This window comes from Aegilops tauschii, chromosome 4 (genome assembly GCF_002575655.3).
Source record: "Aegilops tauschii subsp. strangulata cultivar AL8/78 chromosome 4, Aet v6.0, whole genome shotgun sequence".
NCBI classification, from domain to species: domain Eukaryota; kingdom Viridiplantae; phylum Streptophyta; class Magnoliopsida; order Poales; family Poaceae; genus Aegilops; species Aegilops tauschii.
This window is the reverse complement of record NC_053038.3, coordinates 2510561-2582649: the sequence shown is the minus strand read 5'-3', so window position 1 is coordinate 2582649 and position 72089 is coordinate 2510561. Positions and strand designations below refer to the sequence as shown.

General features: G+C 45.5%; 3 long non-coding RNA genes across 3 annotated transcripts; all 3 read left to right on the top strand.

The window, feature by feature from the left end:
- The first annotated feature begins 16351 nt into the window (after nt 1–16351).
- On the top strand, nt 16352–19617 carry LOC141021144 (uncharacterized). The gene is made up of 2 exons (XR_012181153.1): nt 16352–19262; nt 19380–19617. It is a non-coding gene; the product is annotated as an uncharacterized lncRNA (long non-coding RNA).
- Nucleotides 19618–37356: 17739 nt separating this feature from the next.
- LOC141021143 (uncharacterized) lies at nt 37357–40622 on the top strand. The gene is made up of 2 exons (XR_012181152.1): nt 37357–40267; nt 40385–40622. It is a non-coding gene; the product is annotated as an uncharacterized lncRNA (long non-coding RNA).
- Nucleotides 40623–58359: 17737 nt separating this feature from the next.
- On the top strand, nt 58360–61625 carry LOC141021142 (uncharacterized). The gene is made up of 2 exons (XR_012181151.1): nt 58360–61270; nt 61388–61625. It is a non-coding gene; the product is annotated as an uncharacterized lncRNA (long non-coding RNA).
- Nucleotides 61626–72089: the final 10464 nt, after the last annotated feature.

The window sequence follows — 72089 nt, the reverse complement described above, 5'->3', positions numbered from 1 at the left end:
GGCCGCTACGCCATGTTGCCGAGCATGCAATTTTCTCTGTACTTGGCTGACTAATGCAACTCTACGTGGCTATTACACAACGCAACAAATTAAACATGACCTAATATTAAATGCTTAATACTAATAACAAGATTAGTTCCAACAGTCAATCTCTAGATGATGAGCTTGACCATCACATGGCACATCTGTCATTGAATCCCATCAGCGCAAGGGAATGTTTAAACTAAACTATTGAGCCGGGTGTGAGGGCTGCCCTCCGTGTCCCTTGGGCACATCCTCCATACAACATCCCCTGTACAATGCCCGTGGTTCGTTATAGAGCAAACGCCAATCACCATGTACCAGGGTTGTCTGGGTCAAGTGGCCGTGTCACGTAACAAAGGTTGCTAATGGCAAAAACAATGAATCGATTAAGGGTAGGATCATGTACGAGGCCTTGTCCACCACCACATTGAGCGGTCACTTGGCCACTTGCTAGCCACTCGCCGCCAAGGCAACTCGCTCAAGCATTAGCACAAACACCTTGTGCTCACCACTAGCGCAAGATAACCTTCTCAGTCTTTTTCACTGTTTTGACCTTATCAGGAAAATTTAGCACAAAATGAACTCTCTCCGATTTTATTTCGCGATCTGGCCCTTTTGATAACGCCACGGTTTGTGGCGTTTCTGCCCCACATGGATACGCCGGGCCACACAACGTTTCTTTCCTTAATAGATAAGTGGCAAATGGGCACTTCTTGTTGGAAACGCCGCACCCTATGACATTTGGAGTTGGGGTAGCAACGCCAAAGTCCTTGTCGTTTACAGCAACGCCATAGATGCTGGCGTTTCTGCCCTGCCATGTAGCGTTCCGAACAGGCCAGCAACTTAGGCTGGCTTGGCGTTTCCAAATAGAGCAGCAACGCCACGGCTTTTGGCGTTTTTGAAAAGGGTCAGATCGTGAAATAATTTCGTGGGGAGCTTATTTTGTGCTTAAGTTTTTTGACAAGGTCAAACCATAGAAAATCCCAACCTTGTCCACCGCCACATTCAGAGGTCACTTGGCAGCTCGCCGCCAGGGCAACTCACTCAAGCATTACCACAAACATCTTGTGCTCACTAGTAGAAGATAAATTGATGGCAACATTTTTTTCTTATAGTTTTCATATATATAGGAGGTCAACGTACATTATCTATAACAAAAGATGTTAGCTAGCAAATCGAAGCCATCCAGCAAGACGAGACACGAGCCAGCCCAATACGGGCCAACGATCGGGCGAAAAAGGATGAATGAGGCAAATATCCATTTCTACCCAAGCTCATCTGCATTCGATAAAAAATACAAATGAAAATAAAAAATTCAAAAAAATCCAAACTTTTTCATGGTAGATAATTTGGTGCGTCAGATGCGCTCCAAATTTTACATCATTTGGACATATGAGTAGTTCTCAGTAAAAAGACAAATTGGGCCAGAACAATGCAAGACCAATAAGTTTTTACAGACCCCAAAATTGCTTGTTCTGCCGAGACCTACTTAGATGTCCAAATGATCTGAAATTTCGAGCGCACCTCGCGCACCAAAACTATCTACCAGGTAAAAAAACTAGAATTTTTTTGAATCTTTAAACTATTTGTTTTGAATTTTTTTCTTCATGCAGGTGTAGATGAGTCTGGGCGCCGAATCGCTGCTCTAAGAATGAGGGGTTTGTAATATAGTCGGTGTTGTTACACAAACAATGTAATCTATACACATTATATTTACTACACTAGAAGAAATTTACTACCCAAAAATATTACATTGTCAAAAAATAACTTATGGGCGAAAAAATGGTAGTTTCTTTTGAGAAATAGCGAGGACACCCCATAAAAAATACGGTAAAAATATCAAAATATTATGTAATTTGGTTTTGTAAAACTACCGGCTGACACCCCATCACAAATCATGATTGTGCAATTTGGAGAACATGAGATAACAACAACAACACACATTTCTCCCGTTTGCTCCTGCTCATTTATTGAAGGTCTCTCTTTTGTTCTCATCCTCAGTTTGTTTATTCCCAAAGCCACTTGTTCATATTTCAATTAATTTGTCAACATATATAAATTGGTGGGAAATCGGTATGAGAGAGCAAGATGGGACTATTCAACAAAGAATATCCATGCATCCTCTTTGAAAAGGTGGCTCACGACCCATAAGAGAAGGATCACCAGTAGCCTAGAGCGATTTGATGCAGAGCAGGCCCAACAACACAATTACATGGGTCTGTTCTGATGGAAGGTAATCATCAGCGCAGAAGGAGAACGAAAACCCTATTTGACGGCGATCTCTATTTGGCGCGTAGGTCGAGTAATTGTACCCTCTAGACCAGTCACTCTCTTGTTCAACCTTGCAATATCTTTGGCAAGCTTGGTGATAACACTCTGAGCCCTGCCCTGCCATTCATCATCCAACCACTTAACATAGACTAACATAGACACAATCCTCATATCCCTATGAATGTTTCCTTGGATTAGTCAATGGGCCCAGAGGGTATACATTAACTTTTTTTACTTTGCACTAACCTCTAATGGGAAGAAGAGAAACTGTCTTCCTATGTCAAATCCATTCTTGCATACACGTCATGTGGGGGTGTTGCAATTGTTGCGATTGGCGTGCAGCGGAGTTGCAACCACAAAACCAATTGCTATGATTGTTGTCATTTTTTGATAGAATCAGAGACCATGGGGCTGTAGCCGGCGCACAGAGAAACTTCATCTGGCAATGGCAAATGCTAGGATCGGCGACCGAGAAAGCGACAACCGACGACCAAAAAAGCTTCAACCGGAGACAGGAAGCTGGGGGCTGGGATCGCGCAACCGTAAAAGCTGCAATTGGTGGAAGAGGAAGCTACAACCGACAAATGGACAAGCTTCAACCTGGGGACATTGATTGTTTTTGCTGGGACCTACAACAGCTATTTTGCTATGACAGGCAAACGTTTTTGCCGGGATCGTCATTGAGTTTTGCTGCGACTTGCAAAAGATTTTGCTGGGACCGTCTACTGCAGCGTGTATAAGCACAACGACGGGGTGGATGCTGCGACAGCTGCAAGGTTCTCGGCGAGAACGAGGAGACTGCAGTTGCGGGCAAGGATTCGTGTTGGAACCAGCGAGAGCCGGTGATGCAAGCTCCATGGAGCGATGTTTTCGAATGCGGGAAGGAGGTTTTGCAAGGGTGGCGAGCGGCGGCGAGATGGTAGTGCGGCGGTGCTTCGAGCTCGGTAGCCTCACGCGTGCCCATGGTGGGTATCGACGACGATGCGTTGCAGCTTGTCAAGCGGGGCATATCAATGGCTAGCAGATATCGCATCGTATGGCGTGGGATGCGACCGGCCTTATATTTTTGGATATGGGCTATGAGTTTCTAAAACAGATGTGTACATCTATCCACAATTTCTAGTCTGACATAGTGGTAGTTTTGATGCCATATCATTTCTATAATTGGAAATCTAGAAGACAATATATACGCCATCCGTTCTGGAATATAAGGTGCATAAATTTCTCTGGAAGTCATGCAAATGTTTTAGAACAGGATTATTGAATGAAATATTAACATCTGCAATGAAAAAAAACAAATATGAAATAAGTTTTCGTAATGGATCCAATGATGCAAATTTGGTATTATAGATATTAATACTTTTTTTTGCAGAAAAACTTCCAATCTATTCATCTTCAATCATGGCAGTACAACGAACACCAGAAATAAAAAATTCATCCAGATCCGCAGACCACCTAGCGATGACTACAAGCACTGAAGCGAGCCGAAGGCGTGCCGCCGTCATCACCCCTCCATTGCCGGAGTCGGGCACAACTTGTTATAGCAGACAGTCGGGAAGTCGTCGTGCTAAGGCCCCATAGGACCAGCGCACCAGAACAGTAACCGCCGCCGATGAAGAATAACGTAGGTTGGAAGGATTCAACCCGAAGACACACGAATGTAGACGAACAACGACGAGATCCGAGAAAATCCACCAAAGATAGATCCGCCGGAGACACACCTCCACACGCCTACCAACGATGCTAGATGCACCGCCGGAACGGGGGCTAGGCGGGGAGACCTTTATTCCATCTTCAGGGAGCCGCCACCGTCTCGCCATCCTGAGCAGGACACAAACCCTAACAAGACAGGAAAAAAACGACTGAAAACGGAGCCCTCCCGCCGGCCCTTGGCAGGATCCACCGCCCCTCCATGGCCCTAGGGCCACCGGAGACGAGGCAGACCTGCGGCGGCGCCGGCGAGAGGCAGAAACCCTAGCTTTCTTTCTTTGAAGGAGGAGATATTAATACTTTTTTAAATCTAAAAACATAGTCAAACAGGCACAAGTTTGACTTTTAACAAAGCAATACACCTTATATTTTGGAACGAAGGGAATATGAAGCAAACATGGGATCATGTGTTTAGAAACTGATGATATCAGACAATACATCAGTGCATCCTGGTCAAAGATGCTATTGGTTGCTGGCATCATCGGCAGCGTATTGCAAGTACAAATCATGTAGGCGAAGGGCGGTTGACGCGATGCAGCATTATATATGCATTGTTGTCATCGACACGACATGCAATGCATTTTTTGTGGAGGTACATATATAAATACAGAGGGCACTAGGCCTATAATCGTAAGCGCATGCAATAATCACAAGAGATAGAGCAATTGCAGTACAAGCAGTTCTTGGCTCGACTTCTTCCTCTCATCTGCAGGTTAATTTGCTAATGAACCCTGATGACTAATCACCCATGGAATCTCTCTCTCTCTCTCTCTCTCTGATCATCCATGCATGATGACTGCATGCGTTGTTCAATTATTTTCTATGTATGCTTGATTATTAATCCTCAGTAATCGTATTATCAGGGAAAGACATGCCGAGGGAACTGCATTCAAACAAGTCGGCGTGGCCGGAACTGGTGGGGGTGCCTGCCGGTGAAGCCATTAGAGTTATCGAGACGGAGCGGCCGGACGTGTTTGCCTTTATATGGGCCGAGGGTGAACTGGAGCCGCCAAATATCGAATATAACCGCGTCCTCGTCTGGTGCTACGCTGGCGACCCGCCAATCGTCTCCCGGACTCCGGTCATCGGATAGACCACACGCCATGTAATCCTGGCTCGAATAAACTAAGTAAATAATGCGAGTGCATCTGATTCCGTTCGCCGTTAATTCAAGTTTTATTTCTAGTGTGTCTAGTTTGATGATTGATCTGCTTGCATACATGTTTTAAACCTTCCATCATACATCGTCGTGCTCATACTACCTTGTAATATGTATGGAACAATAAATAAATGGCTCTTCTTCCATTTGCTGGATAGTCTGTTTCGTCTAGATTTATGATTACTCGCAAATGCTTGTTAATATTCCTCTAGTTTGCATTAGGTAGGACCAACGAAAAAAATAGCGCGCTACAAAATATAGCGAGGCCCTTCTCTAAATGCTACACAAGTTATAGCGCGCTAATAGCATGCTATATTTCAGAATAGCGTTTGCAAAAAAAATTCAAATATATCTAGAAATAAAGTATTTAAGCAACTAAATTTTTCATACGAGCAAGCAATATATGCATAAGGGCCAAATCCAGCACATAAAAGTAGTAAGTCTCAAACAGTTTCAATAGTTTCTAACATCAACAACTACAATTTTAAAAGTCTCTAACATCAACAAACATCAACAGCGACCCTGGGCAACAACAACCATAGTCTTTAACATCAACAACTACAATTTTAAGGTAAGTCTCTTCAACAACCATAGTTTTAAGAGTCTCTAACATCAACAGCCACCGGGGCAGCAACAATACAACACAAAATGACACACAGACTTTTAAGATAGTCTACACCAACAGCCACCGAAGGCAACAACATTACAACATAGCACAATGAGATTATTCAGAATCACTCACTGGTAAATGCATGTCATCATCTTCCGATTCAGAAGAAGACTCAGCTGATTGCAACTCATCATCACGATAAATAGGAAGCAACTTCTTCTTCTTCCTAGGACGAGATTGAGACACTATCTTTCTTTTTGATGGAGCAACTTCTCCTTCTAATGTTGGTTCTACAACTTGTACATCTTCAGGTTCAAATCCTGTTTGCACTCCTTCAATAGGCACAACACCAGTGATCCACTCATTGCCTTCATCTTCTACAACATCTACAAATGTGTGGTCCTCAATTGGGTCCCTGTTTTTCATCCCTCTCTTTTGCTTTAGTTTGGAGTTGAACTTGATGAACACAAGGTCTCTCATTTTGTCATGAAGTAGCCTATTGCGTCTTTTTGTGTGAATCTGTAGGTGATGGGATTAGAGCAATGATATCTTAGTATGAAAAAACAACGAAACCAATGCAAGAAAAGTATGACAAAGATACCGGGTTGTCCTTCTAATGTGACAATGAAGAACTGATAATTAGCACATTCTTCTTCCACTTCTTAAAAGCAAAAGACTATTCTGGTTAACATTCTTCTTCCTCTTCTTAAAAGCAAAAGACTATTCTGGTTATGAGTTGTTCAAACATGATACTGGTTAAGATTCAAACATGATGCTCAAGGTAGCATGACAATTGACAAGCACCAAATAGTCCTACTATAAGTACTAAAACGTATGTCAAGGATCTTTCTACTTCAATCAACACATGGATAGACAATAAACAAGTTGACATATGGCATGCATCTTTCTGACCTGCTGAAAAACACTGAAATTCCTCTCACAAGCCGAGGAGCTGCATGTCAAACTCAAAATCCGCATCGCCAATACCCTGAGATTTGGTGCACTTGACCCATGATTGGACCACCAATCAGCTTCATTAAGAGTAAAAACCGGAGTTAAGAAAGCATTGCAAGTTCTGATTTGAGAATGGAGAAAAAATTAAATGTAAATATGCACCTGGATCCTACATCTTTCTATGAATAACTGAATATACAGGGATCTCCTTCTGAATCCTACTTCCCTTTGTTGGTGCTCTTGCCGGCGTTCACCTGGTGGTGCCCTTGCCGGCGGCATAGCGGGAGACGGGGAGGGCATGGAGATGGCACAAGGGAAAGTGGGTATGTGACGGTGTGGATGCTTGATTACCTGGTGGTTGACTTGCCGACGGTGCGGTTGACATCGCCCGTCTGTGCTAGGAATAGGATGGAGTCGACATGGAGGACGCCGCCGCCGCGAGATGATGATGCCGCCGCTGCTCATGTGAAGATGTTGCCGCCGTGCTGATGACTAGATGTTGTCGCCGCCTGCGCTCACGCCCAGATGTTGCCGCCGCCGCCGCCGCTCATCTGGGCTGGGAACTGGGAAGGGGATGAGATGTGAGAACTAGGGTTAGCCAGTTAGATGGGAGACTGATAAAAGGAGTGGGCCTGCTGGGCCTGCTGGGCTGTGCTTATTTTAGTTTTGCATGGTCTGCACGTTATAACGTTAAAACGCTACAACGTTATAGCGTGTGTAGCGCGCTAATTACGCGATTAGCGCCGTAGCGGCCGATTTTGTCAAAACGTAACGTCTCCCTTCCGAATATGCTATAACCGCGCTATAACCGCGAAATAGCGTGCTATTTTTTTCGTTGGGTAGGACACAAGAATAAGGCATCTGTACTGACTTGCCTCAAATTTCCTCTGCATATGATCATTTGTTGGGTGAGCTGGCCTCAAGCAAATTGGTTTACCTTTGTGAAACACTACGTCGAAGGAATTTCAAAAGCTAAGCCAATCTACTACCAATACCTATAAAAGCAAGATTATTTGTGTGAATCCATATGATCAAAGCTATTCAACCACATTACCGAATGTCCCTCATGGCTCTAATGATGTATCCTCCACATTACCGAAAATACTTAAAACAACATATTAATTGTAATTGGACTTGAAAACAACACTAACTACAACTGACTTAGAAACAACGTTAATGGCACATTTATTTTGCAAGCCACATTAACAACATTAATCGCTTCCTCTCACCTCAATCATACCAGGCCATCACCAATTCGCTACTACTTACAAAGAAAGATCTAGCTTTCACTATCACCTTGTTCGCTCGATCGCTTCATCAAGCCTTCCCAACGTCATATATAATCAATTGCAACAAAGAAATCAATATATGTCCTTTTGTTTCCTCCCCTAACGACTGGCGACGTTGGTGGGGAGGAGAATCCCGGTGCCTCAGCTCCCATTAGTATTTAGGTTAGGGTTTTTATTCTTTGCAGGCGTGACACTCAGACGGATGGTTGCGCTTCTTCGGGTTTGTCTTCCGGGCTCCGGTTCTCCTTGAGTTCGTCCGTCTAGACGTAGTCGATAACGCTCCGGCGTATATTCATGCCATGTTCTTGGGGCGGTGAGGTCAATGTTTCTCGTCTTGTGACAAGATTTGGTCGGGTCTATGCAAGGGTTCAATGGAGACAACCGCGGCTGCGGGGCGCTGGTTCTTAGGGGCACATGCATGATGACTTCCCGGTTGTCATCGACAAAGTCAAGGCGGCTTCGGTAGAGGAGCGGCGACGGCCGCGTGTCGGCGGCTCGTTCTGGCGGAAATAGTGGTCGGTGGTTATGGAATCCTGATATAACTTTTATTATATTTGAGATATTTTGTACTTCCGTTGAACTACGATAATAGATCTTATGATTTTGACACACAAAAAAGCCACCCCCCTCCCCCCCGCGCGTCTTGTTTCTATTTTTTTCCGTCTTCAACTCCCATCGTTTTTTGTTACGAATGGGTACCCACCCCATGCACCCAGGTCTATTGGGTCACCTCCCCACCTCCCATTCCCCCTTTTCCATTGAGCATTCCCGCCCCGTCTCCTATATCTCCCCGATCCGACACCACATCCCATCTCCTCTCTGATCTCTCCTTGATTCAGCGTCACACTACATCTCTCCTGTTCCACTCCCTGTAGTCATGGTGAAAGTCGTGGTCGACGCTCCTGTTGTACCACGCGCCATCCGTACAATGAAAACCACCACTATCCATGCGCCTCCATTGGCATGCCTCCTTTGGTGTCTCGCCTCCCATTAATGCCTTCCTTCATGTCGCGCCGAGTCATACATAGGATTCTACATGTGCCCATCCTCCTCTCAACGGAGCTGCCGCCACCAAGGATGAGAAATGTCTGTGACTGCTGCCACCGAGGACGGAGTTGATGGACTGTACCGCTACAGCTATCGAGGCTTACCGCCGAGTGCACCAATGTTACCGCCTAGGCTGGGGTGCCCACATTCCTACAGTGTTGCCTCAGTCATTTGGCTGTCCGGGAAAGTAGTTTAGGATGAACTAAAGTCCATCCCTCTCATCTGGTATTTGATGTACGAGTCCTTTTTGTGCTAATGAACAACATGCCATTCTTGTGCTAATCTATCCTGGACACTACAGGGAGTATCTGAATGCATGATTGCAGCTATAACAGTGGTTTCTACATATTGTACGTGATATATATTCCTTGAGTTTTTTTCTCATCTTTTGGTAAAAACGACATATCTTCTCGAAGAAGTAGTATGCAATTGTTGACGACACTTTTTCTCTTGCATGAGACGACTCAAATGAAAAAGTGTTGAACATGAAATTTCTTTGTCTCGTTGATATTCCTATCCTCTTTGGCCCTTGATAAACTAAAATCCCAATTCTTGTGAAAGAAAATAAGAACAAAATTCACCATGGAGATGAAGAGAATGGTTCTGGATTTTTGGTACAGAAAAAGGTAAGAAGAATACGCAAAAGAGAATAACTAGCAGCAGATGGACATACATATCCTTTGCATCTTGCCCTATTAGTCATCTTCATCTTCATGCTCCGACTGAACCTGCCATGCGAAATTGAACAACAAGAAGAAATAAATTCCGATTTAGCTAAGTTCTGATTTTGCGAATGCAGATTTTCTTCTGGGTGAAATCCTAAGATCTATGATAGGGCGACGATGGCGCTTGTGCACTATTTCCTTCTTGGAGGTGTCGCTTTTGGAGAATTTGGACTTAGAGTGTTGTCTTGGTGGTGGTTCGTGCTGCAGTGACAACGAATCGATCACTGTAGCGGGATCTTTCGTTTTTTCTTCTTCTTTTTGTTTTTGGGTTGCGTGCATCTGTAATGTCTTTAGGACATCTCGTCGTTGTAGAGGCCGGGTGTAATTGGTATCTCCGTGATATTAATATATTTCCTTTGTCAAAAAAGAAAAAACGTGCATACGATTGAAACTATGATGGAACCGATGATAGATATGAGATTACTCATATCGGACAGAGCAATCGAACTATACATTACCAACAAACTTGGCTCCATATTTGTCTCCATGTTGTAGGGTTTACTTGTGAAATTCTGCCATATGTCTCCTTTAGTTGCTGCAGCATCTTCCTCTGATCGGCTGCTCTGCCCTTTTTCAAGAGATCGAACTGGAGAAGAGCGCATGCATCATGCAGTAGATTCAGTTTGAGAACCTGAAACCTAGCAGGTTGACCGACTTGCTGTTTAACAATTACCTAGACAAATTGAGAGCAGCAAGAGCTGCCTAAATGAAATGGAACTTCATTTGACCATATATTTGCACTGCATGCACAACAAACAGCAGAGTAACCTACAAGTACCAAAATTATCGGGGGCCCCCCATTTCATATAATGATTTAGTGAAATCCTAAACAAACATAAACAACAGAAGGTTGAGTGCATACTGTTTCCCAGCAGCTAAATTCCTGCTGCTAGCTATGTAGAGTACAGAAGGTCTGGGAAACATGCTACTCTCAACACCTTCCTAGTGACAAACCAGTTGGATCATTCTGGTGAAAATCTGTGCAGAACTTTTGCCACTCTACAAAGAAAATGCTCTATGTATCTCTGGAATAGGAAATACCATTGCATTCTAGAGTGATAAATGGAAGGATCAAGTTCTTCATCACAGCTATATATCCTCAACTTTACTCCTACTGCAATGAAACAGAGATCACGCTCCAGGCTGTTTTAGCACTGCCAAACACTGAAGGTATGTTTTAACTCCCACTCTCCTCCCAAGCATATCAACTTTTTTTTTTGACGGCGCTACGGCGGGCTTACGCCGGCCTGAACCTTTGCATTAATAACCAGATAATATTTGCAGCAGAGGAACAGAGGAGGGAGGAGGAGCAGAGGTATCCGGCTTTAGTTTACAATCTCATAGATAGGTGAAACAACATGGTACCCCAGTCGCGCAGCAAACCTTGCGCTTGCTCATTATTACATCTGCTAGACCAAGCAGAACATCATCAGCGGCAGAACGAGCGATGAGGTGAACCGGTCGAGTGTCATCCCTGAAGACTTTTGCATTCCTTCTTTTCCAAATGTTCCAAAGGATGGCGAGGATTATTGTAGAGCGAATTTTATTCTGCATGTCGTTGGCCCAAAGATCCCAAAGATCTGCGGGTATACCTGGAGTGAGAGAGGAGAGTTCTCCCCACAGAGTAGTGAGCTCCGGGCAGTGCAGAAGCAGGTGGTTTACGAACTCCGTCCCCGGACAGAGAGGGCAAGCCGGAGAAGTTGTGATGCCTCTGTGAAAACGCCGTTCGTTGGTGAAGAGACGATTCTTGTTTGCCAGCCAGAGGAAAATTCTACATTTGTTTGGAGCGTAATTCTTCCAGATGGCCATTGCCAAGGGATCGATAGGCTCTCCCACCCACAAAGATTCCGATAAGTCATTGAGTGGTTGACCAACTCTCGCCTCATCATGACAGTCAGTTTTCGGCTTTCTCTACTGAGGTGCTTGACCAGATGAACCGGAAGCACAATCGCAGTAGTTCTCCCTTTACTACCCTAGCCGATAGAGCGGAACATAAGGTAGCAAGCACAGGAGCCGGGCAACCCAACTATTGACCCAAGACATGATTCGGAGCTGATGCATATAAGACCAAACTCGCGACGCCGAAGTAAGCTAATAAGCTGTTCGGACTTGTCGGCAACTCATTTGTTCCCATACCGAGCCCCTGGCAATTTTGTGCCGAGGTGTGTGTGAAACAACCAAAGGAGCAAAATTCAGTTTTTTTACAAAAAAGCAAATACTGAATACGGATTATGTTCACGGGACCTGAGTGATATGCCAATCGTTATTTTACAGATAACAACGCCGCCATCCCGGCTATTTGACATGCCAGGGGTCGAAGGCTGAGGAAAAAGGCACTTTACTGGCTCGAAATAGAGAGTGCGGTCTACAAAAAGTTGTTTTGGACCTCCTGTCGCACGTCTGCGCCGCCTTTCCTCGGTAAAGGGATTCCTTAACAGGAATAACCTTTGGGTGAATGTACGAACCCGGACTCCGATAGAGTCAATGAGATGACCAGCCTTTGAGCCACCTGTGGTAAAGGATAATGAAAAAGAAAGAGTAGTTTCACTACGGGAAACAGCTAATTTGCAGTCAAGGGGCGTCTTTGCCGTCAGCTTTTCATCGGACAGACGGCAAAGAAAGGGTTTGCCGTCATCAGTAGACGGCAAAGAAAAACTGATGGCAAAATATACTTTGCCGTCTGCGGAAAAAAACACAGACGGCAAATAGCTCACTTTGCCGTCTGCATTCTATATTACAGACGACAAAGATCTTTACAGTTTGTAATATAAAATGCCGACGGCAAAGTGAGCTCTTTGCCGTCTGTAATATAAATGCAGACGGCAAAGAAGAAACACAGCCCACGGATCGATCACGCGGATCCGTGACATGGCAGAATCTGGTGCACACATCCACCTTATCCTCCACCCGACGCCCAACGGCCCACGTGCCCCACGACCTCACCTTATCCTCCACCCCACCCCCACCTGCCCACCTGCCCACCACGATTCTCTCTCTCTCTCGTACCTCTCTCTCCCTCTCGATCCAGACCACACCGGCGCCCCCACCACCTCGACTACCCTAGCCTCACCGGCCACCACCTCGCACACCGACCGCCACGGCCGACCTCAGCGCTCCTACCCCGTCGCCCACGTCGGCCGCCGGCTCCGGCCCCGTCCCCCGCCGGCCGCCGACCCCGTCCCCGGTCGCCCCCACCGGCCGCCAGCTCCTTTCCTCTCCGCCTCCGGCGCCGCCAAGCCAGCACCGTCCTGCTTTGCCCCTGCCGGCCTCCGGCCCCTATCCCGTCGCCCCCACCAGCCACCGGCCCCATCCCTTGATGCTGCAGTGCCGCACCACCTCGTGGATGAGCGTGGCAAGCTCCGTTGCAGTGGTGGACGCCTTGAGTCCCATCCCTCTTGTAATTTTTTTGGTGAGATATGCCTCTTGTATGCTGTGTAATTCATTTGCGTGTACTAATTCATTTGCATCTACTCTGTGTAATCCGTTCGTGTGTAATCTATTTATTTTGTGAAATGGAACAATTTTGTATTGTGAAATTCATCCGTGGAGTACTGGAACAGCAAGTGTTGATGGATATTGTGGTTTTTGTCGTGGTCTGTTTGTTCCTTTTTTTAATATAAAAACATTCTTTGCCGTTAGTGATTTTTGAGGCAGAGGGCAAAGGCACAGATTCTAGCTGATAGCAACGATGCTTTTCTTTACCGTCTGGGGTATACGTGCAGGACGGCAAAGGTAGTTTGGATGACGGCAAAATCTTTGCCGTATGCCCGAATAAAAGCTGACGGCAAAGCAGTCTTTGTCGCCATCCTCTTTGCCGTCAGCCGGCTGACGGCAAACTCTTTGCCGTCTGTATTCCGCTCTTTGCCGTCTGTTACCGCCAGACGACAAACTAGCTGATTCCTGTAGTGTTTAGAAAAAAAAGGAAGGAGGTTATGAGCGTACTTGTAGGCCCGTCCGTATTGTGCTTCCGCCGATGTCCAGGGTATTTTAAGTGCATAGTTATGTATGCGCGGTACAAATTTCGCAGGTGTATGGGGCGGACGGCAGAAGCCGAACTGCTAGTCCAGCTCTGAAATTGGTCCGTCCTGCTGAATGGAGACCGGCGGCTTAATGGCCGACAAATTATGCGGTTTAATAAGACCGCTTTGTACTTCAGCTGAAGTGGCCGTAGTATGATCCTTAGTCCGGAGGGAGTGCTTCTCATGCTCCCCTATGGATGTGTGTGTCACGTATACCATGTTCACTGTTTTTACTTTGGGGGGAAATTGCTTCTGACCCCCGGTATTTGGTTGGTGAGTCTCTTCGTCGTCGCTGTCACCGGGCGGCCTCTTCCCCTTGTGTTCGACGTTGAGCTTGCCGGCCTGTTTGAAGACCCAACAACTTCTGTTGGTGTGATTCGCTGGTTTATCGGGGTTGCCATGGATCTGGCAGGGCCGATCCAATATCTTGTCTAAATTGGATGGTCCGTCTCTGTTTACCTTGAATGGCTTTTTCCGTTGACCGGGTTTGGGACCGCTGAATCCGGCGTTGACTGCTGTGTCGTGCGTTCTTTCATTATCATTGTGACGTTTGTGTTTACTGCGTCGTGGCTTGCCATTGCCGTCTCGGACTTCGGAAGTGCCTGAATCGCTGGCGCTGTTGCTTCTACGAGCTAGCCAGCTGTCTTCTCCCGCGCAAAAGCGGGTCATCAGAGCGGTAAGGGCTCACATGGATTTTGGTTTTTCTTGACCGAGGTGGCGGGCGAGCCACTCGTTCCGGACGCTGTGTTTGAAGGCCGCTAGGGCTTCCGCGTCCGGATGGTCAACGATTTGGTTATTTTTAACTAAGAACCTAGTCCAGAGCTTCCTGGCTGACTCTCCGGGCTGCTGGACGATGTGACTTAAGTCATCGGCATCTGGTGGCCGGACATATGTACCTTGGAAGTTGTCGCGGAAGGCGTCTTCCAAATCCTCCCAACTTCCAATAGAGTTTTCAGGCAGACTGTTTAGCCAGTGCCGAGATGGCCCTTTGAGTTTTAGTGGGAGGTATTTGATGGCATGAAGGTCATCTCCGCGGGCCATATGGATGTGGAGAAGGAAATCCTCGATCCATACCACGGGGTCAGTTGTTCCATCATATGATTCGATATTCACGGGTTTCCTTCTGTGGGAATTCGCGCTCCATTACTTCGTCCGTGAAGCAAAGAGGGTGTGCGGCGCCTCTATATTGGGCCACATTGCGACGTAGCTCCGATGGAGTCCGTCTGTGGTTTTCGGCCTGGGTGTGACTAGGCCTGTCACGTCCGAATAGATAGTCATCGTCACGTGTCGGGGCACGTCCTCGCGATCTGTAGATCGATCTGGTATGTCCTGCTCTATTGTCCAGGTCCTGCCGAAGGTCGTATGTATAACCACGAGCTGTTTTATTTCTGCCTTTACGATGAGGCAGGGCGGGCTGCTGTTCGGCTTGAGTTGCTGCTTTATCCCGACCACGTAGTGGTCGGTCAGCTGCATTGCGCAATGATGGTGCGGGCTCTGGCGCCTCGTCATCGAACTGAGGTAGTAATTTGCGCTTCGGGTAGCTTTTGGCTGGGCGCTTGCGGCCGTATTCTTCGGCTGCTAGGACATCCGTCCATCTATCGTTGAGCAGGTCTTGGTCAGCTTGAAGCTGCTGCTGCTTCTTTTTCAGGCTCCTTGCAGTGGCTATTAGCCGGCGCTTGAAGCGCTCCTGCTCGAGAGGTTCCTCAGGCACGATGAAATCCTCGTTGCCGAGGCTCACCTCATCCTCGGAGAGCGGAAGGTAGTTAATGTCCTCTGAGTCGTCGTGTATGGCCTGTTCGTCAGGGCTAACTTGCCCGTTTTCCCGTCCATCCTGTTCGGAGATTGCCCCAACAGGGTCTTCATTGTCTTCGGCATAGTCCGGAGTATTGTTTACTCCAGTGCTGGTATTGCTATTTTTTGCATAACGTGACTTAGAGCGGCGCCACTGACGCCTGGGTTTGTCATCGTCGTTAGTTTCTTTAGGTGTATCCACCATGTATATGTCGTATGAAGAAGTGGCCGTCCAGCGTCCGGTAAGCGGCGGGTTTTGGCCCTGCTCCTCATCGGCATCGCCGTCCATACCGTCGATGTCCTCGGAGCCGTAATCAAGCATGTCGGTTAGGTCCTCGACAGTGGCTATGAAGTGGGCGGTGGGTGGGAAACGAAATTCTCCATCATCAGCCTCTAGTTCGAACTGGATATCATTCGGCTGTGAGTCCCCCGCCAAGGATAGATTTTTTAATGAGTTTAGCACGTCGCCTAGTGGCGAGTGCCGGAAGATGTCCGCGGAGCTAAATTCGACAATAGATGTCCGATCAAGCTCGAGGTATGCGGACGCACATGGTTCGGAACCTGTGACCGGAGACAAGTCCGTGGTTCTGGTGACATAGATGTCACTTGAAGTTAGGTCTGTGTGCGGCTCCAATGCCGCTGAATCTGTGGCTTCCATGGCGGGGTTGAGCTTCCCATCCTCGGATGGCGCGATCTGCTCCGGATCTAAGGCCAGAGCAGCAATAGGTGCTATCTCCTGGGTATGGTCTGATGACAGATCTACATCATGTTCATCGTGGTGGCAGGGAGCGGCTGCCATGGTCTCGAATCCGTCGAAGCTCAAGTCTCCACGGATATCCGCGACGAAGTTCAAGTTTCCAAATCTGACCTGATGGCCGGGGGCGTAGCTTTCGATCTGCTCCAGATGGCCAAGCGAGTTGGCCCGCAGTGCGAAGCCGTCGAATACGAAGATCTGTCCGGGGAGGAAGACTTCCCCTTAGACAGCATCGCTGTAGATGGTCGAAGGAGCCATCAAACCTTTTGACGATGGCACAGTGGAACTCTCAATGAAAGCACCAATGTCGGTGTCGAAACCGGCGGATCTCGGGTAGGGGGTCCCGAACTGTGCGTCTAAGGTCAATGGTAACAGGAGACGGGGGACACAATGTTTACCCAGGTTCGGGCCCTCTCTATGGAGGTAATACCCTACTTCCTGCTTGATTGATCTTGATGAATATGAGTGTTACAAGAGTTGATCTACCGCGAGATCGTAATGGCTAAAAACCTAGAAGTCTAGTCTGTATGACTATGATTATCCTTCCTCTCTACGGACCTAGCCCTCCGGTTTATATAGACACCGGAGGGATCTAGGGTTACATAAAGTCGGTTACAGAGAAAGGAATCTTCATATTTGGTCGCCAAGCTTACCTTCCACGCCAAGGAGAGTCCCATCCGGACACGGGTAGAGTCTTCGGTCTTTGTATCTTCACAGCCCATCAGTCCGGCCCATAGCTAACAGGCCGGACGCCCGAGGACCCCTTAATCCAGGACTCCCTCACCCTTCCACAGGGATTTAGCTCTCACTCTTTATAACATTGCACACATAGTCTTTAGCTTTTTTTGACAGAGCAAATTCCTCCTTGCTCCATTTCCGTAGTATCTACTATGTCTTTAACCTCACCAAGTGCTTCATAGACATGCTCCAAATTTTAGTTAATCGGCACCCAATAATCCTCTATGGTACGCTCCATGCCTACTACATGCACTTTCGAACTTGAACGGCCTCTGCCGACCACCCCCGTTATCCCAGTCTGATGTACTAATGCCAACTAGCAAGGCACAAGGATCAGACTCGGTTCTCTAGATGTGTGCAACCATTGTGTTCTCAAAGAGCTTCTGTTTCCCTGCTGCCGGTAGTCCCAAATACGCGGTAGTCCAACATCCTTACAATTTCTTGATTTTAAGCAGTTTGAAGGTGGCCTTCTTCTAAGTTACGATTCGCCCTCATCTGTCACTATAGATGTTCTAGCTTTAGCCTTTAGTCCTTTCGAGTTATGCCAAAATCTGTGAAGCGATAGAAATTGACCACCTCCCGAAAACCATCCATCATCCACGTACTCCTCCCTGTGCACACCTCCAGAGTCCAGATTGATCATTCTCATCGAGCAACTCATTGAAATCACTTGCGCACAACCATGGGTTATCATGTTCTCCTCTGAGGAAATTTCCTAACAACGCAGAAATTCCAGAATTAACAAGTTAGTGTATGTATAACTGGTTGCAAGATGACAGGCATGCAACTAACTAACAATGAACTAAAATACATATTGACCACTAGGGCTTCGCCTAATCTTCTATAGCCTCGAATTATGGCCTTGCCAAGTGGTTTTCGGGTGCCCCATGACGGCCTACCAATACCCTGAGTGACTTAACCACAACCTATTTTAGAACATCCCTGCCAAGGGGCTCAGCTTAAAAGAGCTAACCATATTAATTTACCCAATACCGTGGATAGTGGCTAGTCGAGCAGATTGAATGCTTTTGCAAAGGGTGTACATCTTTACCCAAGAGTTGAGTCACACATGTCTCGCCACTTAGGAATAGACATGCTACATGTTGTGTGTCGGTCAGTCATGCAACATATACATACCATATTTTGTGTACAAATGAAGATGCCACTCGATCAATGATATGAGAACAGTGTGTCGAGTGCAGAGAATTCTACAGGAATAGAAGAATTTGCAACTTTGGCGCAAAACCCTACATGATATAGATAGAAACAAACATTGTGCCAAACTATAAATAATCTGGTAACAAGGCAAACCAAACTCAACAAAATGATATGGGCATGCTATAGTCTATGGAATAATGGGATCAATGCAATGGGATCATAATGCATATTACAATGAGAAAAGGAAACTAAACCAATTATAAAAGCCTTGTAAAAAATTCCATCCATATAGCCATGTAAGCATTACTTCGGATATGTTAGACGTGATGGCACATCCCATCTCCTGCCTAGTTGTAGATCCTATCTTGATTAGTCTCCAAGGCCCTTGTTATCCTTCTTTGATATCAGTGCAATACACGCGCCACTAAGGCTATTGTCCTCGGGGAGGCCTGAACCTATATAACCCGTGGTGTTGTCCTGATAGACCACTACATGATTCCGTCGCGTTCCTACTTCTTCGACATATCGTTGGATCAACAATTTACCAATACTCAGTAGAATTGATTAATTCCAGCTAGCATAGGAATGATTGACAAAAAATAATGTAGAAGATTTAAGCCAAAAACATCAATGTTACGTGCAATCTATTTTAATGATTTACCTTGAACAACCAATGAGTCTGATCTTGGGAGAAAATATTCAGCATACTAGAATAAATAGGAATGAGTTTATTGCCATGAATGTATCCTAATAATAATGTGCTTGGATATGGGAGAAATCATTTATCATGAAAGAACAAATATGGAAGACATTGATTGCGACCAATTTTAGTGGCCCTCTATATAAACACAAGAAACGACATCACTAGTTCTATAACATTTTACCGGAAGAACTATACAACAGAAGGAGTGTGTAGCTCTTATCCATGGCTTTTGGAAGCAAAATCACATGGGTACTAGGCATAGTGGCTTTGTTGGCCATCTTAACCACTGCCCAATCATATGATACATCAGGTAGGCACATAAACATTTTTATTTACTTGCACATATAGTTTTATATTTTTGTACCATTTGTTGGAGTTATTGTGGCGTTCTGATTATTTTTGTTGCATTACATTTTATTCTCCACAGCTCGTATAGGGAATTGTGATGATACGCCGAATTGCTCAGATGGTAAATGCAAGGATACATGTGCTAGCCAAGGTTACGAGGCAAAAGCGAGTTCTTGCGTAAAACAATTTGGAAGGACATTCTGTTGCTGTAGCAAGGATGGGTCAGAATAATGTTCTTACAAGCTCGTATGTGCAAGCAACGAAGAAGAACAATATGTATCTTCTCATGATATAATAAATGCAATAATTTACTACTATATCTTTTTGCTACAATACAAAATGTAAACACATTAAGACATGCTAAATAAACGCGATCCTTCCTGGAATGGAAACTCACGAAGCAGGTTTACAATACCTTTTGATAGTGAGTACCGCGTGATACTATATTTAGTATCATCTATCTATATCTACATCATCTATATATATATCAATATAAAAAGACCCAAAGGGGCATATCCAATTAATCTTGGCCATCAAATTATGTCAATCCAACGACCTAGACTGCTTCAATGTCAAGCGCTCAACACATTTAGCGTGCAGTTAATTTCATGCCAAAAATAGTGCTAATCACATAATAACACGTAAATAACATCCTAATTAATATCCGCATGCACTTAATATATTTCCAAATTAACATGCATTGCACGTACATTGACTAGTCAATATAAAAAGACCCAAAAAGGCATATTCAACAAATCTCAGCCATCAAACAGTGTCAATCCAATGATCTATGTTCCTCCAATGGTAACCGATCAACATGTTTAGCACGCAATTAATAACATACCAAATATAGACTATTATATAATTAACTTGTAATTGACATCCTACCTAATATTAATGTGCAATTAATTTTCTGCCTAATATCAACATGTATATATTTTGCCTGATATTGACGTGCATTGCACGTATACATATACTAGTACTAGCAAATATGTACGTGCGTTGCAATGAGAGAAAAGAATATATCACACGCATCTAGCCTAATAAGCATGACCGAAAAAACTCTCGTGCTACCCTGTGCTGGCGCACATGCTCTATATTAATGTAGCATCCCATGCGTCACCGATTATCCTCCTTTCCGCCCTCGTTGATGGGTGCCTAGCGTCCACTTGACCACAATATATCTAGACGTGGTCAATGTTGGAACAGCCCAGGAGGAGGAAGTAGACTCACGCACACAAACTCAAGGTGGAAGAAGATAATGAACACGCAGAGCATTTTTTGGTGGCACACGCACTTGCCTTTTCTCTTGTTCCTTCTCACACATACATGATGCAAATACATGGTTTTAATAGCCGGACTCACACGACTATCACGCACCCACTAACCACTAGCATGCACACACGCCGGTCAAGCCGCACCTACTTGATCCTATTTTTACTTACCACAAGCTACTTGCACGCCCATGTTCAACACTAGTACTGCCTTCCTCAACGGTCATACAACCAGGCCAAACTGCGTGCATGCAGCCTCACACTAAGTACGACCTGACCACACTAATAGTACATGTGCATGCAGGTCACATCTCTCCACATGCACTGATCACTTGGTCACCTAATACACATATACATGACTACGACCACTCATCTCCTGGCTTGCCGACCTGCTTGCGTGCACTTGCTCTATCTCTCTGCTGCTGATCCGGCCGCTACGCCATGTTGCCGAGCATGCAATTTTCTCTGTACTTGGCTGACTAATGCAACTCTACGTGGCTATTACACAACGCAACAAATTAAACATGACCTAATATTAAATGCTTAATACTAATAACAAGATTAGTTCCAACAGTCAATCTCTAGATGATGAGCTTGACCATCACATGGCACATCTGTCATTGAATCCCATCAGCGCAAGGGAATGTTTAAACTAAACTATTGAGCCGGGTGTGAGGGCTGCCCTCCGTGTCCCTTGGGCACATCCTCCATACAACATCCCCTGTACAATGCCCGTGGTTCGTTATAGAGCAAACGCCAATCACCATGTACCAGGGTTGTCTGGGTCAAGTGGCCGTGTCACGTAACAAAGGTTGCTAATGGCAAAAACAATGAATCGATTAAGGGTAGGATCATGTACGAGGCCTTGTCCACCACCACATTGAGCGGTCACTTGGCCACTTGCTAGCCACTCGCCGCCAAGGCAACTCGCTCAAGCATTAGCACAAACACCTTGTGCTCACCACTAGCGCAAGATAACCTTCTCAGTCTTTTTCACTGTTTTGACCTTATCAGGAAAATTTAGCACAAAATGAACTCTCTCCGATTTTATTTCGCGATCTGGCCCTTTTGATAACGCCACGGTTTGTGGCGTTTCTGCCCCACATGGATACGCCGGGCCACACAACGTTTCTTTCCTTAATAGATAAGTGGCAAATGGGCACTTCTTGTTGGAAACGCCGCACCCTATGACATTTGGAGTTGGGGTAGCAACGCCAAAGTCCTTGTCGTTTACAGCAACGCCATAGATGCTGGCGTTTCTGCCCTGCCATGTAGCGTTCCGAACAGGCCAGCAACTTAGGCTGGCTTGGCGTTTCCAAATAGAGCAGCAACGCCACGGCTTTTGGCGTTTTTGAAAAGGGTCAGATCGTGAAATAATTTCGTGGGGAGCTTATTTTGTGCTTAAGTTTTTTGACAAGGTCAAACCATAGAAAATCCCAACCTTGTCCACCGCCACATTCAGAGGTCACTTGGCAGCTCGCCGCCAGGGCAACTCACTCAAGCATTACCACAAACATCTTGTGCTCACTAGTAGAAGATAAATTGATGGCAACATTTTTTTCTTATAGTTTTCATATATATAGGAGGTCAACGTACATTATCTATAACAAAAGATGTTAGCTAGCAAATCGAAGCCATCCAGCAAGACGAGACACGAGCCAGCCCAATACGGGCCAACGATCGGGCGAAAAAGGATGAATGAGGCAAATATCCATTTCTACCCAAGCTCATCTGCATTCGATAAAAAATACAAATGAAAATAAAAAATTCAAAAAAATCCAAACTTTTTCATGGTAGATAATTTGGTGCGTCAGATGCGCTCCAAATTTTACATCATTTGGACATATGAGTAGTTCTCAGTAAAAAGACAAATTGGGCCAGAACAATGCAAGACCAATAAGTTTTTACAGACCCCAAAATTGCTTGTTCTGCCGAGACCTACTTAGATGTCCAAATGATCTGAAATTTCGAGCGCACCTCGCGCACCAAAACTATCTACCAGGTAAAAAAACTAGAATTTTTTTGAATCTTTAAACTATTTGTTTTGAATTTTTTTCTTCATGCAGGTGTAGATGAGTCTGGGCGCCGAATCGCTGCTCTAAGAATGAGGGGTTTGTAATATAGTCGGTGTTGTTACACAAACAATGTAATCTATACACATTATATTTACTACACTAGAAGAAATTTACTACCCAAAAATATTACATTGTCAAAAAATAACTTATGGGCGAAAAAATGGTAGTTTCTTTTGAGAAATAGCGAGGACACCCCATAAAAAATACGGTAAAAATATCAAAATATTATGTAATTTGGTTTTGTAAAACTACCGGCTGACACCCCATCACAAATCATGATTGTGCAATTTGGAGAACATGAGATAACAACAACAACACACATTTCTCCCGTTTGCTCCTGCTCATTTATTGAAGGTCTCTCTTTTGTTCTCATCCTCAGTTTGTTTATTCCCAAAGCCACTTGTTCATATTTCAATTAATTTGTCAACATATATAAATTGGTGGGAAATCGGTATGAGAGAGCAAGATGGGACTATTCAACAAAGAATATCCATGCATCCTCTTTGAAAAGGTGGCTCACGACCCATAAGAGAAGGATCACCAGTAGCCTAGAGCGATTTGATGCAGAGCAGGCCCAACAACACAATTACATGGGTCTGTTCTGATGGAAGGTAATCATCAGCGCAGAAGGAGAACGAAAACCCTATTTGACGGCGATCTCTATTTGGCGCGTAGGTCGAGTAATTGTACCCTCTAGACCAGTCACTCTCTTGTTCAACCTTGCAATATCTTTGGCAAGCTTGGTGATAACACTCTGAGCCCTGCCCTGCCATTCATCATCCAACCACTTAACATAGACTAACATAGACACAATCCTCATATCCCTATGAATGTTTCCTTGGATTAGTCAATGGGCCCAGAGGGTATACATTAACTTTTTTTACTTTGCACTAACCTCTAATGGGAAGAAGAGAAACTGTCTTCCTATGTCAAATCCATTCTTGCATACACGTCATGTGGGGGTGTTGCAATTGTTGCGATTGGCGTGCAGCGGAGTTGCAACCACAAAACCAATTGCTATGATTGTTGTCATTTTTTGATAGAATCAGAGACCATGGGGCTGTAGCCGGCGCACAGAGAAACTTCATCTGGCAATGGCAAATGCTAGGATCGGCGACCGAGAAAGCGACAACCGACGACCAAAAAAGCTTCAACCGGAGACAGGAAGCTGGGGGCTGGGATCGCGCAACCGTAAAAGCTGCAATTGGTGGAAGAGGAAGCTACAACCGACAAATGGACAAGCTTCAACCTGGGGACATTGATTGTTTTTGCTGGGACCTACAACAGCTATTTTGCTATGACAGGCAAACATTTTTGCCGGGATCGTCATTGAGTTTTGCTGCGACTTGCAAAAGATTTTGCTGGGACCGTCTACTGCAGCGTGTATAAGCACAACGACGGGGTGGATGCTGCGACAGCTGCAAGGTTCTCGGCGAGAACGAGGAGACTGCAGTTGCGGGCAAGGATTCGTGTTGGAACCAGCGAGAGCCGGTGATGCAAGCTCCATGGAGCGATGTTTTCGAATGCGGGAAGGAGGTTTTGCAAGGGTGGCGAGCGGCGGCGAGATGGTAGTGCGGCGGTGCTTCGAGCTCGGTAGCCTCACGCGTGCCCATGGTGGGTATCGACGACGATGCGTTGCAGCTTGTCAAGCGGGGCATATCAATGGCTAGCAGATATCGCATCGTATGGCGTGGGATGCGACCGGCCTTATATTTTTGGATATGGGCTATGAGTTTCTAAAACAGATGTGTACATCTATCCACAATTTCTAGTCTGACATAGTGGTAGTTTTGATGCCATATCATTTCTATAATTGGAAATCTAGAAGACAATATATACGCCATCCGTTCTGGAATATAAGGTGCATAAATTTCTCTGGAAGTCATGCAAATGTTTTAGAACAGGATTATTGAATGAAATATTAACATCTGCAATGAAAAAAAACAAATATGAAATAAGTTTTCGTAATGGATCCAATGATGCAAATTTGGTATTATAGATATTAATACTTTTTTTTGCAGAAAAACTTCCAATCTATTCATCTTCAATCATGGCAGTACAACGAACACCAGAAATAAAAAATTCATCCAGATCCGCAGACCACCTAGCGATGACTACAAGCACTGAAGCGAGCCGAAGGCGTGCCGCCGTCATCACCCCTCCATTGCCGGAGTCGGGCACAACTTGTTATAGCAGACAGTCGGGAAGTCGTCGTGCTAAGGCCCCATAGGACCAGCGCACCAGAACAGTAACCGCCGCCGATGAAGAATAACGTAGGTTGGAAGGATTCAACCCGAAGACACACGAATGTAGACGAACAACGACGAGATCCGAGAAAATCCACCAAAGATAGATCCGCCGGAGACACACCTCCACACGCCTACCAACGATGCTAGATGCACCGCCGGAACGGGGGCTAGGCGGGGAGACCTTTATTCCATCTTCAGGGAGCCGCCACCGTCTCGCCATCCTGAGCAGGACACAAACCCTAACAAGACAGGAAAAAAACGACTGAAAACGGAGCCCTCCCGCCGGCCCTTGGCAGGATCCACCGCCCCTCCATGGCCCTAGGGCCACCGGAGACGAGGCAGACCTGCGGCGGCGCCGGCGAGAGGCAGAAACCCTAGCTTTCTTTCTTTGAAGGAGGAGATATTAATACTTTTTTAAATCTAAAAACATAGTCAAACAGGCACAAGTTTGACTTTTAACAAAGCAATACACCTTATATTTTGGAACGAAGGGAATATGAAGCAAACATGGGATCATGTGTTTAGAAACTGATGATATCAGACAATACATCAGTGCATCCTGGTCAAAGATGCTATTGGTTGCTGGCATCATCGGCAGCGTATTGCAAGTACAAATCATGTAGGCGAAGGGCGGTTGACGCGATGCAGCATTATATATGCATTGTTGTCATCGACACGACATGCAATGCATTTTTTGTGGAGGTACATATATAAATACAGAGGGCACTAGGCCTATAATCGTAAGCGCATGCAATAATCACAAGAGATAGAGCAATTGCAGTACAAGCAGTTCTTGGCTCGACTTCTTCCTCTCATCTGCAGGTTAATTTGCTAATGAACCCTGATGACTAATCACCCATGGAATCTCTCTCTCTCTCTCTCTCTCTCTGATCATCCATGCATGATGACTGCATGCGTTGTTCAATTATTTTCTATGTATGCTTGATTATTAATCCTCAGTAATCGTATTATCAGGGAAAGACATGCCGAGGGAACTGCATTCAAACAAGTCGGCGTGGCCGGAACTGGTGGGGGTGCCTGCCGGTGAAGCCATTAGAGTTATCGAGACGGAGCGGCCGGACGTGTTTGCCTTTATATGGGCCGAGGGTGAACTGGAGCCGCCAAATATCGAATATAACCGCGTCCTCGTCTGGTGCTACGCTGGCGACCCGCCAATCGTCTCCCGGACTCCGGTCATCGGATAGACCACACGCCATGTAATCCTGGCTCGAATAAACTAAGTAAATAATGCGAGTGCATCTGATTCCGTTCGCCGTTAATTCAAGTTTTATTTCTAGTGTGTCTAGTTTGATGATTGATCTGCTTGCATACATGTTTTAAACCTTCCATCATACATCGTCGTGCTCATACTACCTTGTAATATGTATGGAACAATAAATAAATGGCTCTTCTTCCATTTGCTGGATAGTCTGTTTCGTCTAGATTTATGATTACTCGCAAATGCTTGTTAATATTCCTCTAGTTTGCATTAGGTAGGACCAACGAAAAAAATAGCGCGCTACAAAATATAGCGAGGCCCTTCTCTAAATGCTACACAAGTTATAGCGCGCTAATAGCATGCTATATTTCAGAATAGCGTTTGCAAAAAAAATTCAAATATATCTAGAAATAAAGTATTTAAGCAACTAAATTTTTCATACGAGCAAGCAATATATGCATAAGGGCCAAATCCAGCACATAAAAGTAGTAAGTCTCAAACAGTTTCAATAGTTTCTAACATCAACAACTACAATTTTAAAAGTCTCTAACATCAACAAACATCAACAGCGACCCTGGGCAACAACAACCATAGTCTTTAACATCAACAACTACAATTTTAAGGTAAGTCTCTTCAACAACCATAGTTTTAAGAGTCTCTAACATCAACAGCCACCGGGGCAGCAACAATACAACACAAAATGACACACAGACTTTTAAGATAGTCTACACCAACAGCCACCGAAGGCAACAACATTACAACATAGCACAATGAGATTATTCAGAATCACTCACTGGTAAATGCATGTCATCATCTTCCGATTCAGAAGAAGACTCAGCTGATTGCAACTCATCATCACGATAAATAGGAAGCAACTTCTTCTTCTTCCTAGGACGAGATTGAGACACTATCTTTCTTTTTGATGGAGCAACTTCTCCTTCTAATGTTGGTTCTACAACTTGTACATCTTCAGGTTCAAATCCTGTTTGCACTCCTTCAATAGGCACAACACCAGTGATCCACTCATTGCCTTCATCTTCTACAACATCTACAAATGTGTGGTCCTCAATTGGGTCCCTGTTTTTCATCCCTCTCTTTTGCTTTAGTTTGGAGTTGAACTTGATGAACACAAGGTCTCTCATTTTGTCATGAAGTAGCCTATTGCGTCTTTTTGTGTGAATCTGTAGGTGATGGGATTAGAGCAATGATATCTTAGTATGAAAAAACAACGAAACCAATGCAAGAAAAGTATGACAAAGATACCGGGTTGTCCTTCTAATGTGACAATGAAGAACTGATAATTAGCACATTCTTCTTCCACTTCTTAAAAGCAAAAGACTATTCTGGTTAACATTCTTCTTCCTCTTCTTAAAAGCAAAAGACTATTCTGGTTATGAGTTGTTCAAACATGATACTGGTTAAGATTCAAACATGATGCTCAAGGTAGCATGACAATTGACAAGCACCAAATAGTCCTACTATAAGTACTAAAACGTATGTCAAGGATCTTTCTACTTCAATCAACACATGGATAGACAATAAACAAGTTGACATATGGCATGCATCTTTCTGACCTGCTGAAAAACACTGAAATTCCTCTCACAAGCCGAGGAGCTGCATGTCAAACTCAAAATCCGCATCGCCAATACCCTGAGATTTGGTGCACTTGACCCATGATTGGACCACCAATCAGCTTCATTAAGAGTAAAAACCGGAGTTAAGAAAGCATTGCAAGTTCTGATTTGAGAATGGAGAAAAAATTAAATGTAAATATGCACCTGGATCCTACATCTTTCTATGAATAACTGAATATACAGGGATCTCCTTCTGAATCCTACTTCCCTTTGTTGGTGCTCTTGCCGGCGTTCACCTGGTGGTGCCCTTGCCGGCGGCATAGCGGGAGACGGGGAGGGCATGGAGATGGCACAAGGGAAAGTGGGTATGTGACGGTGTGGATGCTTGATTACCTGGTGGTTGACTTGCCGACGGTGCGGTTGACATCGCCCGTCTGTGCTAGGAATAGGATGGAGTCGACATGGAGGACGCCGCCGCCGCGAGATGATGATGCCGCCGCTGCTCATGTGAAGATGTTGCCGCCGTGCTGATGACTAGATGTTGTCGCCGCCTGCGCTCACGCCCAGATGTTGCCGCCGCCGCCGCCGCTCATCTGGGCTGGGAACTGGGAAGGGGATGAGATGTGAGAACTAGGGTTAGCCAGTTAGATGGGAGACTGATAAAAGGAGTGGGCCTGCTGGGCCTGCTGGGCTGTGCTTATTTTAGTTTTGCATGGTCTGCACGTTATAACGTTAAAACGCTACAACGTTATAGCGTGTGTAGCGCGCTAATTACGCGATTAGCGCCGTAGCGGCCGATTTTGTCAAAACGTAACGTCTCCCTTCCGAATATGCTATAACCGCGCTATAACCGCGAAATAGCGTGCTATTTTTTTCGTTGGGTAGGACACAAGAATAAGGCATCTGTACTGACTTGCCTCAAATTTCCTCTGCATATGATCATTTGTTGGGTGAGCTGGCCTCAAGCAAATTGGTTTACCTTTGTGAAACACTACGTCGAAGGAATTTCAAAAGCTAAGCCAATCTACTACCAATACCTATAAAAGCAAGATTATTTGTGTGAATCCATATGATCAAAGCTATTCAACCACATTACCGAATGTCCCTCATGGCTCTAATGATGTATCCTCCACATTACCGAAAATACTTAAAACAACATATTAATTGTAATTGGACTTGAAAACAACACTAACTACAACTGACTTAGAAACAACGTTAATGGCACATTTATTTTGCAAGCCACATTAACAACATTAATCGCTTCCTCTCACCTCAATCATACCAGGCCATCACCAATTCGCTACTACTTACAAAGAAAGATCTAGCTTTCACTATCACCTTGTTCGCTCGATCGCTTCATCAAGCCTTCCCAACGTCATATATAATCAATTGCAACAAAGAAATCAATATATGTCCTTTTGTTTCCTCCCCTAACGACTGGCGACGTTGGTGGGGAGGAGAATCCCGGTGCCTCAGCTCCCATTAGTATTTAGGTTAGGGTTTTTATTCTTTGCAGGCGTGACACTCAGACGGATGGTTGCGCTTCTTCGGGTTTGTCTTCCGGGCTCCGGTTCTCCTTGAGTTCGTCCGTCTAGACGTAGTCGATAACGCTCCGGCGTATATTCATGCCATGTTCTTGGGGCGGTGAGGTCAATGTTTCTCGTCTTGTGACAAGATTTGGTCGGGTCTATGCAAGGGTTCAATGGAGACAACCGCGGCTGCGGGGCGCTGGTTCTTAGGGGCACATGCATGATGACTTCCCGGTTGTCATCGACAAAGTCAAGGCGGCTTCGGTAGAGGAGCGGCGACGGCCGCGTGTCGGCGGCTCGTTCTGGCGGAAATAGTGGTCGGTGGTTATGGAATCCTGATATAACTTTTATTATATTTGAGATATTTTGTACTTCCGTTGAACTACGATAATAGATCTTATGATTTTGACACACAAAAAAGCCACCCCCCTCCCCCCCGCGCGTCTTGTTTCTATTTTTTTCCGTCTTCAACTCCCATCGTTTTTTGTTACGAATGGGTACCCACCCCATGCACCCAGGTCTATTGGGTCACCTCCCCACCTCCCATTCCCCCTTTTCCATTGAGCATTCCCGCCCCGTCTCCTATATCTCCCCGATCCGACACCACATCCCATCTCCTCTCTGATCTCTCCTTGATTCAGCGTCACACTACATCTCTCCTGTTCCACTCCCTGTAGTCATGGTGAAAGTCGTGGTCGACGCTCCTGTTGTACCACGCGCCATCCGTACAATGAAAACCACCACTATCCATGCGCCTCCATTGGCATGCCTCCTTTGGTGTCTCGCCTCCCATTAATGCCTTCCTTCATGTCGCGCCGAGTCATACATAGGATTCTACATGTGCCCATCCTCCTCTCAACGGAGCTGCCGCCACCAAGGATGAGAAATGTCTGTGACTGCTGCCACCGAGGACGGAGTTGATGGACTGTACCGCTACAGCTATCGAGGCTTACCGCCGAGTGCACCAATGTTACCGCCTAGGCTGGGGTGCCCACATTCCTACAGTGTTGCCTCAGTCATTTGGCTGTCCGGGAAAGTAGTTTAGGATGAACTAAAGTCCATCCCTCTCATCTGGTATTTGATGTACGAGTCCTTTTTGTGCTAATGAACAACATGCCATTCTTGTGCTAATCTATCCTGGACACTACAGGGAGTATCTGAATGCATGATTGCAGCTATAACAGTGGTTTCTACATATTGTACGTGATATATATTCCTTGAGTTTTTTTCTCATCTTTTGGTAAAAACGACATATCTTCTCGAAGAAGTAGTATGCAATTGTTGACGACACTTTTTCTCTTGCATGAGACGACTCAAATGAAAAAGTGTTGAACATGAAATTTCTTTGTCTCGTTGATATTCCTATCCTCTTTGGCCCTTGATAAACTAAAATCCCAATTCTTGTGAAAGAAAATAAGAACAAAATTCACCATGGAGATGAAGAGAATGGTTCTGGATTTTTGGTACAGAAAAAGGTAAGAAGAATACGCAAAAGAGAATAACTAGCAGCAGATGGACATACATATCCTTTGCATCTTGCCCTATTAGTCATCTTCATCTTCATGCTCCGACTGAACCTGCCATGCGAAATTGAACAACAAGAAGAAATAAATTCCGATTTAGCTAAGTTCTGATTTTGCGAATGCAGATTTTCTTCTGGGTGAAATCCTAAGATCTATGATAGGGCGACGATGGCGCTTGTGCACTATTTCCTTCTTGGAGGTGTCGCTTTTGGAGAATTTGGACTTAGAGTGTTGTCTTGGTGGTGGTTCGTGCTGCAGTGACAACGAATCGATCACTGTAGCGGGATCTTTCGTTTTTTCTTCTTCTTTTTGTTTTTGGGTTGCGTGCATCTGTAATGTCTTTAGGACATCTCGTCGTTGTAGAGGCCGGGTGTAATTGGTATCTCCGTGATATTAATATATTTCCTTTGTCAAAAAAGAAAAAACGTGCATACGATTGAAACTATGATGGAACCGATGATAGATATGAGATTACTCATATCGGACAGAGCAATCGAACTATACATTACCAACAAACTTGGCTCCATATTTGTCTCCATGTTGTAGGGTTTACTTGTGAAATTCTGCCATATGTCTCCTTTAGTTGCTGCAGCATCTTCCTCTGATCGGCTGCTCTGCCCTTTTTCAAGAGATCGAACTGGAGAAGAGCGCATGCATCATGCAGTAGATTCAGTTTGAGAACCTGAAACCTAGCAGGTTGACCGACTTGCTGTTTAACAATTACCTAGACAAATTGAGAGCAGCAAGAGCTGCCTAAATGAAATGGAACTTCATTTGACCATATATTTGCACTGCATGCACAACAAACAGCAGAGTAACCTACAAGTACCAAAATTATCGGGGGCCCCCCATTTCATATAATGATTTAGTGAAATCCTAAACAAACATAAACAACAGAAGGTTGAGTGCATACTGTTTCCCAGCAGCTAAATTCCTGCTGCTAGCTATGTAGAGTACAGAAGGTCTGGGAAACATGCTACTCTCAACACCTTCCTAGTGACAAACCAGTTGGATCATTCTGGTGAAAATCTGTGCAGAACTTTTGCCACTCTACAAAGAAAATGCTCTATGTATCTCTGGAATAGGAAATACCATTGCATTCTAGAGTGATAAATGGAAGGATCAAGTTCTTCATCACAGCTATATATCCTCAACTTTACTCCTACTGCAATGAAACAGAGATCACGCTCCAGGCTGTTTTAGCACTGCCAAACACTGAAGGTATGTTTTAACTCCCACTCTCCTCCCAAGCATATCAACTTTTTTTTTTGACGGCGCTACGGCGGGCTTACGCCGGCCTGAACCTTTGCATTAATAACCAGATAATATTTGCAGCAGAGGAACAGAGGAGGGAGGAGGAGCAGAGGTATCCGGCTTTAGTTTACAATCTCATAGATAGGTGAAACAACATGGTACCCCAGTCGCGCAGCAAACCTTGCGCTTGCTCATTATTACATCTGCTAGACCAAGCAGAACATCATCAGCGGCAGAACGAGCGATGAGGTGAACCGGTCGAGTGTCATCCCTGAAGACTTTTGCATTCCTTCTTTTCCAAATGTTCCAAAGGATGGCGAGGATTATTGTAGAGCGAATTTTATTCTGCATGTCGTTGGCCCAAAGATCCCAAAGATCTGCGGGTATACCTGGAGTGAGAGAGGAGAGTTCTCCCCACAGAGTAGTGAGCTCCGGGCAGTGCAGAAGCAGGTGGTTTACGAACTCCGTCCCCGGACAGAGAGGGCAAGCCGGAGAAGTTGTGATGCCTCTGTGAAAACGCCGTTCGTTGGTGAAGAGACGATTCTTGTTTGCCAGCCAGAGGAAAATTCTACATTTGTTTGGAGCGTAATTCTTCCAGATGGCCATTGCCAAGGGATCGATAGGCTCTCCCACCCACAAAGATTCCGATAAGTCATTGAGTGGTTGACCAACTCTCGCCTCATCATGACAGTCAGTTTTCGGCTTTCTCTACTGAGGTGCTTGACCAGATGAACCGGAAGCACAATCGCAGTAGTTCTCCCTTTACTACCCTAGCCGATAGAGCGGAACATAAGGTAGCAAGCACAGGAGCCGGGCAACCCAACTATTGACCCAAGACATGATTCGGAGCTGATGCATATAAGACCAAACTCGCGACGCCGAAGTAAGCTAATAAGCTGTTCGGACTTGTCGGCAACTCATTTGTTCCCATACCGAGCCCCTGGCAATTTTGTGCCGAGGTGTGTGTGAAACAACCAAAGGAGCAAAATTCAGTTTTTTTACAAAAAAGCAAATACTGAATACGGATTATGTTCACGGGACCTGAGTGATATGCCAATCGTTATTTTACAGATAACAACGCCGCCATCCCGGCTATTTGACATGCCAGGGGTCGAAGGCTGAGGAAAAAGGCACTTTACTGGCTCGAAATAGAGAGTGCGGTCTACAAAAAGTTGTTTTGGACCTCCTGTCGCACGTCTGCGCCGCCTTTCCTCGGTAAAGGGATTCCTTAACAGGAATAACCTTTGGGTGAATGTACGAACCCGGACTCCGATAGAGTCAATGAGATGACCAGCCTTTGAGCCACCTGTGGTAAAGGATAATGAAAAAGAAAGAGTAGTTTCACTACGGGAAACAGCTAATTTGCAGTCAAGGGGCGTCTTTGCCGTCAGCTTTTCATCGGACAGACGGCAAAGAAAGGGTTTGCCGTCATCAGTAGACGGCAAAGAAAAACTGATGGCAAAATATACTTTGCCGTCTGCGGAAAAAAACACAGACGGCAAATAGCTCACTTTGCCGTCTGCATTCTATATTACAGACGACAAAGATCTTTACAGTTTGTAATATAAAATGCCGACGGCAAAGTGAGCTCTTTGCCGTCTGTAATATAAATGCAGACGGCAAAGAAGAAACACAGCCCACGGATCGATCACGCGGATCCGTGACATGGCAGAATCTGGTGCACACATCCACCTTATCCTCCACCCGACGCCCAACGGCCCACGTGCCCCACGACCTCACCTTATCCTCCACCCCACCCCCACCTGCCCACCTGCCCACCACGATTCTCTCTCTCTCTCGTACCTCTCTCTCCCTCTCGATCCAGACCACACCGGCGCCCCCACCACCTCGACTACCCTAGCCTCACCGGCCACCACCTCGCACACCGACCGCCACGGCCGACCTCAGCGCTCCTACCCCGTCGCCCACGTCGGCCGCCGGCTCCGGCCCCGTCCCCCGCCGGCCGCCGACCCCGTCCCCGGTCGCCCCCACCGGCCGCCAGCTCCTTTCCTCTCCGCCTCCGGCGCCGCCAAGCCAGCACCGTCCTGCTTTGCCCCTGCCGGCCTCCGGCCCCTATCCCGTCGCCCCCACCAGCCACCGGCCCCATCCCTTGATGCTGCAGTGCCGCACCACCTCGTGGATGAGCGTGGCAAGCTCCGTTGCAGTGGTGGACGCCTTGAGTCCCATCCCTCTTGTAATTTTTTTGGTGAGATATGCCTCTTGTATGCTGTGTAATTCATTTGCGTGTACTAATTCATTTGCATCTACTCTGTGTAATCCGTTCGTGTGTAATCTATTTATTTTGTGAAATGGAACAATTTTGTATTGTGAAATTCATCCGTGGAGTACTGGAACAGCAAGTGTTGATGGATATTGTGGTTTTTGTCGTGGTCTGTTTGTTCCTTTTTTTAATATAAAAACATTCTTTGCCGTTAGTGATTTTTGAGGCAGAGGGCAAAGGCACAGATTCTAGCTGATAGCAACGATGCTTTTCTTTACCGTCTGGGGTATACGTGCAGGACGGCAAAGGTAGTTTGGATGACGGCAAAATCTTTGCCGTATGCCCGAATAAAAGCTGACGGCAAAGCAGTCTTTGTCGCCATCCTCTTTGCCGTCAGCCGGCTGACGGCAAACTCTTTGCCGTCTGTATTCCGCTCTTTGCCGTCTGTTACCGCCAGACGACAAACTAGCTGATTCCTGTAGTGTTTAGAAAAAAAAGGAAGGAGGTTATGAGCGTACTTGTAGGCCCGTCCGTATTGTGCTTCCGCCGATGTCCAGGGTATTTTAAGTGCATAGTTATGTATGCGCGGTACAAATTTCGCAGGTGTATGGGGCGGACGGCAGAAGCCGAACTGCTAGTCCAGCTCTGAAATTGGTCCGTCCTGCTGAATGGAGACCGGCGGCTTAATGGCCGACAAATTATGCGGTTTAATAAGACCGCTTTGTACTTCAGCTGAAGTGGCCGTAGTATGATCCTTAGTCCGGAGGGAGTGCTTCTCATGCTCCCCTATGGATGTGTGTGTCACGTATACCATGTTCACTGTTTTTACTTTGGGGGGAAATTGCTTCTGACCCCCGGTATTTGGTTGGTGAGTCTCTTCGTCGTCGCTGTCACCGGGCGGCCTCTTCCCCTTGTGTTCGACGTTGAGCTTGCCGGCCTGTTTGAAGACCCAACAACTTCTGTTGGTGTGATTCGCTGGTTTATCGGGGTTGCCATGGATCTGGCAGGGCCGATCCAATATCTTGTCTAAATTGGATGGTCCGTCTCTGTTTACCTTGAATGGCTTTTTCCGTTGACCGGGTTTGGGACCGCTGAATCCGGCGTTGACTGCTGTGTCGTGCGTTCTTTCATTATCATTGTGACGTTTGTGTTTACTGCGTCGTGGCTTGCCATTGCCGTCTCGGACTTCGGAAGTGCCTGAATCGCTGGCGCTGTTGCTTCTACGAGCTAGCCAGCTGTCTTCTCCCGCGCAAAAGCGGGTCATCAGAGCGGTAAGGGCTCACATGGATTTTGGTTTTTCTTGACCGAGGTGGCGGGCGAGCCACTCGTTCCGGACGCTGTGTTTGAAGGCCGCTAGGGCTTCCGCGTCCGGATGGTCAACGATTTGGTTATTTTTAACTAAGAACCTAGTCCAGAGCTTCCTGGCTGACTCTCCGGGCTGCTGGACGATGTGACTTAAGTCATCGGCATCTGGTGGCCGGACATATGTACCTTGGAAGTTGTCGCGGAAGGCGTCTTCCAAATCCTCCCAACTTCCAATAGAGTTTTCAGGCAGACTGTTTAGCCAGTGCCGAGATGGCCCTTTGAGTTTTAGTGGGAGGTATTTGATGGCATGAAGGTCATCTCCGCGGGCCATATGGATGTGGAGAAGGAAATCCTCGATCCATACCACGGGGTCAGTTGTTCCATCATATGATTCGATATTCACGGGTTTCCTTCTGTGGGAATTCGCGCTCCATTACTTCGTCCGTGAAGCAAAGAGGGTGTGCGGCGCCTCTATATTGGGCCACATTGCGACGTAGCTCCGATGGAGTCCGTCTGTGGTTTTCGGCCTGGGTGTGACTAGGCCTGTCACGTCCGAATAGATAGTCATCGTCACGTGTCGGGGCACGTCCTCGCGATCTGTAGATCGATCTGGTATGTCCTGCTCTATTGTCCAGGTCCTGCCGAAGGTCGTATGTATAACCACGAGCTGTTTTATTTCTGCCTTTACGATGAGGCAGGGCGGGCTGCTGTTCGGCTTGAGTTGCTGCTTTATCCCGACCACGTAGTGGTCGGTCAGCTGCATTGCGCAATGATGGTGCGGGCTCTGGCGCCTCGTCATCGAACTGAGGTAGTAATTTGCGCTTCGGGTAGCTTTTGGCTGGGCGCTTGCGGCCGTATTCTTCGGCTGCTAGGACATCCGTCCATCTATCGTTGAGCAGGTCTTGGTCAGCTTGAAGCTGCTGCTGCTTCTTTTTCAGGCTCCTTGCAGTGGCTATTAGCCGGCGCTTGAAGCGCTCCTGCTCGAGAGGTTCCTCAGGCACGATGAAATCCTCGTTGCCGAGGCTCACCTCATCCTCGGAGAGCGGAAGGTAGTTAATGTCCTCTGAGTCGTCGTGTATGGCCTGTTCGTCAGGGCTAACTTGCCCGTTTTCCCGTCCATCCTGTTCGGAGATTGCCCCAACAGGGTCTTCATTGTCTTCGGCATAGTCCGGAGTATTGTTTACTCCAGTGCTGGTATTGCTATTTTTTGCATAACGTGACTTAGAGCGGCGCCACTGACGCCTGGGTTTGTCATCGTCGTTAGTTTCTTTAGGTGTATCCACCATGTATATGTCGTATGAAGAAGTGGCCGTCCAGCGTCCGGTAAGCGGCGGGTTTTGGCCCTGCTCCTCATCGGCATCGCCGTCCATACCGTCGATGTCCTCGGAGCCGTAATCAAGCATGTCGGTTAGGTCCTCGACAGTGGCTATGAAGTGGGCGGTGGGTGGGAAACGAAATTCTCCATCATCAGCCTCTAGTTCGAACTGGATATCATTCGGCTGTGAGTCCCCCGCCAAGGATAGATTTTTTAATGAGTTTAGCACGTCGCCTAGTGGCGAGTGCCGGAAGATGTCCGCGGAGCTAAATTCGACAATAGATGTCCGATCAAGCTCGAGGTATGCGGACGCACATGGTTCGGAACCTGTGACCGGAGACAAGTCCGTGGTTCTGGTGACATAGATGTCACTTGAAGTTAGGTCTGTGTGCGGCTCCAATGCCGCTGAATCTGTGGCTTCCATGGCGGGGTTGAGCTTCCCATCCTCGGATGGCGCGATCTGCTCCGGATCTAAGGCCAGAGCAGCAATAGGTGCTATCTCCTGGGTATGGTCTGATGACAGATCTACATCATGTTCATCGTGGTGGCAGGGAGCGGCTGCCATGGTCTCGAATCCGTCGAAGCTCAAGTCTCCACGGATATCCGCGACGAAGTTCAAGTTTCCAAATCTGACCTGATGGCCGGGGGCGTAGCTTTCGATCTGCTCCAGATGGCCAAGCGAGTTGGCCCGCAGTGCGAAGCCGTCGAATACGAAGATCTGTCCGGGGAGGAAGACTTCCCCTTAGACAGCATCGCTGTAGATGGTCGAAGGAGCCATCAAACCTTTTGACGATGGCACAGTGGAACTCTCAATGAAAGCACCAATGTCGGTGTCGAAACCGGCGGATCTCGGGTAGGGGGTCCCGAACTGTGCGTCTAAGGTCAATGGTAACAGGAGACGGGGGACACAATGTTTACCCAGGTTCGGGCCCTCTCTATGGAGGTAATACCCTACTTCCTGCTTGATTGATCTTGATGAATATGAGTGTTACAAGAGTTGATCTACCGCGAGATCGTAATGGCTAAAAACCTAGAAGTCTAGTCTGTATGACTATGATTATCCTTCCTCTCTACGGACCTAGCCCTCCGGTTTATATAGACACCGGAGGGATCTAGGGTTACATAAAGTCGGTTACAGAGAAAGGAATCTTCATATTTGGTCGCCAAGCTTACCTTCCACGCCAAGGAGAGTCCCATCCGGACACGGGTAGAGTCTTCGGTCTTTGTATCTTCACAGCCCATCAGTCCGGCCCATAGCTAACAGGCCGGACGCCCGAGGACCCCTTAATCCAGGACTCCCTCACCCTTCCACAGGGATTTAGCTCTCACTCTTTATAACATTGCACACATAGTCTTTAGCTTTTTTTGACAGAGCAAATTCCTCCTTGCTCCATTTCCGTAGTATCTACTATGTCTTTAACCTCACCAAGTGCTTCATAGACATGCTCCAAATTTTAGTTAATCGGCACCCAATAATCCTCTATGGTACGCTCCATGCCTACTACATGCACTTTCGAACTTGAACGGCCTCTGCCGACCACCCCCGTTATCCCAGTCTGATGTACTAATGCCAACTAGCAAGGCACAAGGATCAGACTCGGTTCTCTAGATGTGTGCAACCATTGTGTTCTCAAAGAGCTTCTGTTTCCCTGCTGCCTGTAGTCCCAAATACGCGGTAGTCCAACATCCTTACAATTTCTTGATTTTAAGCAGTTTGAAGGTGGCCTTCTTCTAAGTTACGATTCGCCCTCATCTGTCACTATAGATGTTCTAGCTTTAGCCTTTAGTCCTTTCGAGTTATGCCAAAATCTGTGAAGCGATAGAAATTGACCACCTCCCGAAAACCATCCATCATCCACGTACTCCTCCCTGTGCACACCTCCAGAGTCCAGATTGATCATTCTCATCGAGCAACTCATTGAAATCACTTGCGCACAACCATGGGTTATCATGTTCTCCTCTGAGGAAATTTCCTAACAACGCAGAAATTCCAGAATTAACAAGTTAGTGTATGTATAACTGGTTGCAAGATGACAGGCATGCAACTAACTAACAATGAACTAAAATACATATTGACCACTAGGGCTTCGCCTAATCTTCTATAGCCTCGAATTATGGCCTTGCCAAGTGGTTTTCGGGTGCCCCATGACGGCCTACCAATACCCTGAGTGACTTAACCACAACCTATTTTAGAACATCCCTGCCAAGGGGCTCAGCTTAAAAGAGCTAACCATATTAATTTACCCAATACCGTGGATAGTGGCTAGTCGAGCAGATTGAATGCTTTTGCAAAGGGTGTACATCTTTACCCAAGAGTTGAGTCACACATGTCTCGCCACTTAGGAATAGACATGCTACATGTTGTGTGTCGGTCAGTCATGCAACATATACATACCATATTTTGTGTACAAATGAAGATGCCACTCGATCAATGATATGAGAACAGTGTGTCGAGTGCAGAGAATTCTACAGGAATAGAAGAATTTGCAACTTTGGCGCAAAACCCTACATGATATAGATAGAAACAAACATTGTGCCAAACTATAAATAATCTGGTAACAAGGCAAACCAAACTCAACAAAATGATATGGGCATGCTATAGTCTATGGAATAATGGGATCAATGCAATGGGATCATAATGCATATTACAATGAGAAAAGGAAACTAAACCAATTATAAAAGCCTTGTAAAAAATTCCATCCATATAGCCATGTAAGCATTACTTCGGATATGTTAGACGTGATGGCACATCCCATCTCCTGCCTAGTTGTAGATCCTATCTTGATTAGTCTCCAAGGCCCTTGTTATCCTTCTTTGATATCAGTGCAATACACGCGCCACTAAGGCTATTGTCCTCGGGGAGGCCTGAACCTATATAACCCGTGGTGTTGTCCTGATAGACCACTACATGATTCCGTCGCGTTCCTACTTCTTCGACATATCGTTGGATCAACAATTTACCAATACTCAGTAGAATTGATTAATTCCAGCTAGCATAGGAATGATTGACAAAAAATAATGTAGAAGATTTAAGCCAAAAACATCAATGTTACGTGCAATCTATTTTAATGATTTACCTTGAACAACCAATGAGTCTGATCTTGGGAGAAAATATTCAGCATACTAGAATAAATAGGAATGAGTTTATTGCCATGAATGTATCCTAATAATAATGTGCTTGGATATGGGAGAAATCATTTATCATGAAAGAACAAATATGGAAGACATTGATTGCGACCAATTTTAGTGGCCCTCTATATAAACACAAGAAACGACATCACTAGTTCTATAACATTTTACCGGAAGAACTATACAACAGAAGGAGTGTGTAGCTCTTATCCATGGCTTTTGGAAGCAAAATCACATGGGTACTAGGCATAGTGGCTTTGTTGGCCATCTTAACCACTGCCCAATCATATGATACATCAGGTAGGCACATAAACATTTTTATTTACTTGCACATATAGTTTTATATTTTTGTACCATTTGTTGGAGTTATTGTGGCGTTCTGATTATTTTTGTTGCATTACATTTTATTCTCCACAGCTCGTATAGGGAATTGTGATGATACGCCGAATTGCTCAGATGGTAAATGCAAGGATACATGTGCTAGCCAAGGTTACGAGGCAAAAGCGAGTTCTTGCGTAAAACAATTTGGAAGGACATTCTGTTGCTGTAGCAAGGATGGGTCAGAATAATGTTCTTACAAGCTCGTATGTGCAAGCAACGAAGAAGAACAATATGTATCTTCTCATGATATAATAAATGCAATAATTTACTACTATATCTTTTTGCTACAATACAAAATGTAAACACATTAAGACATGCTAAATAAACGCGATCCTTCCTGGAATGGAAACTCACGAAGCAGGTTTACAATACCTTTTGATAGTGAGTACCGCGTGATACTATATTTAGTATCATCTATCTATATCTACATCATCTATATATATATCAATATAAAAAGACCCAAAGGGGCATATCCAATTAATCTTGGCCATCAAATTATGTCAATCCAACGACCTAGACTGCTTCAATGTCAAGCGCTCAACACATTTAGCGTGCAGTTAATTTCATGCCAAAAATAGTGCTAATCACATAATAACACGTAAATAACATCCTAATTAATATCCGCATGCACTTAATATATTTCCAAATTAACATGCATTGCACGTACATTGACTAGTCAATATAAAAAGACCCAAAAAGGCATATTCAACAAATCTCAGCCATCAAACAGTGTCAATCCAATGATCTATGTTCCTCCAATGGTAACCGATCAACATGTTTAGCACGCAATTAATAACATACCAAATATAGACTATTATATAATTAACTTGTAATTGACATCCTACCTAATATTAATGTGCAATTAATTTTCTGCCTAATATCAACATGTATATATTTTGCCTGATATTGACGTGCATTGCACGTATACATATACTAGTACTAGCAAATATGTACGTGCGTTGCAATGAGAGAAAAGAATATATCACACGCATCTAGCCTAATAAGCATGACCGAAAAAACTCTCGTGCTACCCTGTGCTGGCGCACATGCTCTATATTAATGTAGCATCCCATGCGTCACCGATTATCCTCCTTTCCGCCCTCGTTGATGGGTGCCTAGCGTCCACTTGACCACAATATATCTAGACGTGGTCAATGTTGGAACAGCCCAGGAGGAGGAAGTAGACTCACGCACACAAACTCAAGGTGGAAGAAAATAATGAACACGCAGAGCATTTTTTGGTGGCACACGCACTTGCCTTTTCTCTTGTTCCTTCTCACACATACATGATGCAAATACATGGTTTTAATAGCCGGACTCACACGACTATCACGCACCCACTAACCACTAGCATGCACACACGCCGGTCAAGCCGCACCTACTTGATCCTATTTTTACTTACCACAAGCTACTTGCACGCCCATGTTCAACACTAGTACTGCCTTCCTCAACGGTCATACAACCAGGCCAAACTGCGTGCATGCAGCCTCACACTAAGTACGACCTGACCACACTAATAGTACATGTGCATGCAGGTCACATCTCTCCACATGCACTGATCACTTGGTCACCTAATACACATATACATGACTACGACCACTCATCTCCTGGCTTGCCGACCTGCTTGCGTGCACTTGCTCTATCTCTCTGCTGCTGATCCGGCCGCTACGCCATGTTGCCGAGCATGCAATTTTCTCTGTACTTGGCTGACTAATGCAACTCTACGTGGCTATTACACAACGCAACAAATTAAACATGACCTAATATTAAATGCTTAATACTAATAACAAGATTAGTTCCAACAGTCAATCTCTAGATGATGAGCTTGACCATCACATGGCACATCTGTCATTGAATCCCATCAGCGCAAGGGAATGTTTAAACTAAACTATTGAGCCGGGTGTGAGGGCTGCCCTCCGTGTCCCTTGGGCACATCCTCCATACAACATCCCCTGTACAATGCCCGTGGTTCGTTATAGAGCAAACGCCAATCACCATGTACCAGGGTTGTCTGGGTCAAGTGGCCGTGTCACGTAACAAAGGTTGCTAATGGCAAAAACAATGAATCGATTAAGGGTAGGATCATGTACGAGGCCTTGTCCACCACCACATTGAGCGGTCACTTGGCCACTTGCTAGCCACTCGCCGCCAAGGCAACTCGCTCAAGCATTAGCACAAACACCTTGTGCTCACCACTAGCGCAAGATAACCTTCTCAGTCTTTTTCACTGTTTTGACCTTATCAGGAAAATTTAGCACAAAATGAACTCTCTCCGATTTTATTTCGCGATCTGGCCCTTTTGATAACGCCACGGTTTGTGGCGTTTCTGCCCCACATGGATACGCCGGGCCACACAACGTTTCTTTCCTTAATAGATAAGTGGCAAATGGGCACTTCTTGTTGGAAACGCCGCACCCTATGACATTTGGAGTTGGGGTAGCAACGCCAAAGTCCTTGTCGTTTACAGCAACGCCATAGATGCTGGCGTTTCTGCCCTGCCATGTAGCGTTCCGAACAGGCCAGCAACTTAGGCTGGCTTGGCGTTTCCAAATAGAGCAGCAACGCCACGGCTTTTGGCGTTTTTGAAAAGGGTCAGATCGTGAAATAATTTCGTGGGGAGCTTATTTTGTGCTTAAGTTTTTTGACAAGGTCAAACCATAGAAAATCCCAACCTTGTCCACCGCCACATTCAGAGGTCACTTGGCAGCTCGCCGCCAGGGCAACTCACTCAAGCATTACCACAAACATCTTGTGCTCACTAGTAGAAGATAAATTGATGGCAACATTTTTTTCTTATAGTTTTCATATATATAGGAGGTCAACGTACATTATCTATAACAAAAGATGTTAGCTAGCAAATCGAAGCCATCCAGCAAGACGAGACACGAGCCAGCCCAATACGGGCCAACGATCGGGCGAAAAAGGATGAATGAGGCAAATATCCATTTCTACCCAAGCTCATCTGCATTCGATAAAAAATACAAATGAAAATAAAAAATTCAAAAAAATCCAAACTTTTTCATGGTAGATAATTTGGTGCGTCAGATGCGCTCCAAATTTTACATCATTTGGACATATGAGTAGTTCTCAGTAAAAAGACAAATTGGGCCAGAACAATGCAAGACCAATAAGTTTTTACAGACCCCAAAATTGCTTGTTCTGCCGAGACCTACTTAGATGTCCAAATGATCTGAAATTTCGAGCGCACCTCGCGCACCAAAACTATCTACCAGGTAAAAAAACTAGAATTTTTTTGAATCTTTAAACTATTTGTTTTGAATTTTTTTCTTCATGCAGGTGTAGATGAGTCTAGGCGCCGAATCGCTGCTCTAAGAATGAGGGGTTTGTAATATAGTCGGTGTTGTTACACAAACAATGTAATCTATACACATTATATTTACTACACTAGAAGAAATTTACTACCCAAAAATATTACATTGTCAAAAAATAACTTATGGGCGAAAAAATGGTAGTTTCTTTTGAGAAATAGCGAGGACACCCCATAAAAAATACGGTAAAAATATCAAAATATTATGTAATTTGGTTTTGTAAAACTACCGGCTGACACCCCATCACAAATCATGATTGTGCAATTTGGAGAACATGAGATAACAACAACAACACACATTTCTCCCGTTTGCTCCTGCTCATTTATTGAAGGTCTCTCTTTTGTTCTCATCCTCAGTTTGTTTATTCCCAAAGCCACTTGTTCATATTTCAATTAATTTGTCAACATATATAAATTGGTGGGAAATCGGTATGAGAGAGCAAGATGGGACTATTCAACAAAGAATATCCATGCATCCTCTTTGAAAAGGTGGCTCACGACCCATAAGAGAAGGATCACCAGTAGCCTAGAGCGATTTGATGCAGAGCAGGCCCAACAACACAATTACATGGGTCTGTTCTGATGGAAGGTAATCATCAGCGCAGAAGGAGAACGAAAACCCTATTTGACGGCGATCTCTATTTGGCGCGTAGGTCGAGTAATTGTACCCTCTAGACCAGTCACTCTCTTGTTCAACCTTGCAATATCTTTGGCAAGCTTGGTGATAACACTCTGAGCCCTGCCCTGCCATTCATCATCCAACCACTTAACATAGACTAACATAGACACAATCCTCATATCCCTATGAATGTTTCCTTGGATTAGTCAATGGGCCCAGAGGGTATACATTAACTTTTTTTACTTTGCACTAACCTCTAATGGGAAGAAGAGAAACTGTCTTCCTATGTCAAATCCATTCTTGCATACACGTCATGTGGGGGTGTTGCAATTGTTGCGATTGGCGTGCAGCGGAGTTGCAACCACAAAACCAATTGCTATGATTGTTGTCATTTTTTGATAGAATCAGAGACCATGGGGCTGTAGCCGGCGCACAGAGAAACTTCATCTGGCAATGGCAAATGCTAGGATCGGCGACCGAGAAAGCGACAACCGACGACCAAAAAAGCTTCAACCGGAGACAGGAAGCTGGGGGCTGGGATCGCGCAACCGTAAAAGCTGCAATTGGTGGAAGAGGAAGCTACAACCGACAAATGGACAAGCTTCAACCTGGGGACATTGATTGTTTTTGCTGGGACCTACAACAGCTATTTTGCTATGACAGGCAAACGTTTTTGCCGGGATCGTCATTGAGTTTTGCTGCGACTTGCAAAAGATTTTGCTGGGACCGTCTACTGCAGCGTGTATAAGCACAACGACGGGGTGGATGCTGCGACAGCTGCAAGGTTCTCGGCGAGAACGAGGAGACTGCAGTTGCGGGCAAGGATTCGTGTTGGAACCAGCGAGAGCCGGTGATGCAAGCTCCATGGAGCGATGTTTTCGAATGCGGGAAGGAGGTTTTGCAAGGGTGGCGAGCGGCGGCGAGATGGTAGTGCGGCGGTGCTTCGAGCTCGGTAGCCTCACGCGTGCCCATGGTGGGTATCGACGACGATGCGTTGCAGCTTGTCAAGCGGGGCATATCAATGGCTAGCAGATATCGCATCGTATGGCGTGGGATGCGACCGGCCTTATATTTTTGGATATGGGCTATGAGTTTCTAAAACAGATGTGTACATCTATCCACAATTTCTAGTCTGACATAGTGGTAGTTTTGATGCCATATCATTTCTATAATTGGAAATCTAGAAGACAATATATACGCCATCCGTTCTGGAATATAAGGTGCATAAATTTCTCTGGAAGTCATGCAAATGTTTTAGAACAGGATTATTGAATGAAATATTAACATCTGCAATGAAAAAAAACAAATATGAAATAAGTTTTCGTAATGGATCCAATGATGCAAATTTGGTATTATAGATATTAATACTTTTTTTTGCAGAAAAACTTCCAATCTATTCATCTTCAATCATGGCAGTACAACGAACACCAGAAATAAAAAATTCATCCAGATCCGCAGACCACCTAGCGATGACTACAAGCACTGAAGCGAGCCGAAGGCGTGCCGCCGTCATCACCCCTCCATTGCCGGAGTCGGGCACAACTTGTTATAGCAGACAGTCGGGAAGTCGTCGTGCTAAGGCCCCATAGGACCAGCGCACCAGAACAGTAACCGCCGCCGATGAAGAATAACGTAGGTTGGAAGGATTCAACCCGAAGACACACGAATGTAGACGAACAACGACGAGATCCGAGAAAATCCACCAAAGATAGATCCGCCGGAGACACACCTCCACACGCCTACCAACGATGCTAGATGCACCGCCGGAACGGGGGCTAGGCGGGGAGACCTTTATTCCATCTTCAGGGAGCCGCCACCGTCTCGCCATCCTGAGCAGGACACAAACCCTAACAAGACAGGAAAAAAACGACTGAAAACGGAGCCCTCCCGCCGGCCCTTGGCAGGATCCACCGCCCCTCCATGGCCCTAGGGCCACCGGAGACGAGGCAGACCTGCGGCGGCGCCGGCGAGAGGCAGAAACCCTAGCTTTCTTTCTTTGAAGGAGGAGATATTAATACTTTTTTAAATCTAAAAACATAGTCAAACAGGCACAAGTTTGACTTTTAACAAAGCAATACACCTTATATTTTGGAACGAAGGGAATATGAAGCAAACATGGGATCATGTGTTTAGAAACTGATGATATCAGACAATACATCAGTGCATCCTGGTCAAAGATGCTATTGGTTGCTGGCATCATCGGCAGCGTATTGCAAGTACAAATCATGTAGGCGAAGGGCGGTTGACGCGATGCAGCATTATATATGCATTGTTGTCATCGACACGACATGCAATGCATTTTTTGTGGAGGTACATATATAAATACAGAGGGCACTAGGCCTATAATCGTAAGCGCATGCAATAATCACAAGAGATAGAGCAATTGCAGTACAAGCAGTTCTTGGCTCGACTTCTTCCTCTCATCTGCAGGTTAATTTGCTAATGAACCCTGATGACTAATCACCCATGGAATCTCTCTCTCTCTCTCTCTCTCTGATCATCCATGCATGATGACTGCATGCGTTGTTCAATTATTTTCTATGTATGCTTGATTATTAATCCTCAGTAATCGTATTATCAGGGAAAGACATGCCGAGGGAACTGCATTCAAACAAGTCGGCGTGGCCGGAACTGGTGGGGGTGCCTGCCGGTGAAGCCATTAGAGTTATCGAGACGGAGCGGCCGGACGTGTTTGCCTTTATATGGGCCGAGGGTGAACTGGAGCCGCCAAATATCGAATATAACCGCGTCCTCGTCTGGTGCTACGCTGGCGACCCGCCAATCGTCTCCCGGACTCCGGTCATCGGATAGACCACACGCCATGTAATCCTGGCTCGAATAAACTAAGTAAATAATGCGAGTGCATCTGATTCCGTTCGCCGTTAATTCAAGTTTTATTTCTAGTGTGTCTAGTTTGATGATTGATCTGCTTGCATACATGTTTTAAACCTTCCATCATACATCGTCGTGCTCATACTACCTTGTAATATGTATGGAACAATAAATAAATGGCTCTTCTTCCATTTGCTGGATAGTCTGTTTCGTCTAGATTTATGATTACTCGCAAATGCTTGTTAATATTCCTCTAGTTTGCATTAGGTAGGACCAACGAAAAAAATAGCGCGCTACAAAATATAGCGAGGCCCTTCTCTAAATGCTACACAAGTTATAGCGCGCTAATAGCATGCTATATTTCAGAATAGCGTTTGCAAAAAAAATTCAAATATATCTAGAAATAAAGTATTTAAGCAACTAAATTTTTCATACGAGCAAGCAATATATGCATAAGGGCCAAATCCAGCACATAAAAGTAGTAAGTCTCAAACAGTTTCAATAGTTTCTAACATCAACAACTACAATTTTAAAAGTCTCTAACATCAACAAACATCAACAGCGACCCTGGGCAACAACAACCATAGTCTTTAACATCAACAACTACAATTTTAAGGTAAGTCTCTTCAACAACCATAGTTTTAAGAGTCTCTAACATCAACAGCCACCGGGGCAGCAACAATACAACACAAAATGACACACAGACTTTTAAGATAGTCTACACCAACAGCCACCGAAGGCAACAACATTACAACATAGCACAATGAGATTATTCAGAATCACTCACTGGTAAATGCATGTCATCATCTTCCGATTCAGAAGAAGACTCAGCTGATTGCAACTCATCATCACGATAAATAGGAAGCAACTTCTTCTTCTTCCTAGGACGAGATTGAGACACTATCTTTCTTTTTGATGGAGCAACTTCTCCTTCTAATGTTGGTTCTACAACTTGTACATCTTCAGGTTCAAATCCTGTTTGCACTCCTTCAATAGGCACAACACCAGTGATCCACTCATTGCCTTCATCTTCTACAACATCTACAAATGTGTGGTCCTCAATTGGGTCCCTGTTTTTCATCCCTCTCTTTTGCTTTAGTTTGGAGTTGAACTTGATGAACACAAGGTCTCTCATTTTGTCATGAAGTAGCCTATTGCGTCTTTTTGTGTGAATCTGTAGGTGATGGGATTAGAGCAATGATATCTTAGTATGAAAAAACAACGAAACCAATGCAAGAAAAGTATGACAAAGATACCGGGTTGTCCTTCTAATGTGACAATGAAGAACTGATAATTAGCACATTCTTCTTCCACTTCTTAAAAGCAAAAGACTATTCTGGTTAACATTCTTCTTCCTCTTCTTAAAAGCAAAAGACTATTCTGGTTATGAGTTGTTCAAACATGATACTGGTTAAGATTCAAACATGATGCTCAAGGTAGCATGACAATTGACAAGCACCAAATAGTCCTACTATAAGTACTAAAACGTATGTCAAGGATCTTTCTACTTCAATCAACACATGGATAGACAATAAACAAGTTGACATATGGCATGCATCTTTCTGACCTGCTGAAAAACACTGAAATTCCTCTCACAAGCCGAGGAGCTGCATGTCAAACTCAAAATCCGCATCGCCAATACCCTGAGATTTGGTGCACTTGACCCATGATTGGACCACCAATCAGCTTCATTAAGAGTAAAAACCGGAGTTAAGAAAGCATTGCAAGTTCTGATTTGAGAATGGAGAAAAAATTAAATGTAAATATGCACCTGGATCCTACATCTTTCTATGAATAACTGAATATACAGGGATCTCCTTCTGAATCCTACTTCCCTTTGTTGGTGCTCTTGCCGGCGTTCACCTGGTGGTGCCCTTGCCGGCGGCATAGCGGGAGACGGGGAGGGCATGGAGATGGCACAAGGGAAAGTGGGTATGTGACGGTGTGGATGCTTGATTACCTGGTGGTTGACTTGCCGACGGTGCGGTTGACATCGCCCGTCTGTGCTAGGAATAGGATGGAGTCGACATGGAGGACGCCGCCGCCGCGAGATGATGATGCCGCCGCTGCTCATGTGAAGATGTTGCCGCCGTGCTGATGACTAGATGTTGTCGCCGCCTGCGCTCACGCCCAGATGTTGCCGCCGCCGCCGCCGCTCATCTGGGCTGGGAACTGGGAAGGGGATGAGATGTGAGAACTAGGGTTAGCCAGTTAGATGGGAGACTGATAAAAGGAGTGGGCCTGCTGGGCCTGCTGGGCTGTGCTTATTTTAGTTTTGCATGGTCTGCACGTTATAACGTTAAAACGCTACAACGTTATAGCGTGTGTAGCGCGCTAATTACGCGATTAGCGCCGTAGCGGCCGATTTTGTCAAAACGTAACGTCTCCCTTCCGAATATGCTATAACCGCGCTATAACCGCGAAATAGCGTGCTATTTTTTTCGTTGGGTAGGACACAAGAATAAGGCATCTGTACTGACTTGCCTCAAATTTCCTCTGCATATGATCATTTGTTGGGTGAGCTGGCCTCAAGCAAATTGGTTTACCTTTGTGAAACACTACGTCGAAGGAATTTCAAAAGCTAAGCCAATCTACTACCAATACCTATAAAAGCAAGATTATTTGTGTGAATCCATATGATCAAAGCTATTCAACCACATTACCGAATGTCCCTCATGGCTCTAATGATGTATCCTCCACATTACCGAAAATACTTAAAACAACATATTAATTGTAATTGGACTTGAAAACAACACTAACTACAACTGACTTAGAAACAACGTTAATGGCACATTTATTTTGCAAGCCACATTAACAACATTAATCGCTTCCTCTCACCTCAATCATACCAGGCCATCACCAATTCGCTACTACTTACAAAGAAAGATCTAGCTTTCACTATCACCTTGTTCGCTCGATCGCTTCATCAAGCCTTCCCAACGTCATATATAATCAATTGCAACAAAGAAATCAATATATGTCCTTTTGTTTCCTCCCCTAACGACTGGCGACGTTGGTGGGGAGGAGAATCCCGGTGCCTCAGCTCCCATTAGTATTTAGGTTAGGGTTTTTATTCTTTGCAGGCGTGACACTCAGACGGATGGTTGCGCTTCTTCGGGTTTGTCTTCCGGGCTCCGGTTCTCCTTGAGTTCGTCCGTCTAGACGTAGTCGATAACGCTCCGGCGTATATTCATGCCATGTTCTTGGGGCGGTGAGGTCAATGTTTCTCGTCTTGTGACAAGATTTGGTCGGGTCTATGCAAGGGTTCAATGGAGACAACCGCGGCTGCGGGGCGCTGGTTCTTAGGGGCACATGCATGATGACTTCCCGGTTGTCATCGACAAAGTCAAGGCGGCTTCGGTAGAGGAGCGGCGACGGCCGCGTGTCGGCGGCTCGTTCTGGCGGAAATAGTGGTCGGTGGTTATGGAATCCTGATATAACTTTTATTATATTTGAGATATTTTGTACTTCCGTTGAACTACGATAATAGATCTTATGATTTTGACACACAAAAAAGCCACCCCCCTCCCCCCCGCGCGTCTTGTTTCTATTTTTTTCCGTCTTCAACTCCCATCGTTTTTTGTTACGAATGGGTACCCACCCCATGCACCCAGGTCTATTGGGTCACCTCCCCACCTCCCATTCCCCCTTTTCCATTGAGCATTCCCGCCCCGTCTCCTATATCTCCCCGATCCGACACCACATCCCATCTCCTCTCTGATCTCTCCTTGATTCAGCGTCACACTACATCTCTCCTGTTCCACTCCCTGTAGTCATGGTGAAAGTCGTGGTCGACGCTCCTGTTGTACCACGCGCCATCCGTACAATGAAAACCACCACTATCCATGCGCCTCCATTGGCATGCCTCCTTTGGTGTCTCGCCTCCCATTAATGCCTTCCTTCATGTCGCGCCGAGTCATACATAGGATTCTACATGTGCCCATCCTCCTCTCAACGGAGCTGCCGCCACCAAGGATGAGAAATGTCTGTGACTGCTGCCACCGAGGACGGAGTTGATGGACTGTACCGCTACAGCTATCGAGGCTTACCGCCGAGTGCACCAATGTTACCGCCTAGGCTGGGGTGCCCACATTCCTACAGTGTTGCCTCAGTCATTTGGCTGTCCGGGAAAGTAGTTTAGGATGAACTAAAGTCCATCCCTCTCATCTGGTATTTGATGTACGAGTCCTTTTTGTGCTAATGAACAACATGCCATTCTTGTGCTAATCTATCCTGGACACTACAGGGAGTATCTGAATGCATGATTGCAGCTATAACAGTGGTTTCTACATATTGTACGTGATATATATTCCTTGAGTTTTTTTCTCATCTTTTGGTAAAAACGACATATCTTCTCGAAGAAGTAGTATGCAATTGTTGACGACACTTTTTCTCTTGCATGAGACGACTCAAATGAAAAAGTGTTGAACATGAAATTTCTTTGTCTCGTTGATATTCCTATCCTCTTTGGCCCTTGATAAACTAAAATCCCAATTCTTGTGAAAGAAAATAAGAACAAAATTCACCATGGAGATGAAGAGAATGGTTCTGGATTTTTGGTACAGAAAAAGGTAAGAAGAATACGCAAAAGAGAATAACTAGCAGCAGATGGACATACATATCCTTTGCATCTTGCCCTATTAGTCATCTTCATCTTCATGCTCCGACTGAACCTGCCATGCGAAATTGAACAACAAGAAGAAATAAATTCCGATTTAGCTAAGTTCTGATTTTGCGAATGCAGATTTTCTTCTGGGTGAAATCCTAAGATCTATGATAGGGCGACGATGGCGCTTGTGCACTATTTCCTTCTTGGAGGTGTCGCTTTTGGAGAATTTGGACTTAGAGTGTTGTCTTGGTGGTGGTTCGTGCTGCAGTGACAACGAATCGATCACTGTAGCGGGATCTTTCGTTTTTTCTTCTTCTTTTTGTTTTTGGGTTGCGTGCATCTGTAATGTCTTTAGGACATCTCGTCGTTGTAGAGGCCGGGTGTAATTGGTATCTCCGTGATATTAATATATTTCCTTTGTCAAAAAAGAAAAAACGTGCATACGATTGAAACTATGATGGAACCGATGATAGATATGAGATTACTCATATCGGACAGAGCAATCGAACTATACATTACCAACAAACTTGGCTCCATATTTGTCTCCATGTTGTAGGGTTTACTTGTGAAATTCTGCCATATGTCTCCTTTAGTTGCTGCAGCATCTTCCTCTGATCGGCTGCTCTGCCCTTTTTCAAGAGATCGAACTGGAGAAGAGCGCATGCATCATGCAGTAGATTCAGTTTGAGAACCTGAAACCTAGCAGGTTGACCGACTTGCTGTTTAACAATTACCTAGACAAATTGAGAGCAGCAAGAGCTGCCTAAATGAAATGGAACTTCATTTGACCATATATTTGCACTGCATGCACAACAAACAGCAGAGTAACCTACAAGTACCAAAATTATCGGGGGCCCCCCATTTCATATAATGATTTAGTGAAATCCTAAACAAACATAAACAACAGAAGGTTGAGTGCATACTGTTTCCCAGCAGCTAAATTCCTGCTGCTAGCTATGTAGAGTACAGAAGGTCTGGGAAACATGCTACTCTCAACACCTTCCTAGTGACAAACCAGTTGGATCATTCTGGTGAAAATCTGTGCAGAACTTTTGCCACTCTACAAAGAAAATGCTCTATGTATCTCTGGAATAGGAAATACCATTGCATTCTAGAGTGATAAATGGAAGGATCAAGTTCTTCATCACAGCTATATATCCTCAACTTTACTCCTACTGCAATGAAACAGAGATCACGCTCCAGGCTGTTTTAGCACTGCCAAACACTGAAGGTATGTTTTAACTCCCACTCTCCTCCCAAGCATATCAACTTTTTTTTTTGACGGCGCTACGGCGGGCTTACGCCGGCCTGAACCTTTGCATTAATAACCAGATAATATTTGCAGCAGAGGAACAGAGGAGGGAGGAGGAGCAGAGGTATCCGGCTTTAGTTTACAATCTCATAGATAGGTGAAACAACATGGTACCCCAGTCGCGCAGCAAACCTTGCGCTTGCTCATTATTACATCTGCTAGACCAAGCAGAACATCATCAGCGGCAGAACGAGCGATGAGGTGAACCGGTCGAGTGTCATCCCTGAAGACTTTTGCATTCCTTCTTTTCCAAATGTTCCAAAGGATGGCGAGGATTATTGTAGAGCGAATTTTATTCTGCATGTCGTTGGCCCAAAGATCCCAAAGATCTGCGGGTATACCTGGAGTGAGAGAGGAGAGTTCTCCCCACAGAGTAGTGAGCTCCGGGCAGTGCAGAAGCAGGTGGTTTACGAACTCCGTCCCCGGACAGAGAGGGCAAGCCGGAGAAGTTGTGATGCCTCTGTGAAAACGCCGTTCGTTGGTGAAGAGACGATTCTTGTTTGCCAGCCAGAGGAAAATTCTACATTTGTTTGGAGCGTAATTCTTCCAGATGGCCATTGCCAAGGGATCGATAGGCTCTCCCACCCACAAAGATTCCGATAAGTCATTGAGTGGTTGACCAACTCTCGCCTCATCATGACAGTCAGTTTTCGGCTTTCTCTACTGAGGTGCTTGACCAGATGAACCGGAAGCACAATCGCAGTAGTTCTCCCTTTACTACCCTAGCCGATAGAGCGGAACATAAGGTAGCAAGCACAGGAGCCGGGCAACCCAACTATTGACCCAAGACATGATTCGGAGCTGATGCATATAAGACCAAACTCGCGACGCCGAAGTAAGCTAATAAGCTGTTCGGACTTGTCGGCAACTCATTTGTTCCCATACCGAGCCCCTGGCAATTTTGTGCCGAGGTGTGTGTGAAACAACCAAAGGAGCAAAATTCAGTTTTTTTACAAAAAAGCAAATACTGAATACGGATTATGTTCACGGGACCTGAGTGATATGCCAATCGTTATTTTACAGATAACAACGCCGCCATCCCGGCTATTTGACATGCCAGGGGTCGAAGGCTGAGGAAAAAGGCACTTTACTGGCTCGAAATAGAGAGTGCGGTCTACAAAAAGTTGTTTTGGACCTCCTGTCGCACGTCTGCGCCGCCTTTCCTCGGTAAAGGGATTCCTTAACAGGAATAACCTTTGGGTGAATGTACGAACCCGGACTCCGATAGAGTCAATGAGATGACCAGCCTTTGAGCCACCTGTGGTAAAGGATAATGAAAAAGAAAGAGTAGTTTCACTACGGGAAACAGCTAATTTGCAGTCAAGGGGCGTCTTTGCCGTCAGCTTTTCATCGGACAGACGGCAAAGAAAGGGTTTGCCGTCATCAGTAGACGGCAAAGAAAAACTGATGGCAAAATATACTTTGCCGTCTGCGGAAAAAAACACAGACGGCAAATAGCTCACTTTGCCGTCTGCATTCTATATTACAGACGACAAAGATCTTTACAGTTTGTAATATAAAATGCCGACGGCAAAGTGAGCTCTTTGCCGTCTGTAATATAAATGCAGACGGCAAAGAAGAAACACAGCCCACGGATCGATCACGCGGATCCGTGACATGGCAGAATCTGGTGCACACATCCACCTTATCCTCCACCCGACGCCCAACGGCCCACGTGCCCCACGACCTCACCTTATCCTCCACCCCACCCCCACCTGCCCACCTGCCCACCACGATTCTCTCTCTCTCTCGTACCTCTCTCTCCCTCTCGATCCAGACCACACCGGCGCCCCCACCACCTCGACTACCCTAGCCTCACCGGCCACCACCTCGCACACCGACCGCCACGGCCGACCTCAGCGCTCCTACCCCGTCGCCCACGTCGGCCGCCGGCTCCGGCCCCGTCCCCCGCCGGCCGCCGACCCCGTCCCCGGTCGCCCCCACCGGCCGCCAGCTCCTTTCCTCTCCGCCTCCGGCGCCGCCAAGCCAGCACCGTCCTGCTTTGCCCCTGCCGGCCTCCGGCCCCTATCCCGTCGCCCCCACCAGCCACCGGCCCCATCCCTTGATGCTGCAGTGCCGCACCACCTCGTGGATGAGCGTGGCAAGCTCCGTTGCAGTGGTGGACGCCTTGAGTCCCATCCCTCTTGTAATTTTTTTGGTGAGATATGCCTCTTGTATGCTGTGTAATTCATTTGCGTGTACTAATTCATTTGCATCTACTCTGTGTAATCCGTTCGTGTGTAATCTATTTATTTTGTGAAATGGAACAATTTTGTATTGTGAAATTCATCCGTGGAGTACTGGAACAGCAAGTGTTGATGGATATTGTGGTTTTTGTCGTGGTCTGTTTGTTCCTTTTTTTAATATAAAAACATTCTTTGCCGTTAGTGATTTTTGAGGCAGAGGGCAAAGGCACAGATTCTAGCTGATAGCAACGATGCTTTTCTTTACCGTCTGGGGTATACGTGCAGGACGGCAAAAGTAGTTTGGCTGACGGCAAAATCTTTGCCGTATGCCCGAATAAAAGCTGACGGCAAAGCAGTCTTTGTCGCCATCCTCTTTGCCGTCAGCCGGCTGACGGCAAACTCTTTGCCGTCTGTATTCCGCTCTTTGCCGTCTGTTACCGCCAGACGACAAACTAGCTGATTCCTGTAGTGTTTAGAAAAAAAAGGAAGGAGGTTATGAGCGTACTTGTAGGCCCGTCCGTATTGTGCTTCCGCCGATGTCCAGGGTATTTTAAGTGCATAGTTATGTATGCGCGGTACAAATTTCGCAGGTGTATGGGGCGGACGGCAGAAGCCGAACTGCTAGTCCAGCTCTGAAATTGGTCCGTCCTGCTGAATGGAGACCGGCGGCTTAATGGCCGACAAATTATGCGGTTTAATAAGACCGCTTTGTACTTCAGCTGAAGTGGCCGTAGTATGATCCTTAGTCCGGAGGGAGTGCTTCTCATGCTCCCCTATGGATGTGTGTGTCACGTATACCATGTTCACTGTTTTTACTTTGGGGGGAAATTGCTTCTGACCCCCGGTATTTGGTTGGTGAGTCTCTTCGTCGTCGCTGTCACCGGGCGGCCTCTTCCCCTTGTGTTCGACGTTGAGCTTGCCGGCCTGTTTGAAGACCCAACAACTTCTGTTGGTGTGATTCGCTGGTTTATCGGGGTTGCCATGGATCTGGCAGGGCCGATCCAATATCTTGTCTAAATTGGATGGTCCGTCTCTGTTTACCTTGAATGGCTTTTTCCGTTGACCGGGTTTGGGACCGCTGAATCCGGCGTTGACTGCTGTGTCGTGCGTTCTTTCATTATCATTGTGACGTTTGTGTTTACTGCGTCGTGGCTTGCCATTGCCGTCTCGGACTTCGGAAGTGCCTGAATCGCTGGCGCTGTTGCTTCTACGAGCTAGCCAGCTGTCTTCTCCCGCGCAAAAGCGGGTCATCAGAGCGGTAAGGGCTCACATGGATTTTGGTTTTTCTTGACCGAGGTGGCGGGCGAGCCACTCGTTCCGGACGCTGTGTTTGAAGGCCGCTAGGGCTTCCGCGTCCGGATGGTCAACGATTTGGTTATTTTTAACTAAGAACCTAGTCCAGAGCTTCCTGGCTGACTCTCCGGGCTGCTGGACGATGTGACTTAAGTCATCGGCATCTGGTGGCCGGACATATGTACCTTGGAAGTTGTCGCGGAAGGCGTCTTCCAAATCCTCCCAACTTCCAATAGAGTTTTCAGGCAGACTGTTTAGCCAGTGCCGAGATGGCCCTTTGAGTTTTAGTGGGAGGTATTTGATGGCATGAAGGTCATCTCCGCGGGCCATATGGATGTGGAGAAGGAAATCCTCGATCCATACCACGGGGTCAGTTGTTCCATCATATGATTCGATATTCACGGGTTTCCTTCTGTGGGAATTCGCGCTCCATTACTTCGTCCGTGAAGCAAAGAGGGTGTGCGGCGCCTCTATATTGGGCCACATTGCGACGTAGCTCCGATGGAGTCCGTCTGTGGTTTTCGGCCTGGGTGTGACTAGGCCTGTCACGTCCGAATAGATAGTCATCGTCACGTGTCGGGGCACGTCCTCGCGATCTGTAGATCGATCTGGTATGTCCTGCTCTATTGTCCAGGTCCTGCCGAAGGTCGTATGTATAACCACGAGCTGTTTTATTTCTGCCTTTACGATGAGGCAGGGCGGGCTGCTGTTCGGCTTGAGTTGCTGCTTTATCCCGACCACGTAGTGGTCGGTCAGCTGCATTGCGCAATGATGGTGCGGGCTCTGGCGCCTCGTCATCGAACTGAGGTAGTAATTTGCGCTTCGGGTAGCTTTTGGCTGGGCGCTTGCGGCCGTATTCTTCGGCTGCTAGGACATCCGTCCATCTATCGTTGAGCAGGTCTTGGTCAGCTTGAAGCTGCTGCTGCTTCTTTTTCAGGCTCCTTGCAGTGGCTATTAGCCGGCGCTTGAAGCGCTCCTGCTCGAGAGGTTCCTCAGGCACGATGAAATCCTCGTTGCCGAGGCTCACCTCATCCTCGGAGAGCGGAAGGTAGTTAATGTCCTCTGAGTCGTCGTGTATGGCCTGTTCGTCAGGGCTAACTTGCCCGTTTTCCCGTCCATCCTGTTCGGAGATTGCCCCAACAGGGTCTTCATTGTCTTCGGCATAGTCCGGAGTATTGTTTACTCCAGTGCTGGTATTGCTATTTTTTGCATAACGTGACTTAGAGCGGCGCCACTGACGCCTGGGTTTGTCATCGTCGTTAGTTTCTTTAGGTGTATCCACCATGTATATGTCGTATGAAGAAGTGGCCGTCCAGCGTCCGGTAAGCGGCGGGTTTTGGCCCTGCTCCTCATCGGCATCGCCGTCCATACCGTCGATGTCCTCGGAGCCGTAATCAAGCATGTCGGTTAGGTCCTCGACAGTGGCTATGAAGTGGGCGGTGGGTGGGAAACGAAATTCTCCATCATCAGCCTCTAGTTCGAACTGGATATCATTCGGCTGTGAGTCCCCCGCCAAGGATAGATTTTTTAATGAGTTTAGCACGTCGCCTAGTGGCGAGTGCCGGAAGATGTCCGCGGAGCTAAATTCGACAATAGATGTCCGATCAAGCTCGAGGTATGCGGACGCACATGGTTCGGAACCTGTGACCGGAGACAAGTCCGTGGTTCTGGTGACATAGATGTCACTTGAAGTTAGGTCTGTGTGCGGCTCCAATGCCGCTGAATCTGTGGCTTCCATGGCGGGGTTGAGCTTCCCATCCTCGGATGGCGCGATCTGCTCCGGATCTAAGGCCAGAGCAGCAATAGGTGCTATCTCCTGGGTATGGTCTGATGACAGATCTACATCATGTTCATCGTGGTGGCAGGGAGCGGCTGCCATGGTCTCGAATCCGTCGAAGCTCAAGTCTCCACGGATATCCGCGACGAAGTTCAAGTTTCCAAATCTGACCTGATGGCCGGGGGCGTAGCTTTCGATCTGCTCCAGATGGCCAAGCGAGTTGGCCCGCAGTGCGAAGCCGTCGAATACGAAGATCTGTCCGGGGAGGAAGACTTCCCCTTAGACAGCATCGCTGTAGATGGTCGAAGGAGCCATCAAACCTTTTGACGATGGCACAGTGGAACTCTCAATGAAAGCACCAATGTCGGTGTCGAAACCGGCGGATCTCGGGTAGGGGGTCCCGAACTGTGCGTCTAAGGTCAATGGTAACAGGAGACGGGGGACACAATGTTTACCCAGGTTCGGGCCCTCTCTATGGAGGTAATACCCTACTTCCTGCTTGATTGATCTTGATGAATATGAGTGTTACAAGAGTTGATCTACCGCGAGATCGTAATGGCTAAAAACCTAGAAGTCTAGTCTGTATGACTATGATTATCCTTCCTCTCTACGGACCTAGCCCTCCGGTTTATATAGACACCGGAGGGATCTAGGGTTACATAAAGTCGGTTACAGAGAAAGGAATCTTCATATTTGGTCGCCAAGCTTACCTTCCACGCCAAGGAGAGTCCCATCCGGACACGGGTAGAGTCTTCGGTCTTTGTATCTTCACAGCCCATCAGTCCGGCCCATAGCTAACAGGCCGGACGCCCGAGGACCCCTTAATCCAGGACTCCCTCACCCTTCCACAGGGATTTAGCTCTCACTCTTTATAACATTGCACACATAGTCTTTAGCTTTTTTTGACAGAGCAAATTCCTCCTTGCTCCATTTCCGTAGTATCTACTATGTCTTTAACCTCACCAAGTGCTTCATAGACATGCTCCAAATTTTAGTTAATCGGCACCCAATAATCCTCTATGGTACGCTCCATGCCTACTACATGCACTTTCGAACTTGAACGGCCTCTGCCGACCACCCCCGTTATCCCAGTCTGATGTACTAATGCCAACTAGCAAGGCACAAGGATCAGACTCGGTTCTCTAGATGTGTGCAACCATTGTGTTCTCAAAGAGCTTCTGTTTCCCTGCTGCCTGTAGTCCCAAATACGCGGTAGTCCAACATCCTTACAATTTCTTGATTTTAAGCAGTTTGAAGGTGGCCTTCTTCTAAGTTACGATTCGCCCTCATCTGTCACTATAGATGTTCTAGCTTTAGCCTTTAGTCCTTTCGAGTTATGCCAAAATCTGTGAAGCGATAGAAATTGACCACCTCCCGAAAACCATCCATCATCCACGTACTCCTCCCTGTGCACACCTCCAGAGTCCAGATTGATCATTCTCATCGAGCAACTCATTGAAATCACTTGCGCACAACCATGGGTTATCATGTTCTCCTCTGAGGAAATTTCCTAACAACGCAGAAATTCCAGAATTAACAAGTTAGTGTATGTATAACTGGTTGCAAGATGACAGGCATGCAACTAACTAACAATGAACTAAAATACATATTGACCACTAGGGCTTCGCCTAATCTTCTATAGCCTCGAATTATGGCCTTGCCAAGTGGTTTTCGGGTGCCCCATGACGGCCTACCAATACCCTGAGTGACTTAACCACAACCTATTTTAGAACATCCCTGCCAAGGGGCTCAGCTTAAAAGAGCTAACCATATTAATTTACCCAATACCGTGGATAGTGGCTAGTCGAGCAGATTGAATGCTTTTGCAAAGGGTGTACATCTTTACCCAAGAGTTGAGTCACACATGTCTCGCCACTTAGGAATAGACATGCTACATGTTGTGTGTCGGTCAGTCATGCAACATATACATACCATATTTTGTGTACAAATGAAGATGCCACTCGATCAATGATATGAGAACAGTGTGTCGAGTGCAGAGAATTCTACAGGAATAGAAGAATTTGCAACTTTGGCGCAAAACCCTACATGATATAGATAGAAACAAACATTGTGCCAAACTATAAATAATCTGGTAACAAGGCAAACCAAACTCAACAAAATGATATGGGCATGCTATAGTCTATGGAATAATGGGATCAATGCAATGGGATCATAATGCATATTACAATGAGAAAAGGAAACTAAACCAATTATAAAAGCCTTGTAAAAAATTCCATCCATATAGCCATGTAAGCATTACTTCGGATATGTTAGACGTGATGGCACATCCCATCTCCTGCCTAGTTGTAGATCCTATCTTGATTAGTCTCCAAGGCCCTTGTTATCCTTCTTTGATATCAGTGCAATACACGCGCCACTAAGGCTATTGTCCTCGGGGAGGCCTGAACCTATATAACCCGTGGTGTTGTCCTGATAGACCACTACATGATTCCGTCGCGTTCCTACTTCTTCGACATATCGTTGGATCAACAATTTACCAATACTCAGTAGAATTGATTAATTCCAGCTAGCATAGGAATGATTGACAAAAAATAATGTAGAAGATTTAAGCCAAAAACATCAATGTTACGTGCAATCTATTTTAATGATTTACCTTGAACAACCAATGAGTCTGATCTTGGGAGAAAATATTCAGCATACTAGAATAAATAGGAATGAGTTTATTGCCATGAATGTATCCTAATAATAATGTGCTTGGATATGGGAGAAATCATTTATCATGAAAGAACAAATATGGAAGACATTGATTGCGACCAATTTTAGTGGCCCTCTATATAAACACAAGAAACGACATCACTAGTTCTATAACATTTTACCGGAAGAACTATACAACAGAAGGAGTGTGTAGCTCTTATCCATGGCTTTTGGAAGCAAAATCACATGGGTACTAGGCATAGTGGCTTTGTTGGCCATCTTAACCACTGCCCAATCATATGATACATCAGGTAGGCACATAAACATTTTTATTTACTTGCACATATAGTTTTATATTTTTGTACCATTTGTTGGAGTTATTGTGGCGTTCTGATTATTTTTGTTGCATTACATTTTATTCTCCACAGCTCGTATAGGGAATTGTGATGATACGCCGAATTGCTCAGATGGTAAATGCAAGGATACATGTGCTAGCCAAGGTTACGAGGCAAAAGCGAGTTCTTGCGTAAAACAATTTGGAAGGACATTCTGTTGCTGTAGCAAGGATGGGTCAGAATAATGTTCTTACAAGCTCGTATGTGCAAGCAACGAAGAAGAACAATATGTATCTTCTCATGATATAATAAATGCAATAATTTACTACTATATCTTTTTGCTACAATACAAAATGTAAACACATTAAGACATGCTAAATAAACGCGATCCTTCCTGGAATGGAAACTCACGAAGCAGGTTTACAATACCTTTTGATAGTGAGTACCGCGTGATACTATATTTAGTATCATCTATCTATATCTACATCATCTATATATATATCAATATAAAAAGACCCAAAGGGGCATATCCAATTAATCTTGGCCATCAAATTATGTCAATCCAACGACCTAGACTGCTTCAATGTCAAGCGCTCAACACATTTAGCGTGCAGTTAATTTCATGCCAAAAATAGTGCTAATCACATAATAACACGTAAATAACATCCTAATTAATATCCGCATGCACTTAATATATTTCCAAATTAACATGCATTGCACGTACATTGACTAGTCAATATAAAAAGACCCAAAAAGGCATATTCAACAAATCTCAGCCATCAAACAGTGTCAATCCAATGATCTATGTTCCTCCAATGGTAACCGATCAACATGTTTAGCACGCAATTAATAACATACCAAATATAGACTATTATATAATTAACTTGTAATTGACATCCTACCTAATATTAATGTGCAATTAATTTTCTGCCTAATATCAACATGTATATATTTTGCCTGATATTGACGTGCATTGCACGTATACATATACTAGTACTAGCAAATATGTACGTGCGTTGCAATGAGAGAAAAGAATATATCACACGCATCTAGCCTAATAAGCATGACCGAAAAAACTCTCGTGCTACCCTGTGCTGGCGCACATGCTCTATATTAATGTAGCATCCCATGCGTCACCGATTATCCTCCTTTCCGCCCTCGTTGATGGGTGCCTAGCGTCCACTTGACCACAATATATCTAGACGTGGTCAATGTTGGAACAGCCCAGGAGGAGGAAGTAGACTCACGCACACAAACTCAAGGTGGAAGAAGATAATGAACACGCAGAGCATTTTTTGGTGGCACACGCACTTGCCTTTTCTCTTGTTCCTTCTCACACATACATGATGCAAATACATGGTTTTAATAGCCGGACTCACACGACTATCACGCACCCACTAACCACTAGCATGCACACACGCCGGTCAAGCCGCACCTACTTGATCCTATTTTTACTTACCACAAGCTACTTGCACGCCCATGTTCAACACTAGTACTGCCTTCCTCAACGGTCATACAACCAGGCCAAACTGCGTGCATGCAGCCTCACACTAAGTACGACCTGACCACACTAATAGTACATGTGCATGCAGGTCACATCTCTCCACATGCACTGATCACTTGGTCACCTAATACACATATACATGACTACGACCACTCATCTCCTGGCTTGCCGACCTGCTTGCGTGCACTTGCTCTATCTCTCTGCTGCTGATCCGGCCGCTACGCCATGTTGCCGAGCATGCAATTTTCTCTGTACTTGGCTGACTAATGCAACTCTACGTGGCTATTACACAACGCAACAAATTAAACATGACCTAATATTAAATGCTTAATACTAATAACAAGATTAGTTCCAACAGTCAATCTCTAGATGATGAGCTTGACCATCACATGGCACATCTGTCATTGAATCCCATCAGCGCAAGGGAATGTTTAAACTAAACTATTGAGCCGGGTGTGAGGGCTGCCCTCCGTGTCCCTTGGGCACATCCTCCATACAACATCCCCTGTACAATGCCCGTGGTTCGTTATAGAGCAAACGCCAATCACCATGTACCAGGGTTGTCTGGGTCAAGTGGCCGTGTCACGTAACAAAGGTTGCTAATGGCAAAAACAATGAATCGATTAAGGGTAGGATCATGTACGAGGCCTTGTCCACCACCACATTGAGCGGTCACTTGGCCACTTGCTAGCCACTCGCCGCCAAGGCAACTCGCTCAAGCATTAGCACAAACACCTTGTGCTCACCACTAGCGCAAGATAACCTTCTCAGTCTTTTTCACTGTTTTGACCTTATCAGGAAAATTTAGCACAAAATGAACTCTCTCCGATTTTATTTCGCGATCTGGCCCTTTTGATAACGCCACGGTTTGTGGCGTTTCTGCCCCACATGGATACGCCGGGCCACACAACGTTTCTTTCCTTAATAGATAAGTGGCAAATGGGCACTTCTTGTTGGAAACGCCGCACCCTATGACATTTGGAGTTGGGGTAGCAACGCCAAAGTCCTTGTCGTTTACAGCAACGCCATAGATGCTGGCGTTTCTGCCCTGCCATGTAGCGTTCCGAACAGGCCAGCAACTTAGGCTGGCTTGGCGTTTCCAAATAGAGCAGCAACGCCACGGCTTTTGGCGTTTTTGAAAAGGGTCAGATCGTGAAATAATTTCGTGGGGAGCTTATTTTGTGCTTAAGTTTTTTGACAAGGTCAAACCATAGAAAATCCCAACCTTGTCCACCGCCACATTCAGAGGTCACTTGGCAGCTCGCCGCCAGGGCAACTCACTCAAGCATTACCACAAACATCTTGTGCTCACTAGTAGAAGATAAATTGATGGCAACATTTTTTTCTTATAGTTTTCATATATATAGGAGGTCAACGTACATTATCTATAACAAAAGATGTTAGCTAGCAAATCGAAGCCATCCAGCAAGACGAGACACGAGCCAGCCCAATACGGGCCAACGATCGGGCGAAAAAGGATGAATGAGGCAAATATCCATTTCTACCCAAGCTCATCTGCATTCGATAAAAAATACAAATGAAAATAAAAAATTCAAAAAAATCCAAACTTTTTCATGGTAGATAATTTGGTGCGTCAGATGCGCTCCAAATTTTACATCATTTGGACATATGAGTAGTTCTCAGTAAAAAGACAAATTGGGCCAGAACAATGCAAGACCAATAAGTTTTTACAGACCCCAAAATTGCTTGTTCTGCCGAGACCTACTTAGATGTCCAAATGATCTGAAATTTCGAGCGCACCTCGCGCACCAAAACTATCTACCAGGTAAAAAAACTAGAATTTTTTTGAATCTTTAAACTATTTGTTTTGAATTTTTTTCTTCATGCAGGTGTAGATGAGTCTGGGCGCCGAATCGCTGCTCTAAGAATGAGGGGTTTGTAATATAGTCGGTGTTGTTACACAAACAATGTAATCTATACACATTATATTTACTACACTAGAAGAAATTTACTACCCAAAAATATTACATTGTCAAAAAATAACTTATGGGCGAAAAAATGGTAGTTTCTTTTGAGAAATAGCGAGGACACCCCATAAAAAATACGGTAAAAATATCAAAATATTATGTAATTTGGTTTTGTAAAACTACCGGCTGACACCCCATCACAAATCATGATTGTGCAATTTGGAGAACATGAGATAACAACAACAACACACATTTCTCCCGTTTGCTCCTGCTCATTTATTGAAGGTCTCTCTTTTGTTCTCATCCTCAGTTTGTTTATTCCCAAAGCCACTTGTTCATATTTCAATTAATTTGTCAACATATATAAATTGGTGGGAAATCGGTATGAGAGAGCAAGATGGGACTATTCAACAAAGAATATCCATGCATCCTCTTTGAAAAGGTGGCTCACGACCCATAAGAGAAGGATCACCAGTAGCCTAGAGCGATTTGATGCAGAGCAGGCCCAACAACACAATTACATGGGTCTGTTCTGATGGAAGGTAATCATCAGCGCAGAAGGAGAACGAAAACCCTATTTGACGGCGATCTCTATTTGGCGCGTAGGTCGAGTAATTGTACCCTCTAGACCAGTCACTCTCTTGTTCAACCTTGCAATATCTTTGGCAAGCTTGGTGATAACACTCTGAGCCCTGCCCTGCCATTCATCATCCAACCACTTAACATAGACTAACATAGACACAATCCTCATATCCCTATGAATGTTTCCTTGGATTAGTCAATGGGCCCAGAGGGTATACATTAACTTTTTTTACTTTGCACTAACCTCTAATGGGAAGAAGAGAAACTGTCTTCCTATGTCAAATCCATTCTTGCATACACGTCATGTGGGGGTGTTGCAATTGTTGCGATTGGCGTGCAGCGGAGTTGCAACCACAAAACCAATTGCTATGATTGTTGTCATTTTTTGATAGAATCAGAGACCATGGGGCTGTAGCCGGCGCACAGAGAAACTTCATCTGGCAATGGCAAATGCTAGGATCGGCGACCGAGAAAGCGACAACCGACGACCAAAAAAGCTTCAACCGGAGACAGGAAGCTGGGGGCTGGGATCGCGCAACCGTAAAAGCTGCAATTGGTGGAAGAGGAAGCTACAACCGACAAATGGACAAGCTTCAACCTGGGGACATTGATTGTTTTTGCTGGGACCTGCAACAGCTATTTTGCTATGACAGGCAAACGTTTTTGCCGGGATCGTCATTGAGTTTTGCTGCGACTTGCAAAAGATTTTGCTGGGACCGTCTACTGCAGCGTGTATAAGCACAACGACGGGGTGGATGCTGCGACAGCTGCAAGGTTCTCGGCGAGAACGAGGAGACTGCAGTTGCGGGCAAGGATTCGTGTTGGAACCAGCGAGAGCCGGTGATGCAAGCTCCATGGAGCGATGTTTTCGAATGCGGGAAGGAGGTTTTGCAAGGGTGGCGAGCGGCGGCGAGATGGTAGTGCGGCGGTGCTTCGAGCTCGGTAGCCTCACGCGTGCCCATGGTGGGTATCGACGACGATGCGTTGCAGCTTGTCAAGCGGGGCATATCAATGGCTAGCAGATATCGCATCGTATGGCGTGGGATGCGACCGGCCTTATATTTTTGGATATGGGCTATGAGTTTCTAAAACAGATGTGTACATCTATCCACAATTTCTAGTCTGACATAGTGGTAGTTTTGATGCCATATCATTTCTATAATTGGAAATCTAGAAGACAATATATACGCCATCCGTTCTGGAATATAAGGTGCATAAATTTCTCTGGAAGTCATGCAAATGTTTTAGAACAGGATTATTGAATGAAATATTAACATCTGCAATGAAAAAAAACAAATATGAAATAAGTTTTCGTAATGGATCCAATGATGCAAATTTGGTATTATAGATATTAATACTTTTTTTTGCAGAAAAACTTCCAATCTATTCATCTTCAATCATGGCAGTACAACGAACACCAGAAATAAAAAATTCATCCAGATCCGCAGACCACCTAGCGATGACTACAAGCACTGAAGCGAGCCGAAGGCGTGCCGCCGTCATCACCCCTCCATTGCCGGAGTCGGGCACAACTTGTTATAGCAGACAGTCGGGAAGTCGTCGTGCTAAGGCCCCATAGGACCAGCGCACCAGAACAGTAACCGCCGCCGATGAAGAATAACGTAGGTTGGAAGGATTCAACCCGAAGACACACGAATGTAGACGAACAACGACGAGATCCGAGAAAATCCACCAAAGATAGATCCGCCGGAGACACACCTCCACACGCCTACCAACGATGCTAGATGCACCGCCGGAACGGGGGCTAGGCGGGGAGACCTTTATTCCATCTTCAGGGAGCCGCCACCGTCTCGCCATCCTGAGCAGGACACAAACCCTAACAAGACAGGAAAAAAACGACTGAAAACGGAGCCCTCCCGCCGGCCCTTGGCAGGATCCACCGCCCCTCCATGGCCCTAGGGCCACCGGAGACGAGGCAGACCTGCGGCGGCGCCGGCGAGAGGCAGAAACCCTAGCTTTCTTTCTTTGAAGGAGGAGATATTAATACTTTTTTAAATCTAAAAACATAGTCAAACAGGCACAAGTTTGACTTTTAACAAAGCAATACACCTTATATTTTGGAACGAAGGGAATATGAAGCAAACATGGGATCATGTGTTTAGAAACTGATGATATCAGACAATACATCAGTGCATCCTGGTCAAAGATGCTATTGGTTGCTGGCATCATCGGCAGCGTATTGCAAGTACAAATCATGTAGGCGAAGGGCGGTTGACGCGATGCAGCATTATATATGCATTGTTGTCATCGACACGACATGCAATGCATTTTTTGTGGAGGTACATATATAAATACAGAGGGCACTAGGCCTATAATCGTAAGCGCATGCAATAATCACAAGAGATAGAGCAATTGCAGTACAAGCAGTTCTTGGCTCGACTTCTTCCTCTCATCTGCAGGTTAATTTGCTAATGAACCCTGATGACTAATCACCCATGGAATCTCTCTCTCTCTCTCTCTCTCTGATCATCCATGCATGATGACTGCATGCGTTGTTCAATTATTTTCTATGTATGCTTGATTATTAATCCTCAGTAATCGTATTATCAGGGAAAGACATGCCGAGGGAACTGCATTCAAACAAGTCGGCGTGGCCGGAACTGGTGGGGGTGCCTGCCGGTGAAGCCATTAGAGTTATCGAGACGGAGCGGCCGGACGTGTTTGCCTTTATATGGGCCGAGGGTGAACTGGAGCCGCCAAATATCGAATATAACCGCGTCCTCGTCTGGTGCTACGCTGGCGACCCGCCAATCGTCTCCCGGACTCCGGTCATCGGATAGACCACACGCCATGTAATCCTGGCTCGAATAAACTAAGTAAATAATGCGAGTGCATCTGATTCCGTTCGCCGTTAATTCAAGTTTTATTTCTAGTGTGTCTAGTTTGATGATTGATCTGCTTGCATACATGTTTTAAACCTTCCATCATACATCGTCGTGCTCATACTACCTTGTAATATGTATGGAACAATAAATAAATGGCTCTTCTTCCATTTGCTGGATAGTCTGTTTCGTCTAGATTTATGATTACTCGCAAATGCTTGTTAATATTCCTCTAGTTTGCATTAGGTAGGACCAACGAAAAAAATAGCGCGCTACAAAATATAGCGAGGCCCTTCTCTAAATGCTACACAAGTTATAGCGCGCTAATAGCATGCTATATTTCAGAATAGCGTTTGCAAAAAAAATTCAAATATATCTAGAAATAAAGTATTTAAGCAACTAAATTTTTCATACGAGCAAGCAATATATGCATAAGGGCCAAATCCAGCACATAAAAGTAGTAAGTCTCAAACAGTTTCAATAGTTTCTAACATCAACAACTACAATTTTAAAAGTCTCTAACATCAACAAACATCAACAGCGACCCTGGGCAACAACAACCATAGTCTTTAACATCAACAACTACAATTTTAAGGTAAGTCTCTTCAACAACCATAGTTTTAAGAGTCTCTAACATCAACAGCCACCGGGGCAGCAACAATACAACACAAAATGACACACAGACTTTTAAGATAGTCTACACCGACAGCCACCGAAGGCAACAACATTACAACATAGCACAATGAGATTATTCAGAATCACTCACTGGTAAATGCATGTCATCATCTTCCGATTCAGAAGAAGACTCAGCTGATTGCAACTCATCATCACGATAAATAGGAAGCAACTTCTTCTTCTTCCTAGGACGAGATTGAGACACTATCTTTCTTTTTGATGGAGCAACTTCTCCTTCTAATGTTGGTTCTACAACTTGTACATCTTCAGGTTCAAATCCTGTTTGCACTCCTTCAATAGGCACAACACCAGTGATCCACTCATTGCCTTCATCTTCTACAACATCTACAAATGTGTGGTCCTCAATTGGGTCCCTGTTTTTCATCCCTCTCTTTTGCTTTAGTTTGGAGTTGAACTTGATGAACACAAGGTCTCTCATTTTGTCATGAAGTAGCCTATTGCGTCTTTTTGTGTGAATCTGTAGGTGATGGGATTAGAGCAATGATATCTTAGTATGAAAAAACAACGAAACCAATGCAAGAAAAGTATGACAAAGATACCGGGTTGTCCTTCTAATGTGACAATGAAGAACTGATAATTAGCACATTCTTCTTCCACTTCTTAAAAGCAAAAGACTATTCTGGTTAACATTCTTCTTCCTCTTCTTAAAAGCAAAAGACTATTCTGGTTATGAGTTGTTCAAACATGATACTGGTTAAGATTCAAACATGATGCTCAAGGTAGCATGACAATTGACAAGCACCAAATAGTCCTACTATAAGTACTAAAACGTATGTCAAGGATCTTTCTACTTCAATCAACACATGGATAGACAATAAACAAGTTGACATATGGCATGCATCTTTCTGACCTGCTGAAAAACACTGAAATTCCTCTCACAAGCCGAGGAGCTGCATGTCAAACTCAAAATCCGCATCGCCAATACCCTGAGATTTGGTGCACTTGACCCATGATTGGACCACCAATCAGCTTCATTAAGAGTAAAAACCGGAGTTAAGAAAGCATTGCAAGTTCTGATTTGAGAATGGAGAAAAAATTAAATGTAAATATGCACCTGGATCCTACATCTTTCTATGAATAACTGAATATACAGGGATCTCCTTCTGAATCCTACTTCCCTTTGTTGGTGCTCTTGCCGGCGTTCACCTGGTGGTGCCCTTGCCGGCGGCATAGCGGGAGACGGGGAGGGCATGGAGATGGCACAAGGGAAAGTGGGTATGTGACGGTGTGGATGCTTGATTACCTGGTGGTTGACTTGCCGACGGTGCGGTTGACATCGCCCGTCTGTGCTAGGAATAGGATGGAGTCGACATGGAGGACGCCGCCGCCGCGAGATGATGATGCCGCCGCTGCTCATGTGAAGATGTTGCCGCCGTGCTGATGACTAGATGTTGTCGCCGCCTGCGCTCACGCCCAGATGTTGCCGCCGCCGCCGCCGCTCATCTGGGCTGGGAACTGGGAAGGGGATGAGATGTGAGAACTAGGGTTAGCCAGTTAGATGGGAGACTGATAAAAGGAGTGGGCCTGCTGGGCCTGCTGGGCTGTGCTTATTTTAGTTTTGCATGGTCTGCACGTTATAACGTTAAAACGCTACAACGTTATAGCGTGTGTAGCGCGCTAATTACGCGATTAGCGCCGTAGCGGCCGATTTTGTCAAAACGTAACGTCTCCCTTCCGAATATGCTATAACCGCGCTATAACCGCGAAATAGCGTGCTATTTTTTTCGTTGGGTAGGACACAAGAATAAGGCATCTGTACTGACTTGCCTCAAATTTCCTCTGCATATGATCATTTGTTGGGTGAGCTGGCCTCAAGCAAATTGGTTTACCTTTGTGAAACACTACGTCGAAGGAATTTCAAAAGCTAAGCCAATCTACTACCAATACCTATAAAAGCAAGATTATTTGTGTGAATCCATATGATCAAAGCTATTCAACCACATTACCGAATGTCCCTCATGGCTCTAATGATGTATCCTCCACATTACCGAAAATACTTAAAACAACATATTAATTGTAATTGGACTTGAAAACAACACTAACTACAACTGACTTAGAAACAACGTTAATGGCACATTTATTTTGCAAGCCACATTAACAACATTAATCGCTTCCTCTCACCTCAATCATACCAGGCCATCACCAATTCGCTACTACTTACAAAGAAAGATCTAGCTTTCACTATCACCTTGTTCGCTCGATCGCTTCATCAAGCCTTCCCAACGTCATATATAATCAATTGCAACAAAGAAATCAATATATGTCCTTTTGTTTCCTCCCCTAACGACTGGCGACGTTGGTGGGGAGGAGAATCCCGGTGCCTCAGCTCCCATTAGTATTTAGGTTAGGGTTTTTATTCTTTGCAGGCGTGACACTCAGACGGATGGTTGCGCTTCTTCGGGTTTGTCTTCCGGGCTCCGGTTCTCCTTGAGTTCGTCCGTCTAGACGTAGTCGATAACGCTCCGGCGTATATTCATGCCATGTTCTTGGGGCGGTGAGGTCAATGTTTCTCGTCTTGTGACAAGATTTGGTCGGGTCTATGCAAGGGTTCAATGGAGACAACCGCGGCTGCGGGGCGCTGGTTCTTAGGGGCACATGCATGATGACTTCCCGGTTGTCATCGACAAAGTCAAGGCGGCTTCGGTAGAGGAGCGGCGACGGCCGCGTGTCGGCGGCTCGTTCTGGCGGAAATAGTGGTCGGTGGTTATGGAATCCTGATATAACTTTTATTATATTTGAGATATTTTGTACTTCCGTTGAACTACGATAATAGATCTTATGATTTTGACACACAAAAAAGCCACCCCCTCCCCCCCGCGCGTCTTGTTTCTATTTTTTTCCGTCTTCAACTCCCATCGTTTTTTGTTACGAATGGGTACCCACCCCATGCACCCAGGTCTATTGGGTCACCTCCCCACCTCCCATTCCCCCTTTTCCATTGAGCATTCCCGCCCCGTCTCCTATATCTCCCCGATCCGACACCACATCCCATCTCCTCTCTGATCTCTCCTTGATTCAGCGTCACACTACATCTCTCCTGTTCCACTCCCTGTAGTCATGGTGAAAGTCGTGGTCGACGCTCCTGTTGTACCACGCGCCATCCGTACAATGAAAACCACCACTATCCATGCGCCTCCATTGGCATGCCTCCTTTGGTGTCTCGCCTCCCATTAATGCCTTCCTTCATGTCGCGCCGAGTCATACATAGGATTCTACATGTGCCCATCCTCCTCTCAACGGAG